This window comes from Prorops nasuta, unplaced genomic scaffold, assembly GCF_024137725.1.
Source record: "Prorops nasuta isolate Cenicafe-Biocafe unplaced genomic scaffold, Cenicafe_Pnas_1.2 PNAS00031, whole genome shotgun sequence".
Lineage (NCBI taxonomy): Eukaryota > Metazoa > Arthropoda > Insecta > Hymenoptera > Bethylidae > Prorops > Prorops nasuta.
In genome coordinates this window covers 239,264-311,352 of record NW_027116828.1, presented here as the reverse complement: position 1 = coordinate 311,352, position 72,089 = coordinate 239,264, and the positions used below count along the sequence as shown (strand labels likewise).

At 37.9% G+C, this 72,089-nt stretch overlaps 1 protein-coding gene across 1 annotated transcript; it reads left to right on the top strand.

Moving 5' to 3' along the window:
• The first annotated feature begins 50,661 nt into the window (after nt 1–50,661).
• Nucleotides 50,662–53,209, top strand: LOC136782949 (uncharacterized). Its single transcript, XM_066742729.1, has 9 exons — nt 50,662–50,676; nt 50,792–51,032; nt 51,165–51,297; nt 51,530–51,633; nt 51,702–52,117; nt 52,163–52,709; nt 52,778–52,860; nt 52,947–53,075; nt 53,174–53,209. Exons 1-9 carry the CDS (start codon nt 50,662–50,664, stop codon nt 53,207–53,209), a joined length of 1,704 nt encoding a protein of 567 aa, XP_066598826.1.
• The last annotated feature ends 18,880 nt before the right edge of the window (nt 53,210–72,089 follow it).

Below are 72,089 nucleotides of genomic sequence, written 5' to 3'. Positions count from 1 at the left end.
AATATTTAAATCTTCTAGTCAACCTCCTGAGTATAATAACAACACAGGGTGTTCGTTAGAAAAGTTTCCAGTTGATTATTTCGAAATCCAATAATTTTTCAAAAAATGTTTCATACAAAAGTTTTATGGTTCAAAAGGGGACATAAAATGTTATCATTAGATTGATTTTCAAATTGTGTTTGAAAAACATATGAAGGTCACCTTGAATTTTTTAAATAACCTAGTATTTTTTATTGCATATTCTTTTACTTTATCTCAAGAGCTTTTCAAAACACTATATGAAAGTAACATTCCTTCTAGCAGTTCACTAGATATATCAAATTAAAATTACATGTAGGTGTGAATTTACTTAAAATAGTGTGCGTACAGTTTTACACATTCTCATAAAATCGCGTCTTATTTATCATTAATAACCAGCGAAAGTTTCAAAATTTCTTATAGAACAAAAAATATGCATTCTCCTTGTGAATTAGCTTTAATAACAATAGCTTAACGAATCACCTTCATAATGTCAATTATTAATTGCAAACGTCAAAACAGTCTATTTCTCAGTTGATCAGACGTATTAATTCCTTCGCTGCAAATTTTAATGCATGTTTAGGCATGATTTAGTATTTAATACTATTCCTCACATTGCCGTCTGTAAATATTTACTTCAAGAATCTGCTCCAAATACTTGCAACTTTAAGAAGCAATTCTATGTCTTTTCAGAAATTTTAGGCGCAAAATTTTTTCTGTTTAAATCTACCTATTTGCGTGAATATGTTTACTTTCGAAACTGAAACAAATTAAATATGATTTACGATTTTCCATGAATGATTCCACTTTGGCTACTCTTATGAAAACATATTTGACTAACACAGTGAGATAGATACTTCTTTCATAGTTCCTCCAATCACAACATATAAACCAAATTAATTTTTAATTTCTCGTGTTGTTAATTACAGTGGATTAAACCTACTGGGGATACTACTTAAAAAAGAAGCATCATTAAAAGTACCTCCTGGGTGATATGGAAATCTATTAAGAATCTGTCATTTGATTATTGAAACTGTCTACATCAGTGAAGCCAGACTGGGTCTAAAATGCTTCCCCACTCTGCCTCCATAGGCTCACTAACACGTAGAGCTACTGAAGCATCCGTGAGAGCACCCCACTTCTGCCTCCTCGAACGTTGCACGCATACCATACTGCAGTACGTGCATGTTTGGGTCTCCTTCGTATAGCTCCGGTATATTTCGAGTACGAGAGAGAGAGCGGTATACTTTTCTCGGACCTCTCTTTCTCGCGCTCCTTCTTCGCTCATTTAGCCAACGAGCTTAAATGAGAGAAGCCGAGCTAGCCGAGGGAAATTAAGAAATGTGTTTTTCCCGGCCAGCTATGATAAAAGCTGAATACGCTAAATGTGAATGTATTAAGATAAAATATTTATAAGTAGCCGTTAACTTATTAGATTTTATAATAAATAAGGAAATGCGATGATATTACGTAACATTGGTCAATTGTCTTAAGACTCATATGTTACGTATTATTGTTAAAAATATTTTATTTTCTTAATTTATTATATAATCTAGTAGGTTAATGGTAATAAAGAAAAAATCATGACGAAAAAGAAATTAAGAAAGGTTTGCATGAGTTTGCGGGAATCGAACCGAGCCCGCGTAAGTAGCAAGCAAGCGCCTTACCATCTGCGTTACGGAACGTATTTTTTAATTCTGAAGCTTAGTGGCCTGATAGAGCAATGGAAGCTTTCTCTATGAAATTCAATTTACACAATAAAATATCAATTATAATCGTATATATATTTATTTCGTATGTCTCTTCCTAATGAAATAAAATATTTCTTTTGCATATTTCTAATCATTAATCACTTTAACAGCTGTAGCTTCAAAAAGCCACTCCAACATTACGAAGAATATTTTTGATTGCTGTGGAATTAAAAATAAGTAACCCATGATTTGTATTTGGGATTTAATTTAATATTTCTATTGCAATCAATTTATTTTGAAATAGCTCATATATAGAAAAATGATTCATCGTTCTTGACAAGTAAACGCGCATGACTGACAGAAATGAAACGATGTAGCCAAACAAAGTATTTATATAGCATATATACTGCATTAAAAGGCTATCAGAATATATAACTTACATATTGAGTAAGTACAACAGAGATCCCAAATACAAATCTTGGGTTACTTATTTTTAATTCCACAGCCATCAAAAATATTCTTCGTAATGTTGGAGTCTTTTTTTAAAGCTACAGCTGTTAAAGTGATTAATGATTAGAAATATGCAAAAGAAATATTTTATTTCATTAGGAAAAGACATACGAAATAAATATATATACGATTATAATTGATATTTTATTGTGTAAATTGAATTTCATAGAGAAAGCTTCCATTGCTCTATCAGGCCACTAAGCTTCACAGTTAACAAATACGTTCCGTAGCGGAGATGGTAAGGCGCTTGCTTCCTACTTACGCGGGCTCGGGTTCGATTCCCGCAGACTCATGCAAACTTTTTTAATTTTTTTTTTTCGTCATGATTTTTTTTATTGCCATTAACCTACTAGATTAAATAATAAATTAAGAAAATAAAATATTTTTAACAATAATACGTAACATATGAGCCTTAAGACAATTGACCAATGCTACGTAATATCATCGCATTTCCTTATTTATTATAAAATTTAATAAGTTAACGGCTGCTTATAAATATTTTATCTTAATACATTCACATTTAGTGTATTCAGCTTTTATCATAGCTGACCGCGAAAAAGACATTTCTTAATTTCCTTCGGCTAGCTTGGCTTCTCTCGTTTAAACTCTTTGGCTAAACGAGCGAAGAAGGAACGCGAGAAAGAGAGATCCGAGAAAAGTATACCGCTCTCTCTCGTACTCGAAATATACCGGAGCTATACGAAGGACACCGAAACATGCACGTACTGCAGTGATGGTATGCGTGCAACGTTTGAAGAGTCAGTAGTGGGGTGCTCTCACGGACAATTCAATAGCTCTACGTGTTAGTGAGTCTATGGAGGCAGAGTGGGGAAGCATTTTAGACCCAGTCTGGCTTCACTGGTCTACATCATTAAAGTAGATAGGTATATAAGTACAGGTATATATTTCATGTAAAAAAAATGGTAAATATTATTGTATTTGTACGCATATTACTTTTAGCAGCAGAACTACAATATGGAAAATAATACTGCAATTTGCGTACTTTTAATAGTTACAAATTCAATACACAGGGCCATAGCACTATTCTTTTATAGATCGAATAAATTTAATGTTTATTAAAATCAAACAATTACATTAGTGTAACACTTTCGACTTATATTATTTTGTAATACTATATTTAAAATGACGTTAAGCCTATAAATGGTACTTAATTTATACTAATGTAACATTTTTATTCATGTGGAATTTTTTCAGCATAAACAATATTACTATTGTTGATAAACATTAATTTGGTACCACGTGTTTTATCTGAACCATAATAATTACTTGCGCCGCACCTGGCTTAGGCTTGCGCGTGCAGCTACGACCAGCGACTGCGAGCCCACGTGACTTGGTGGAGGGGATAGAGCTTGGAAATCAGCCGAAAGTTGCAAACCGCTCCGAACCCTGTTGTAAGGACTCGCGACCTTAAACTACAAACATAAACAATCCGGGCTGTTGTTGTGCTTGAGTACGCGGGAACGGAATAAGTGCGAGAATAACCGTCGAGCGACGCGCACGCGCGGGGATAGGGACTCGTCCGCGTAGCGTCGCGTAGTAGTTAGCTGAGGAATCCACCGGTGGCGCACAAGTACTGCGTGACTCAGTGGGGACCGCCGCGAGCGCCACTAGTGGCTTGAGCGCGAGGTTAGCTACTACGTCATCGGGCTTCAGCAGCGTTCGCACAACTCAGGCTGCGTTCACACTTAGGACCCCGCGTCACCCAATTGTACCGTGTAGGGAGAACCGGTTATTGTATTTAATACGGAATTTATAATAAAGAGAGTTAACCAAAGCAGAGGAATTATTGTATTAGCACCCCTTCCCCTATAATCGCGTACGAAGGTTGGAAGCCCCTCTGTATAAATAAATATTCGGGTATTATAAACAAATTTACATCGAAGGCGCCCGGATCTTGTAGGGAGTCGCCTATTGGGACGCCAACGCGATCGGTGAGGGATCACTCCTCCCTCCCTTTCTACGCTATCCCTCGGGATAGACAGTAGCGTCACAATGTTGAAAACTAGAAGAAGAAGGAACAAACAAAACAAATAAATGTCACACAAGATGTGGAAGGCAGTGCTGGTAACTCGTGGGAAATCCCTCTACCCACCACGTCGACCAAGCTGGCACGCACACATGCATCCGTCATCCGTGAGAGATCTTTGCACGCCTAGCGGAGAAAACTGAACTATTAGGTGCCCACTTGCACTCCTAGCGGAGAAAAGCGAACTACTAGCTACCCACACTGCCATTTTGCGTATCTGTGTTTCGGCTACCTTCGCTGGACGTCGATTCACCTCGGGTGCAAGCGAGAGCGGTATAGTTTCATCGGTCCTCTCTTTCTAATTCTTATTTCATACTTCTCGGCTACTCGGATTCTCTTTCGACTGACCGTAAGGCTATTGGCTTCTTTCGACAAGTTTCGGAAGGATTCGGGAGCGAAAAGGAGCGCGACGTTGATTCTCGGACCTCTCAGTCTATATAAAATGCTGCGTTTACCCAACAATTCGAAGCAAATGGAAATCCTTTTCCTAAATAACTTCTTAATTGTTATAAAATACTTATATGTAGCCATTAAATTATTCGATTTGGTAATAAATACAAAAATGCGTTCTTATAATAACAAATAATGAGTTGAGGTAAAATAAACTCAATGTTTTTGTATTAATCTGGTAACAAATGCATTTTTATATTTATTATTGAGTCTAATAAGTTAATGGTTATTAGAAAAAAATCGTTGTAAAGAAGAAAAAAATATTAACCTCTGCCAAGAATCGAACCCGAGCCCGCCGCGTGACAAACGGCAACCTTACCGTCTGCGCTACAACAATCATTTGGTGGACCAAAGGCAAATAGGCCTTTTAAAGACTGACTACAATTCTTTCATTAACTCGTCATAAACAATCAAGAATTAGCTGCAATAATAAATACATTTATTTACACACCATTATTGCACTAAATTTATTATGTTTTTAATTTGAAGCATATATTTTGCATGAAAATACGATAGATTAAGGGTAGCCATGCAGTACTTTAAATAGAAACCTCTATTCGTATGCTCCACTGTCATAAATTATTCGATTATACGAAACATATTTTATTATATTACTTAATTAATTTATGATAATGGGGCATATGAATAGTTTTGTATTTAAAGCACTGTTTGGATACCTTTAAACTATCGTATCTTCATGCAAAATGTATGCTTCAAATTAAAAACATAATAAATTTAGTGCAATAATGGTGTGTAAATAAATGTATTTATTATTGCAGCTTATTCTTGATTGTTTATGACGAGTTAATGAAATAATTGTAGCCAGTCTTTAAAAGGCCTATTTGCCTTTGGTCCACCAAATGATTGCTGTAGCGCAGACGGTAAGGTTGCCGTTTGTCACGCGGCGGGCTCGGGTTCGATTCTTGGCAGAGGTTAATATTTTTTTCTTCTTTACAACGATTTTTTTTTAATAACCATTAACTTATTAGACTCAATAATAAATATAAAAATGGATTTGTTACCAGATTAATACAAAAACATTGAGTTTATTTTACCTCAACTCATTATTTGTTATTATAAGAACGCATTTTTGTATTTATTACCAAATCGAATAATTTAATGGCTACATATAAGTATTTTATAACAATTAAGAAGTTATTTAGGAAAAGGATTTCCATTTGCTTCGAATTGTTGGGTAAACGCAGCATTTTATATAGACTGAGAGGTCCGGGAATCAACGTCGCGCTCCTTTTCGCTCCCGAATCCTACCGAAACTTGTCGAAAGAAGCCAATAGCCTTACGTTCAGTCGAAAGAGAATCCGAGTAGCCGAGAAGTATGAAATAAGAATTAGAAAGAGTGGACCGATGAAACTATACCGCTCTCGCTTGCACCCGAGGTGAATCGACGTCCAGCGAAGGTAGCCGAAACACAGATACGCAAAATGGCAGTGTGGGTAGCTAGCACTTCGCTTTTCTCCGGTAGGAGTGCAAGTGGGCACCTAATAGTTCAGTTTTCTCCGCTAGGCGTGCAAAGATCTCTCACGGATGACGGATGCATGTGTGCGTGCCAGCTTGGTCGACGTGGTGGGGAGAGGGATTTCCCACGAGTTACCAGCACTGATGGAAGTATGTAAAGGATCAATAAGAAATTTGTAGAGGCTCAATGCAATTTGTCTTGCATTGAATAATAAATATTTTTGAAGCAAATAGTTATGACTTGCACATTTCAAATAGTTGCAATTTAATTAGTTAAAGAATAGATTCTACAAGAATAAGTAATTACTATGTATGTAAAGAATTTGGATAAGGAGTAAAGAAAAAGAATATTTTAATTGAAACATATAGCTTTAATATTTTGTGTGATAGCAATCAAAATATTATTATATATAATTATTAATTTATAATAAAATTTCTTTGTGTATATACACCAAACGCTTACACAATTCACTATTTAAATATTACATCACAATTATTGAAATGACTGGTCCACACAGAAATGCTTCATAAATTAGTCCTTTTTTATTTATTGGTCTATATATATTTCTTTTCTGTAATCTAAGCTAATCAGAAACATCATTTAACCTGTAACAGAAAGAAAAAAACACAAAGTATGTTTTCTTAATAATTTACAATTACTTCAACATTTCCTATTAACTAATACTCATCTGATATTTTTCCTTCATATAATTATTAAAATCCTTTCTTTCTTTCCTCTTATTTGTTTTTTAAATATATTTATTCTTCTGTATTTCTTCAAAATACATGTTAATTTACGTTTTGACAGCTCTTTTGATGTCAAAGGGATAGCCGATCTAAAATTTGACGGTGTCCACTAGAAATCCCTAGATAACCCCTTGCCCCTCTTATTCCCACTGCCCCTCGCCTGACGCAAGATTATTAAGTAATAGTGAATATCATAAGGTATACGAAACTTCAAGGAAATATAAAGGTAATGAGTCATAATAGTGAGGAATAACCGTTAGCAGCTGTCGTGCACCTTACAGCGTTCAATTATGCGGCGCTCTCGAATATATGTTATATCTTTGTTAATATTTTGAATATCGGTTTAAAATTTATTACCATATTCTCATGTTGTAATACTATCGATATATGAAAAAAAAAATTTCGACCCAAACAACTCGACTACTACCTTAGTGCCTTTTTTTGACTGAGAAGTGAATAGAATTCAGAATAGATGGATAAACTAACGTTTTGTCATTTTTAGGCTGACTTTTTGAAATAGGAGGATATTTTTTTAATTTTTTGCAATAGCACAGTTATGAAGCTCATTAAATTCTGAATATAACGATATGCATTTCGAAAGGGTTCGCGACTCCATTATTGCCCTCTTTTTACCAAGAAGTAAACAGAATTCAGAATAGATGGGTAAACTAACGTTTTCCATCTTTGGGCTGGATTTTTGAAATAGCAAGAAAATTTTTTAATATTTTTCACATAAACAGTCTTTTAGCCCATTAAATTCTCAATAAAACAGAATGCATTTTACATAAAAAGATTTTAATGAATTTTATTAAATTTAAATAAGATTTTATTAAATATTAATTATCTTATTCACTTTGAAAGCATGATTTTTGAAATAAGGAAATATTTTAATATTATGTTTCTAAATAATTTATTAATTTATATCATTTGTGTTAGTAAAATATAGAAGCTGCCATAATTGCATGAAAAGAAAATCACAGTAATTATCATAATAAAAATACATATAATATTGAAAGTGGCCACAATTTTTAATAAAAAGTATGAGAAAAATTAGAAGTTGAAAAAAGGATGAAAAAATTGTTTTGGCATTTATAAAACAATGCTAAAGACTTCCCTTACTATATTTAATATTTATTCCCAACATCAATAAAAAATAAATTTAAAACTTCAGCCTAAAACTACCATAAATGTAAAGAACTATTACTATAAAGCAATTCATATCAAAGAATTTAGCAAATATATTTGGCTACACATCTTTCTAGGCAATTAAATATTTAATAAAAGAGTACTATTCTCATGAGAGAGCAAGGCCGCCATCTTTTTCATAGATAAAATAGGCCGAAATGCTTCAATGAATCTAAATTTTGTAACAAATTCGTTAATATGTATACTTATATGAAGTGATTTTTTCAACAATATTTCAGATTAGAGACTTGTAAAAAATAATTGATTGCACTGATATTGGGGATTACTGGACAACTTATTTTCGCAGGTACATTTCTGCATATATTCTTTATAAAAAGTATTTTGGTAGTTTTGCTCCGTCCCGAGCAGTCATTATTTTCTTAATTTCATTAGGTAGAAGGATGTGTTGCCAAACAATTTTCAAAAATTTACTGGTATCATAAAATTAGTTTATAATAATAGTTGTTTGCTTTTCTCGTTTACGCAAAAATTAGCATAATTTTCCAAAAACTCAGTATTATGAAAAGGCATTTCATTATTGATAACTAAGGATAATGTATGCTTTCTAACCTTCAATCTTTCATAACCTATATTACTCTACAATTGCATTGTTCATCGAAATTCAATATAATGTGTAATTATTTTATTAATATAAACCGCATTGCATGAACCATGTATCGTTAAGTTATATGTGCATGATAAAACGATTGAAAATACATTGGAATAAAGTTGATTATAATAATATTTGAAAAAATTACGTATCTGCATACTAACTTTATATTGACAGTGATACTATTCAAATCTATCGGTCACGTTTGTTTCCAGCTTGTAATTATTGAATTTCTCAACATCCTAAGTTTTGCTCGTAATTTCAATATGTATATAATGTTATTACCTTTGTAAGTCATTTTGGAATTAAAAAATTGTTATATTTTTCTTCATTATTTTATGAAACACAAGTGTAACATTCCACTTTAAGATTATTATTTTCTATTAAATATTCCAATATATAACTGTAGGAATATTTGTAGGGTTTAAGAATAACCAGAGTTAATTTGCGATAATTTATTAGTTTCGGAACAGATCTTAGAGTGTTGCGACTACAACCTTCAATATTCAGCCGTCGACTGACTCGTCTCGATTTTAATTTTAATATCACCTCTATGTGCCCGTTGATGTTTATTCTGCTTCGCTGCCTGTTATGTTTAGTGGCCAACGCGTGCTCTAGTTATCGCTACATTTAATTTAATTTTTGAATACTACAATCGGCCATCCTAGGTTGACATCTGTCTCAGATGTCATTACAAATTTTATACAATTTTACAATCGTCTATATTACTCATAGTCAATGTCGTTCACCCATGGTTTCATATATTCGGCTGTTGTAACTGCTTGTTTGGGCCCCTCTTGCTCTCCTACCTTTTCTACCATGTAACGATCGTTCCGCAGAACTTTGGTTATTCGATAAAGCCCGAAAAATTTCGCCGCCAACTTGATGCCTGGTTTCATTTGTGTACGTTTAATAGCTACCAGCTCATCGGACCTATATTGTCTTGCTTGTTTTCTTTTCTTATTGAAACTTTTCCGATTTTCCGTTTGAATAGTTTGTATTTTTTCTTTAGCCGTTTCGCGTAGTTCATCTCGATCCTCGCAGAACTTATTGACGATCTCGCATTCTATCATTTCTCGAATTTCTGGCCGCTCCTTTAGCCTCGCTTCGACGCCGAAAAATAGCTTAAAAGGGGATAGACTCGTGCTTCTACTCGGGATAGCATTTATACATTTCTGAGCCAGGTCTAGATACTTATACCATTCGTCGTGTTTTGGACTCGCCAGTTTGGTTAATATGGGAATTAAAAGTCTATTCACCCGTTCGACTTGTCCGTTCGCACGTGGGACTCCCGTAGCTATTAAAATGTGTTATATTCCCTCGTTTTCGCAGTATTGCTTAAAATCGCCCTACGTAAATGCCGTTTCACGGTCAGAAGTGATTCTGTAGGGATTGCCAAACGTAACGGATTGCTTACTCAATATCTTTATCACTTCTGCGGTGTTTGTTGTCTTAGTGGCGTAAAGCCAAACGAATTTACTAAAAGCGTCAACGATTACTAAGATGTGATTATACGACTTCTTTGTAGACGGCAATGGCCTTAGATGGTCAATATGGTAAACAGCGAGGGGAGAATTCCCTTTTGCGATAGGATGCAACAGCCCATCTGCTTTACCGCTTTTCTTCTCTGCTAAAATGCAATTTACACAGTTATGGATGAGTTTTTCAATTTTCCCACGCAATCCCTCGAACCAATAATCCCGCTTCAAAAGCAACTCGGTCTTATTTACACCGAAGTGCCCGTTGGTCTCATGCGTCCATTGAATTATTTGAGACTGCATGCCCCTTGGTACTACCACGCACAGACGATCATTACATTCCTTAAATAGGACTTCATTCCGAATTACAAATCCCGACATCTGTTGATGATTCAGTAATTTACACCTCTTCTGTATCTCCTCGTCATCTCTCTGTGCCAACTTTAATCGTGCCATAAGACCACCGGAATCTTCACTTATCAAAAAGCACGCAGGAAGCGGGTTACGACTCAGGGCGTCGGCGTGCGTCATTCTTTTACCACTACGATGCTCGATCGTGTAATCAAACTCCTCCAACAATAAGGCCCAACGAGCTACTCTCACACATAATTCCTTTTTTCTCTTTGTCATCACAAACGCCTGGCAGTCCGTTATAATCCTGAAACGTATACCTAACAAATATGTCCTAAACTTCTTCAATGCTTTGACAATCGCCAAGACTTCTAACTCATAGCTACAGTACCGTTCCTCGGCGCTAGACGTTTTACCACTGGCATAATATACTGCTCCGAAATGACCGCTCTCGTTATCCTTTTGCATCAGTATGGCTCCATAGCCATAGGCGCATGCGTCGGTATGCAACTCCGTTTCCGCTTCTACATTATACAATCTCAACACCGGTTATTGACATAGCTTTTTTTTTAATACCGCCATTGCTTCTTTTTCCTTTTCTCCTAATTCAAATTTAGCATCTGATTTCAACAGATTTGTCAGCGGACGCGCTATCAGGGAATAACCCGGAATATACTTTCGGAAATATCCAGCGATGCCAAGAAAACTCTGCAGCTGTTTGACGTTCTTAGGTTCCGGAAATCTTGCTACCGCGGCTGTTTTGTGTTCGCTCGGTTTTACATTTCCGTTGCTAACTATGTGGCCAAGGTATTCTACTGATTCTTGCAAGAATCTGCACTTTTCCCAATTTATCACCAAGCCGGCTTGCTTAGCAGTTTCTAAAACTCTTCGTAAGTTTTCCAAACCACTCTCGAGATCGACAGAACGAACGATCAGGTCGTCCATATACACCAAAACTACTTTCGCCGTGATTAGATCTCTAAAGACCGCGTTTATGAATCTCTGGAAGATCGCCGGTGAGTTGCACAATCCAAACGGCACCCTCAGAAATTCATATTGTCCGTCGGGTACTACGAACGACGTGAACATTCGACTGTCTTCACTCATCGCGACATGAAAAAAGCCATTCCGCAAGTCTAGCGTGCTGAAAACCCTTGCCCCTTGCAACATGTCGAGCTGGTCCTCTATGATGGGGAGTGGGTATCTATCTTTAACTATTTTCCGGTTGATTTCCCTATAATCTACGCAAAGGCGAGCTTTGCCATTTTTCTTCCTAACTAATACGATGGGGCTTGCGTATTCTGAATTTGACGGTTGGACTATTCCGTCACGTAACCATTCGCTTATCTGCGTGTTTACAAGAGTCCGTTCTATCGAGGCTACCCTTCTCGGTCTTTGATATACGGGTATGTCGACTTTTAAGACTAATGTCATCTTAATATCAATGTCCCGCGTTTCGGTTGGGACATAGTCATGAATTAACTCGCCTACTTTTCGGCGGTGCTCGCGATTTGTAATATGAGAGAGATCGATGTCGCTTGCACTCGATGTATCGATCGCAAATATTTCGGGTACGTCAATTTCTACTACCTTGGGGCTAACTAATTTCGAAAACGTCATATATTTTCCTTTGATGTGAATTTCGACTGTATTTAAGAAATCTGCACCTATGAGCAAATCGTATTGTATGAGTCGATCCGGAATTACATAGATCTTAATAGGAAATACATTTCCGTCAATGGTTATACTCGTATCGAACGCGCCTAACGTTTTATTACAGTCTCCTCCAATTCCGCGAAACGGAACTTCTAATTTCTGCAACATAGGTGCGCCAATTTGTACATATTTTCCCGCGTTCATTAATGTTAGGTCATTACCTGTATCTATTAAGGCTACTATTTCCTTATCAGCCACTCTGACCGTCTTAAAATACTTTCTATTGATCGACTCGTCATTATCTCTAACAATGTTTATCTCTTTGCATCCACTTTGACCTTTTGGGCACTTCGCCGCGACGTGCCCGAAATCGTTACACTTGAAACATGTGAAACCTTTGCTACGGGTAGGACATGATTTACTTAAGTGACCTGATTGGCCGCAATTGAAGCATCGTCGATCTCCTCTGGTAGCTTCCTTCTCGGTACATTGGAATGGATTGATGCTTCTCTCCTCGTTCCTACGTGTGGAGCCCGTGGTCGTCGGTTGTCCTTTAGGTCGGATGGCTATTCGTTGAAAAGCTTCTAGGAGCGACGTCTTCGTAGTGAACCCCTGAAGCCTAGCTTGGTCTCGTAGCACTGCGTCTGGTATCCCGTCGATAATATAATCCAATACTTCGTCATCATTAATCGGTACTCGGTTTGCCAATATGACTTTGTCGTGGAAGTAATCCCCAAATGGTTCGTCTTTTTTCCATGAACGTTCCTCGAACTGCTTCCTCACAACAGCCTTGCTTTGACGATGCGCAAACATCTTTTTCAACTCTAATAGCAACTGGTTAACTGGGAGTTCGATGTGTTCTGGTTTCGAATGAAACCATTCCATGGCTCGGCCTCTTAATCGACAGCCGATTAATATTCTTGTTACCTCATCTTGCAATGAGTACGCTGCCCTTAGCAATTCAATCTGTTTCTCCCATATTGGGAAATGTTCGTTGCTTCCGTCAAAAAAACTTAGTAAATCCGCAATCGCATTTATGCTGATTTTGGATTTCTCTTCAATTATCGACGTTCGGCTATCCATTGTACCGCCCTCATTAAGATTTCTTCGTAGCGTTTCTAATTCGTGACGCACCATCGTCAATTCCCTTTGAGCTATTTCTCTCTCTCTCTTCTATATCGTTCGACTTGTTTCCGCATCTCGTCATTTCTCCCTCTATCATTCGCCATAGTTTCGTTTTCCCCCGTGGCATCGTAAAAATCGATGATATTGTCGGGTTCATCTCTTTGTAAATCATTTGCTGATTTCTTTCGCCGTTCTTCAGTTAGATCTATGGTGGTTAATCTTTCGAGCAACTCCGCCTTTGTACCCGATACTGCAAGTCCTTTTTGTTTTAGGACTTCCTTCAGCTCGGCTACCGTTAATTCACTTGGCTTCTTTAAATTGCTCATTGTACACAACACTCACTTCAATAGATCCATATCCCGGACGAGCCCCCAAATTGTAGGAATATTTGTAGGGTTTAAGAATAACCAGAGTTAATTTGCGATAATTTATTAGTTTCGGAACAGATTTTAGAGTGTTGCGACTACAACCTTCAATATTCAGCCGTCGACTGACTCGTCTCGATTTTAATTTTAATATCACCTCTATGTGCCCGTTGATGTTTATTCTGCTTCGCTGCCTTTGTGTTTAGTGGCCAACGCGTGCTCTAGGTATCGCTACATTTAATTTAATTTTTGAATACTACATAACTTACTCAGATGATAGCATTTTTGATCATTTTAATTTTATTTCATGGAAATTGCTGTAACATGGCGTGCCGTTCCGATCAACAGATGGATTGTAAGTTTCAAGAAGAATGATGTCTGCATACTGCAATTTTGTAACCAAAACAGATGATTTTATGCACTTTTGTAATCTGCACAGATAGAATAATTCGACTTCCCAATTTCTCCAACAAAAGAAACATTTCTCACTTCGCTTCCTCCCTCTTTCATGCTGTCAAGGTGGAAGCACGCGTTACAAGAGACGCCATATTGACCAAAATGGAGTGAGAATACTTCACCAGTGTTTAGCGTAAGAAGTAACAGATATGTAGTGGGGAATAGGTTGAAGATACAGGTTGAGCGAGCTTTTCAAGCACGCGAACAAATGTTTAACTTCATAAACCTAATTTTTCAAGCAATAAGCATTGGATATTATTCAAAATTCAACATCCAATCATCCTATAGAAATAAACTTTTAACATGTTTGGTTTGGTAACATTGTGTGATATATTATGTTCAGCCATACACTAATGGGTATCGATTATGAAAAATAATACATAATACGGAAGATTAACATAATGCAATTACCACTTTGCGTTTTACGTTAAACAGTAAAATTGTAAGATTCATGGGACAGTACAAATTAAAAAAAAATAGTTTCTTTTCAAATAAATAATATACATTGTTATTCAAAAAAAACTTTTTAATAAGTGCCCACAAATTTATGAAGACCATCTGATGGGATCAAATGTTTCATAACTTGGAGAATATACGTAACATTAGCAAATTGTTTAATAATTTACTCTCCATAATTAGCTTTTCTATTATATTAGATCTGTTTGTTCATAATGAATGGCCACCCTGTGTATAAGGAACGTGAGATTTGACAATTTATTTCATCATAAAAAATATGAATTACGATAAGTTGTAAGGCGTGTATTTTAATTTCCATTTGAGTTATTAAAAATAATTTGCAAAGGCATACTAGAGGAAATTGTATGCCCCTGTTGCAATTTAATTATTTAAAAACAAAATTAATTCAAATAGAATTTTATTTGCATTGCATTTTCGCTTTAATTATTGTCTTTCGTGTTATTCTCTGTCTATCAACAAATATCCTATTCCGTAAAATTCTAAAAGGTCAATTCAATCATTAATAGAAAATTATTATTTTATTACATTTTATTTTACTTTCTTGTAATTTGAATTTGTGGTAGTTATTCTTCGATTAATCCAATTTCCATTATCTTAATGCAATTTTCATACAACCATACGCGTAGAAAATCAATTTCTTGCAACAGTTCTCTTCCAATTTTTAACAAAAGAAGTCTGTTTTATTCTATTACAATCAAATGATTATACATAATTACGGAAGTGTTATTTTAAATTTGTTGAAAAAATATAGTTTTTAAAATACTTTGCAGTATTCTCAAAAAGTGACTAAATAATAGTTTTAAACAAGAAATGAATATGAAGCTGAAGCTTGCGGTCCACACGGCGACAGGAGAGAACCACTGTTATCCCAAAATCTCAATAGTATTAGGAAATTGATATATTTTCAAAAGGAAAACGCTACAACTTCGTTAAATAAGTTTTAGTGAAATTAAAAATTGATTTATTAAAGTAATTATTATCATTATTAGAAATAAAACGTGATTCTACAATTATTTATGCATATCTAATTTTCATACGTAGGAAATTGTTTAAAATGTTAGAATTTTTATAATACTTCAGTATTTACCGAAGGGCACAAAAATTGATGTGGATTTATGGTTTACAGTTAATTTAACGTTAATCCATAATTAACAATAATAACAATTTTTATAAGAATTTTCTATTTAAAATTGTAAGGTCTTCTCACTGCTTTATGCATGATTATTTTTCATAGGACATCCTGTATAATTTTAGTGAAAATAAATAGAATTATTTATAAAATAGAAATAATATACGCAGATTTAGTACGTGGAATAAAGTCTATAAATTTGTGTACAATGCCCTTATAATTATCTCATTTATTTTGTTTGCAATTCATGCATCATTGTTGATACTAAAATATAACAATGCATTCTCGTTTCAGAAATATAAGACGTACAATCAGTACTTTAGATATTTATTAATTTTCAATATATTAACATTAAAAACCTTTTATTTTAGCAGAAATGAGACAGAAATCCATAGCTTCATCGAGAAGGATGTCTGTGAAGGGGAAACTGCTGAAGACGCGAGCCGCAAAGAAGAAGGAGCTTGCTGAGAAGAACGTAAATAATGACCAGGACGGTTTTGAGAACTCTCTTGAAGGAGAGAGTGATCTAACCGTCGTGGATTCATTGTACAGTTCTGCTTGCTCATCGAACCTTCTTTTGTGACGGGATATTTCCCCGTCACAGAATATTTGTTGCTTGCGGTAAAGCTAGGTGGGCGCGGTCGGTAATTGGGTTACCGTCGCGCGGCCCATTGGCCGAATTCCGTTAGTGAGTCGCCCGCGGCAGCACGTGCCGGGATCTAGGATCGATTACGCAATAATTCGCGAGGAGCGCTGATCGATCCCGGCACGTGCCAATTGTCGCTGCGGGGACTCACTCTCTTCCTTGGATGACAGCATCGAGGACGGACCTCCTTCGTTTAGCGAATTTACGTGTAGGTACTAGCTACCTGTCGCCGGCCGGTTTATGGTTTTATTCTTCCCCCCCCCCCCCCCCCCCAGTTAGTGTTTTCCCTCGGGCTTTTCCGCGAGTGCATGTGACTGCATCGGACGAAGGAGAGGGACCCTGGAATGCTGGTGGAGGACGGAGGGACTGTCTGAATTCGTAGATAGTGAGCAGGTAACGTGGAAACCCCACATCGGGGAAGTAGACGCTTTTCTCTTCGTTACCGTGGGGTTCTCGGGGCAGCAGCGGGTATAAGTGGCTGAGGGAAACCGTCCTTCTGTCTTGAAAGAGCCGGCGATCGGTTTCGTCGTTATTGAGTCTTTTTTGATTATTGTTCGGATGCCGATTCTTAGGCGGGCGGCCATGTTGAAGGCGGCAGCCACCTAAGGAATCGACTCCTATTATTTCGTTATCGTTGTCATATTCTTCGGTCAACATTTTTCGGGTTTTCAGGTTATCCAGTACCAGTGCCCTCTTTCGAGTTTTCTTGTTTTGTCCTATTATTTCCGGGTCATAGGTTCACCTAACAAAAACGCCAAAAGCAGGGTGGATTCCCTTGGTTTTTGTTAGTTGTTCCTAAATGCATTTTTGTTTAAGTAATCGTGATTCAGGTTCCTAAAAACGTCGGATTAGGACCTGGTAAATAAGCTTATTAGAAATTTGTACGGATTGGGTAAGCCAATTCTAGCACGACCTGAGACGGTCTCAGCCGGTCAAGCCGCGGAACGAGATGGGATGCCTGGCGCCCAAGTAAGAGGTTTTCACCTGTGTAATTGTTAATTAATAAACTATTGTTAAAAGTAAAAATTGGCGTCCGTCTCTTTGTTAAAATTCCGTGTGCCTTGTGCACCTCACGTTCGGACTCGTGTTTCCCTCGCGAGTAAAAGGCGGAAAAGTCCGCCCTCGAAAAGTTGTCGTCACAAATGGCGCCCAACGTGGGGCCTAAATTGGCTTTGGGGACGAATCCATCTCCGAAGAAATTGTTTTTTTTTAAAGTTATTATTATTAATTTGTTTTTGATATTTAGGGGATTAATTGAGTTTAAAACTTTCACTTGTTGATTATTTGATTTTTGCCGGATTTCTTGGAATTATTAATGAGTCGGTTACAGCAACCAATTCCGTTGGATAAAAATATCCAATTTTAAATATATTATTGATTAATTGGGAAAGGTTGGCTGTGATTGGGTTGTTGAGGAGTAAGAAGTTCTTGTTCTCTCACAACACCAATCTAACCTACTATTATTGTTGTCTTCCGCGGTTCCCGTCAGAAATTTGAATCGACGGCTTACTTCACCTGGTATATTTATAGCTTCTCACCGGACCATGGAAATTTATTTGGAGTTTTTGCCTTAGATATTAGGTTTAAGCAACCTCACTGAGTAAATAATTTTTTACTGTTAATTATCAATAGCAGGTTTTCTTATACTTATATTTTCAATAATTTTTTTTTCCCTCGGCGTTCCCTATATTTTTCAGGTTTCGGCGGCCTTCTTCATGGAATTATAATATGAATGGTAAATAATCCATGAGCGTCGCTGAAGATTGTGTTGTAGGGGAGTAAATAATTTTTGGCCCTGTACAGCCACAGTTAAACCTAAGAGCGGAGATTAGCCAGCATTGCTCTGTTAGGACGTCGCGATTGTTTACATTTTTTTTTGTTTTCGCTCAATAGCTTACATCGTTAATAGCGCTCCGAGAAGCAGCTACTTGAAACGGATTCCGTTTATTATAGGCCTTGCCAATAAAAATAATATCTCTAATATCTCACGTTCAAGCTGCTACCGAGAGCTCTACTGGTGATGAGAAGAGAGGATACCTGCCTTCCCAGTAGTTTAATATTTATTCTTGATTAGAATTTATGGGATTTTGGCGTGCGATTGTGCTATTGATCCTCTTCTCTGTACTAGTAGATTAATTTATGATTACCCTATTTCGATTGATATTTATGTATTTTTTTTTTTGCGTATTTAATTGCATTATGATTATATTTCATTGTTTATTGCCATGTTATTTGTGTCCCTGCTTTTTCTGCGCTTGCTTTTCCAATTATAGGTCGACGAATGAGTGAGTACCTCGTAGTTTAATTCTACGCGCACAAAAATTACAATTTTAGGTTCTCCTTCTAACCTGTAGCGAATTCAATGAAAAGTTATCTTGGCTTATCCGCATTATCCTATTTTTACTTGCACTTCTCGCTTTGTGCTTGACATCATTTGCTTTTGGCTTGCGTGGTGAATAGATAGGGCTGCGTTAGCAAGATTGGCAACTTTTCATCTCTTATTGATTTTGCGGTAATTAGCGAGCAGGAAAGCAGGTCCCGAGGACTTTAGGTGTGTAGCCTCTTAAGATCTTCAGGGAATTAATTTTTTTTTACTATTCATTTTTTTTTTCAGCAATTATTTGGATTAAAAGTTTTTTTTTTGGTAGCCTGGATTTACTTATTGTAAAATTCATTTAAGGTTACTCGTGACCTGTCTGCCGTGTTTAAAGCGTGTTTTTTTTAAAGAAACTGCCTAATTTTAATTCTTATGGAGTAACCATTGATTACCAAAACTAGTGTAATACGTAAAGTTCCTTGTCCTTGCGAATTTAAATTAAGATCATACTATTTATTTACTAGAGCGTTATTATAACGTGTTCCCTTTGTATTTGCCGAATTAAGAAATACGTAATCTAGTGAACCAGAGATTCTCGCGGTACAGTAACGAGCTATATCGACCTTGAAGGAGAACTTTAAGCAACCATTTAATTAACCAGTCTTACGAGGTGACTTTCCAACCCACTCCTTCAGAGGGCATTACCCCTAAGTTTCTCCGATTGTATATCTCGTTTTCTCAATTATTACCTCTCCCCTATTGACTCACTGCCATTGTCGAAAAAGGTCGACTTCATCGAATTAAAATGGCGTTTTCAACCAGAAACGAACTAGATAGAACCAACCAGGTTCGAGATCAACGAGCCCAGCAGCGGGAGGAGCATCGCCAAACGGATCAAAACATCAAGGAATGGCTTAAAACCCTTCAATTCGGCGAATTAATCAGGATCCTGCAGCAGGAAGACCTCAGCACTAACGGAGGAATTAACAAGCTGAAGGATCGACTTTACCGGTTCATGAAGAGAAGAGAGCTTGGCACGGAAGCTGCTAAATGGAATCCCCTGCACGATGAAGTGGTGCCAATGGCAGAAGCTCCTGTCCAACCAGAAGTATCTCGCAACGAAAACATCAATTTGCCTGGACCTAGTCATCCAACTGTAGTGCCTCCAATTGGCGTAGCACCTATATTGGATTTCACAGGAATACAATCTTTTACGTCCCCTACTACCGCGGCTTTGGCCATCACGACCACTGCTGTGACCGTCATGGATACCAGGCTGGTGTCCACCATAGTAAGACCCATTCCGTCTATTGCTCGACAAATCTCGCCAATAATTTCTACCATGGGCACACCACCCCTAAGAGTCGAGGACCGCAGCGGCCCTAGACCAGAACTGAATCTAACCCTGTGGCCAGACTCCCACCAACCAACAACCACTCAACCTGATCCACGCTCGAGAGATCAGCCTCCGAGTTTACCAGTGATTACGGAAGTGCCCGGGACAGGTGCGATACCTAGAGGAGAACAGCCCCCTATTTTTGCTACCTCAACTACTCGGAGCGGAGTAACTCCAGCTTGGTGGTTACCCGGAGAACGAGATGGAAGCGCTACTGATATCGAGGAAGCAGCTCATTCGGCTTTGGATCACTTCAAGAAACTGACCATTGAAGCACGGCATCGTCGGAGACAACAGAACGAGGAGGTCTTCCAACGACTTGAAAACCACCGAAGAACAGGCCCGCCTCCCCTTGTACTGCCAAAATTTCAGGCGCACATTAGGCATCGAGATATACCAAATTCTGTACAAAACAAGTCACATAGGGCGCAGCAGGACTTGCCTAGGCTTACTTCAAGGAGAGGCCCCTAATCCTCAGGAGAGAGCATTCTATCCCAGACAGGTCCAGATCGACAATCGGCAAGACACCGACCCCGTGCTGAACCTATAAACCATCAAAGGAGGCGTTATAGAAGGGACCTTGACGAGAATGAATCTGATCAAGATCGATATGACTCCGACCTTAGACCTAGACATCGACAGGAGAGGTCGTACAGGACACATAGCTCTTCCACTGATGATTCATCCGAGTCTGACGACGATTCTATCGATAGAAACACACGTCAACCCCGTCGTCACAGGATACAGGACTCCTCAACTGAACGTCATCCTACCAGAAGAGGAACTAGGGCGGTAGACACCTTGCAAAAGTGGCAAATCTCTTTCGACAATGAAAGAAAAGAAAGCGCAGTATCTTTTCTAGAACGCCTGGAGGACTGCATAGAAGGGTCTGGTTTACATAAACGGGAAATACTAACAGCATTACCAGTAGTTCTTACTGGCCCCGCTAAGAAATGGTATAGGTTGTATGTGTGGACGAGATTGCCAATCATGGTCGGATTTTGAGAGGGAATTCAAACGAAGATTCTTAACGAAGGAGTATAGAACTCGAGTAAAAGAAGAGGCACGCAGTCGCCTTCAGGGGGATCAGGAAGCTATCACCGAGTATATCGAAAATATAGAGACCATCTTCTCCTATCTGGACCCTCCTTTATCCACCAGGAAAAGACTAGATATCATTTACTATAACCTCTTACCGCCTTATACCCGTCATTTCCTTAGGAGCGACTTCTCTTCCATGCTAGGCCTCATTCAGCAGGGACGAGAATTGGAATACCAATGGAACAAGCTTAAAGAGCGACGGACTCCTGGCAATGCAGCGGTGCCATTACTGGTACCTACGGCGGCCTATAGCAAACCAACTAAAGCTAATCAAGCTTGTGCCGCAATTGAGGACCCGGGCTCCTCCGATCAATCAGACGCTAGTTCGAAGATAAAGAAAAAGAAGAGGATATCAACAACCAAAAACGAGGCTAAAGTTAAACCGGATGCAGCTACCGTTGCCAGCATTGAGGTGAACCCACCTAGTAGTCCCAAAAAGAAAGGCAAGAGAAAAGGGAACTCTAAACAATCTTCTCTCACCCCACCGACCCCCTTGTCTCCAGGACCTCCTCAGTACATTGTATTCCCTACTTGACCACCAGGATCGCCCTGGCCCATCTGGGTCAACTTGGCCACCTGGGGTATCTTGGCCACCACCACCGGCTATGTCTACAAGTCCTCCTACAGAAAATAGACCCCAACCATTACCTCGGGAACAGCGCAATAGAACAAATAGTCCCTGTCATAATTGTAGCCAATTAGGTCATTGGATGTCGGAATGCCCTCAACCTAGACTATCAAGGCTCCCAGGAACGAATTCAGAATCAAATAGGCAAGAAACGAATAATTTAACGTTACCTAGTACGTCAACGGGAAACGCCAACCCTGGTGGACCCTCGGGGTCAAGCCCATCATGGTATCCAAAGGAAAGACCCTGAATCCAGGTGATAGCCACCTTCCCTTACGCACATTGAGCGTAAACTATCCAGGTGATAGCCACCTACCCACACGCACAATTAGTGTAGGCAGAACACACCCAGGCATAGCTACCGATTTTAAAGAAATTGATTGTTTTTATGAGAAATCTATTATGGAAGAAAATGAGGAGGTTACCGCACATCGGGAAGAAGAGGATCCAGAAGGTAACGTGAATCTGATGGACCGACGTTCACAACCAGGTAAGGACTCGGACCATTTGCTAGAGGAACACCCAGATAAGGAGGTTACCAGCGACCTTAACAAACCGATGATGGCAGTTGAGCCTCTTGAAACCGAGTTGGAAACTTTTGTTATTAGGTCTAGGACCAGTTTACCGGATTTGGCGGGCATGCGGCCCGATCCTCTTGATTTTCGCGGATTTTTGTACATCCGACTATTTGATAAGTTTTTATTGGGATTGATAGATACTGGAGCAGAGCTCAGTTATCTAAATTTAAAGGCTGCGAATGAAATTAGCCTTTCTGAAAGCTTAGCGGCGTCGACTGGCGTGCAGGTGGCAGACGGACGATCTTGTGCGATAGATCGAGATACCGTTCTGCAGTTCACCGTTAATGGAAAGTCTGCCAATCTTTAGGTTAGTATAGTACCGACCTTAGCGTTTGATTGCATTTTGGGAGTAGATTTTTTAAAATTATTCGACTTAGTAGTCGACGTTAATAGGGATATGTGGGGAACTAGAGACGTTCCTCAGTATTCGCTACTACTGCCTGGAGTGAATTATTTACCAGCGGATGGATTAGCCGTGGTAGCTAAAGTGGTACAGGACCCAGAAATAATCACACGACCTAGCGTAAGAGACGAACGGCCGTTTTTATGGCTTCAGATTGGCGATGTTCGAGCCCAAGTTTTGTTAGACACAGGTGCGGTGAGAACCTTCATAGGTGAGCGTCTGGTTGATTTAATCCGCCCATCCATAGACGTTACTAGGAGTAGTCTGATGCGACTGGGGGATGGAAGAGTAACTAAAACCGTGGGCAAGCTTACATCGAATTTGAAATTGATAAGCTTTTGGAATTACTATTAACTTGCGTCGACGATCGTGGAAAATATCCGCGGGAACATGGCGAGAGTTCGCACCAGTAAAAGACTCTAGAAGTTGGAAGGAGGAACCCCTAGATTGTGCGGCATTAGTGGAACTTTCGACGGATCAGACAACTGCGCTCGAGGGAGTGAAGAAACGTTATGCAAAACCTCTTTCGGATGAACCAGGGATTACGAGATTGATGAAGCACCATATTGATGTACAAGGCCACGCACCTGTAAGACAACGAGCCCGGCGAATTTCTCCAAAGATGTACGAAGTCGCCCATCAAGAAGTGGACAAAATGCTTACCAGTGGAGTGATTGAATGTTCAGCGAGTTCCTGGGCGAGCTGCCCTGTGATAGTTCCCAAACCTAACGGGAAACTTCGTTTCTGCATTGATTACCGGGAGGTTAATGCGGTCACCAAAAAGGATGCGTATCCTCTACCCCACATGGAGGCGATACTGGATAAACTCAGGTCAGCCAAGTACATTTCTACACTGGATCTAAGTCAAGCATATTTTCAGATAGAGTTAGAGGAAGCCAGCAAGGAAATAACGGCTTTCATCGTTCCCGGGAAAGGCCTTTTCCAATTTCGTCGGATGCTTTTGGACTAACCAATGCGCCGGTCACGTTCCAGCGGCTCATTGATCGCTTAATAGGACCAGAGTTAGAGCCTGTAGTATTTGCCTACCTCGACGACATAATTTTGGTGACCCCAAGTTTCTCTGAGCATATGGAATGGCTCGAGAAGGTGGTAAAAATTATTGAAGGCGCAGACCTGGAAATCAACTGGGAGAAAAGCCAACTCTGCCGTTCTGAAGTGCGGTTCCTGGGATACCTAGTAAACAAGGAAGGATTGGCACCTGACCCAGAAAAGGTCAAACCTATCGTGGAATACCCACCCCCTACTAATCTGAAGCAACTTCGCCGATTTTTAGGTATGGTGGGATGGTACGCTAAGTTTTTGCCGAGTTTATCAGAGGACAAGATCCCCTTAGTCCAATTATTACGGAAGAATGTTAAGTGGAATTGGGGGCAGGAGCAAGATGAAGCTTTTGTTAAAATGAAGCAGTCGTTGTGTTCTGCACCGATTCTAGCAAGACCGGATTTTTCTTTACCTTTTCTCCTACAGACTAACGCGAGCGATTACGCTATAGGAGCGGTTTTAGTCCAAAACATAGACGGTGAAGAACATCCTATAGTTTTTATTAATAGGGTTCTTTCAGCAGCTGAGGTCAAATATACCGTTACCGAAAAAGAGTGTCTGGCGGTGGCCTGGGCCATTAAAAAGCTGCGACCTTATTTGGAAGGATATCCGTTCACCGTTATAACGGATCACAGCAGCTTGCGATGGCTTAACAACCTCAAGGATCCTACGGGGAGATTAGCGCGATGGGCAAGTAGACATAGTATGCCGATTCTAGCCCCCCCCCCCCCACTCCTGTCCACTCGGATGAGCCTGGTTGCGAGGTAGTGGGGGGAGCCAAGAAGTGCTAAGTGGTGGTGGTGGGGGAAATCGGAGGCTCCACGTGAGCTCGCAGCAGGTAGAGGCGAGAGGGTTGCGGGGGTGCGGGAGGATACTTGCAGCATTTTGACGTCACACCCCCACTCCTCTGACTTCAGGCCCCAGTTGGTAAAAGCAGTTTCCTAGATGGTAAAACAAATTCCCCCTGCGTTGATTTTTTCGCTCGCATAACTTTGAATCTTTGCAGCATATTACTGACCCCGCTGAGCCCCCTTTACCCTAAATGTAGCTGAGTGTGTTGCTTTTTTTCCATAGCTCAGCAATTTTTAAACTAATATATAATAGCATGTGCAAATATTTGATTTTTTCATTGAGTGCTCGGGGTGCAACTTACTGTCCAGTACTCTCTCTCGAGTAAATAAATCGGTTGAGGGAGCAGGGACAACAGTTTAACACAATTTGTCCAAAAAATCCTGAAGATTGAAACGATGGCTCCAACATTTGTGGATTTTCAAGGTTTTCGATTGAAAGATAAATCATTCATAGTGAAGGAATTTGCAGTCTTACGCGATGGAAAAGTGTTTCACATTTTATTTTCACCACCGTTTCCATATACATGGTTAAATGAGGCGGAGATAAAGCAATCAAAGTAAGTATAATTGATTTTCCAAATATATATCTTTTTAAGTGATAAGTTTCTTGTTTTTCATTCGATCTAGCTGGTTATATTATAATCATCACGGTTTAAATTGGATGGATGGTTATTCGCCTTACTATAGATACAAAGAGGTTATAAGGAAATATGTGAGTTCAAATGAGGATGAAGAGATTTTCGTGAAGGGACTCGAAAAGAAGAATTGGCTTAGTAATATCTGCGATTTTGTTATAAGCGATATCGATGTATATGAGTGGGGTGATTTTAGACTGAAAGATAGTAATAGCAATACACACCTACCTACATGTCTAAACCATAATATTATGTGTGCGTTGAGGAATGTTTATTATATGAAATTTATGTATGAGAAAAAGAAGGAATAAATAAATCAGCTTGAAAATTCAATTTGCATTATTGTATCAAACTCCTGCAGTATTCTTATTGTTCTGATTCACGGCACGTGTTTAAAATAAAGAATCAACATATTGGATATCTGATACCAGATTTTTTTCCATTTTCAAACGATTTTAACATACATACATACACATAAATAGATGACTAAGTATATCAAATTTCATCTTCATACGAATTATAAAAAGATTCATCGCGGGTAAAAAGTTTCATTATAGTTTCACCCAGCGATTTATTGTTGGACACGAAGCAACTTATCAGAGATCTTCCAGTGATCATACATTTACAAAATGTATACCGAACTTCGAAAAAAGTTTAACTCAATTAGAACAGAGGATGAATACTCTACATGGGTTCGCGAATGTCGTGATTATATTCAGGAATTAAGAAACATTGATCGAAATGCTTCAGTAGGTACGCGACAGAAACACTTTGCCGAGATCGCGAGCATTAAATGCCTCCTCCTCCGATCGGCAAAGGATAAGAGTTTCATTAAATTTGGTTCTGGCTCCAATGCTGCGGAAGGACTCATTTGGGAGGAGCTTGAATCAGCGTTTAATAGTCGAATATGCAGTGGTATGGTGATAAACTCAAATTATATAGAACCACGTGATTTTCTGTTAAATGCACAAGAAATTGTACATACCCGTGTAAATAAAGTATTCTTTAGTGTAAATTGTGTAAAAATAAACTGTGTGTTAAATTGTCAATTTATGAGTAAGGATATTAGTGATGATAAGAACATTAGTACAAAAAATAGTGTTTTATATAAAACTGATAATTTTAGCGATTGGTATAGGCAAAATATTGTAGAGACAATATTGAATGACTTGAGTGAGTTTCAAGAACGCGATAGTGGATGGGCTTTGGAAAGAATATTGAACTTGATAGTCAATATAAATCATTATAATCCACTGCGTGCTGGATGTGGAGTCAAACTACCGCCCAGTATAATACTTAAAAGAGCTGTGATAAACATTGATAATGAGGATAGTGCATGTTTTGCATGGGCTGTGACGGTAGCGCTTTTTCCTGCAATACCACCTGCCAAAACCTACCGCACATCCTCCTATCCACATTATCGGTCTGTTTTAGACGTTGGAAGCTTAACATTTCCAACCACTCTGAAACAGATCCCGAAATTTGAATCGGATAATGACATTTCAGTCAATGTGTTCACAATGTAGGAGGAGGAAAATGAAAGCAAAACTGAAATAAACATCACACCTCTTCAGCTAACGAAGAAGAAGCGATCGACACATGTTAACCTCCTTCTTATCACAGATGACCAAGGAAATGCACACTTTCTATGTATATGAAATCTTTCTAGATTAATAAACAACCAGACAAATAAAAGGGGACATACTATTCATATTTGTGAACGGTTTGTAATGGATGTACAAATATATGTATACATAAATATTATATTCATACTAAAATCATATTCATTTTTTGTTTAGCTGTCTACACTATTTTCATACGGCAGATAAACTTCAGGATCATGAGAGGGATTGTGTGCAGGTTAATGACAATATCCGTGTCATACTGCCAAAGAATGCAGAAGACTGTTGGGTATCTTTTAAGAACCAGAAGAACAGTGAAAGAGTGCCGTTTGTCGTCTATGCAGACTTTGAATGTTTACTAGAGAAAATTGACCATAGTAGTAATAGTAGTAATAAAAATAGGTACGATTATCAGAAACATGTACCTTTTAGTGTAGGGTATTATTTCAAAAGTGCTCGTGATGCGTCACTTTCATTTTATAATTCACATCGAGGTCCTAATTGCATCGAATGGTTCGTATGCGAGCTCGAGAGCATTGCACGCATCGTCAGCGAAAAATTGAAGACTGTAATACCGATGAATACTCTTAGTGATGTTGAAATTTCGCGGCACTACAATGAACCTAATTGTCACATTTGTGGAAAACCGTTTCTTCCAAATCAAGTGCGTATTCGCGATCATGATCACCTAACTGGTAGATATAGAGGACCGGCTCATAATAATTGCAACTTAAACTTTAAAGACTCGCATGTTATTCCCGTAATATTCCATAATTTTTCCGGCTATGATTCACATTTTATTTTTGAGGCGATCGTGAATACGCTTGAGGGATCGGTAAATTTGCTGCCTGTAAATAAGGAAAAATACACTTCATTTAGTAAATATCTGCGAAAGTATAATATACAGCTAAGATTCATCGATTCGTTCAAATTTATGGCATCCAGTTTGGATAAATTGAGTTCATATCTGAATAGATCTCAGCTGAAAAATTTAGAGTCACAATTTTCGGAATTAAGTATTGAACAGTTCAGCCTGCTTACGAGAAAAAGTATTTTTCCTTACGATTATGTGGATAACATTACTCGCTTGGAAGAAACGGTTTTACCTGCACGAGAGTTGTTCTACAATAGACTGTCCGATAGCGATATCACGGAAGAAACATATAATCATGCCAAAGAGGTATGGACCAAATTCTCTGTGACAACACTCGGGGAGTACAGCGATCTTTATTTAAAGACCGATGTCCTATTGTTGACCGATGTTTTCGAGAGTTTTCGAGATAGCTGCATGAAAAATTATAGTTTAGATCCCGCTCACTATTATACGTTTCCAGGCTTCACTTGGGACGCGATGCTCAAGCATACGGGAATCCGTCTGGAACTCTTCACAGACATGGACATGTTGCTTTTTGTTGAACGCGGTATACGCGGTGGTTTGAGCCAGTGCTCCCACCGCTACGAGAGGGCCAACAATCGGTACATGCGAAACTACGATCCGGCGGAACCGTCGAAATACTTGATGTATTACGACGTTAATAATCTATACGGATGGGCAATGTGTCAACTGTTGCCTACCCACGGTTTCCAATGGATCGATTACGCTGCCAAACTCGACATCCTTAATGTGTTCGAGGATTCGTCCGAAGGTTATATTTTGGAGGTGGACTTGGAATATTCACGCGAGCTTCACGACAAACACTCCGATCTACCATTCTGCCCGGTGCGTGAGAAGCCGCCAGGTTCACACCAGGAGAAACTGCTCGCAACCATCGACGATAAGACGCGTTATGTGATACACTACCGTGCTCTACAGCAGTGTATACGTAACGGTATCGTCTTAAAACGCATTTATCGAGGTTTGAAGTTCCAGCAGTCCACCTGGCTGAAGTCGTATATCGAATTAAATACACGCTTGCGGACAGCCTCAAAAACCGATTTCGAGAAGAATCTCTTCAAGCTAATGAACAACGCAGTATTTGGTAAGACTATGGAAAATGTTAGGAATAGAGTTGACGTGAGGCTCGTAACCAAGTGGGAGGGAAGATACGGGGCGGAAGCGTTGATTTCCAAACCGAATTTTCACAGTCGTGCGATATTTAAAGAGAATTTGGTCGCTATTCAATTGTCGAAATTATCCGCGAAGTTTGATAAGCCCGTGTACGTAGGCATGAGCATTTTAGATATTTCAAAGACCTGTCTGTATGAATTCCATTACGATTATATGCTTCCTAAATTCGGCAGTAAATGTAAAGCGATGTATACCGACACGGACAGTCTAGTGTACAATATCGAGTGTGATGATGTTTACTCGGTCATGAAACGTGATCTGGTCAAATTCGACACCAGCGATTACCCTGCTGATAATCGGTACGGCTTACCTCGAGTCAATAAAAAAGTGCCTGGGCTAATGAAGGACGAGAACAATGGAAAGATCATGACCGAGTTCGTTGGACTGAGAGCGAAAATGTATACCTTTAAGGTGCAGGATTGTACGAAAATTACCAAAAAGGCTAAGGGGGTCAAAGGTTATGTTATCGATAGAAACATAACCTTTGACGACTACAAGGATTGTTTGGATAATTTCACCGTACAGTCCCGTAACCAAAATTTAATTCGTTCGAAATTGCACAAGGTGTTTTCCACTACTCAGCGAAAAATTGCTCTCAGCCCGTATGACGATAAGCGTCACATAACACCCGGTTGCGTAGCGACTCTACCTTGGGAACATCATAGGGTAAAAGACTAGATTTTAATAGCTGTATTTATTGTATTATATTATATTACATAAATTATTATTATTATTATTACAAAACATTATTCTTATTTATCCACGAATTATGCGTTTTATCCATTCCTAACCATTTTACAAATACTTTATTCCCTTTCTTACGCAATATCTTCTCTACCAAGTATACATCAGGATTAGCTGTTTTTAAAAGTTCATATTCATAAAATCCACCATGTATGTCTGTACCACGAGAATCTCTAAGTAGATACGTGGCAGGATTTGTCCTTTGCACTTTTGTAACTTGAAATATTTCAGTAGTCCAATTCGGTGTGTAACCTTTAGCAAACGCATTTTTGTATTTACTGATTTGCACGAAATCACCAGCCTTGAGATTGGTACGTCCAACGATCTTAATGTTGCTATATACAGTAGCAAGCAGATGCTCAGCATGCTCAGGTTTCACGTCAACGGGTCGCATTCCTATAGTACGATGTCTTCGCGCGTTATAATCATCCACCAGCTGTTGCAGTATATTTCGCCATTTTTAACTACCGTCCAGTGTAAAACGTTTCCACATTTCGGTTTTTAACGTTCGATTCCAACGCTCGACTATTGACGCTTTTAACGTGCTATACGTGGTGTAATGATTTAATCCACGTTTTTTCATGAGCAGTTGAAACTCGTTGTTGTAAAATTCTTTACCATTATCAGTTTGAAAATTTTTGGGACATCTTCCACTCTTTAAAATTGTTCCCATACCTGTGGTCACTTCCTTACCACTTTTTGTCTTAAGCGCTACTGCCCAACCATACTTTGATAAGGTATCAATCACTGTCAGAATATAGTGACGACCAGTATCAACGTAATAACGCATATCAACAAGGTCAGCCTGCCAGAGATCATCGAAACCACGTATTATGACTTTTCGTCGTGGAAAATTTCTTCTCGCAGGGACGTGTAACTCTTGCACCAGTTGTTTCTTTTCTTCACTCACGATTTTCCCCGATTCTCTTTTTACAACCTTTCCCCCAGGCACATATAATTTCTGTTTCTTTTCTTCATTCATGATTCTTTTTCTTTCGAAAGCAATCGGTTATCATGAGTATAAAATGTATGATGCATCCTAAACATTCACTTTTTGGATCCATCATTAATCTTGCTGTTTGTTTGCAAAAGTTTTGCCTCAATCTCCTGTATTTTTTTATTTATTCTCTCTTCAATTTTCTCCTCCAATTTAGCTAAATTGTGTTGCAAGAACTTTATATTCACAGCACATGTATTATTATCAGAATCAATAGTTAAATTTACTATTTTTTTATTATTCAAATCCAGTGCTCTTTTAGTCACATTTAATGTACCAGTATTAAATTCTTTCCTTACGTTAAAACCACTACCAAATTTGTTAATTGACATATTGACGTGTGGTACGCAACTGAAGAAAATGTTTATAAACTGTACCCTTTTATAGAATAAGATCCTCTTCACGCAACTCTTCTATTATTGACTGTATTTCATTATGGTGGTTTGTATGACCTGCGGTGGTTGATGCAATTAAAAGTCGCAATCGATCAAGTAATTCATTAGGATCGTTCCAATGAATATAGTTTGCAGGCTCATCAGTAACACGCATAAATCCACTACCAGCTATCACTCGTTGTGATGGTACTTTATTGTAAATTAGTGGTTGAATAATTTTCTTATACTTTGGACCCTTATTCCCTTGAACCTGTTGGTAACTATCATTTGCTCTTTTATATGATTTAGTTTGTTCAAGGATTTGCTTATATATGATCTTGTCATCAATGCTGTAGAGCTTTCTATCAGGCTCTTTCATGAAGATTAATTCAAAAAGACCTCTCGTACCAATATAGCGCTTTTTATCAATTAAAATATCACCTTCATGACTAATATCAAATGTACATCTTCCCATCACATATTGGTTCCTTTCATCTAATGTAACTCCGAAACCATGATCGATTTGATCTTTACTACCGAAAAGGAACAACTGCATATAATGACGTGCAATAGGTGAAAATGATCTCCAATCTATGGAATGATTTATTTATTTTTTGAGCATTCCTAAGGTTTCCTGTCTTGATGTTGAATGTGATGATGCAGACTCTTGTCCAGGCTCTGAATGTAATGATGCAGATTCTTGTCCAGGCTCTGAATGTAATGATGTAGATTCTGGCATTGATTTCATTGGTAATATTGATTTATCAAAAGTAGATTTTTCATCATTATCATCATCATAGATCATCAATGATTTATTTATAAGAGTACCGTCATTGTTATGTAATTTCTTTTTTTTCTTGATAATATACTCATTGGGGGTTGAAGTATGATAACGCTTCCTCGTCTTGTGATGATTTATATCAATGTTCAAGTCATAAGATTCTTCATTGCTATTATCTGTTTGCATAACTAGTTTTTTCAGTGGATCAACTATTGGTTTAAAAGTTTCATTCAATCTACTTTCCACCATTGATCTTTCCGATTTCAGTGCGCGATGTTTTTCACGAATCACCTCACTCGTTTCAGCAATCTTCTTAAGTAGTGACTTTTCATCCATTTTTTATTGTAAACTTTTAATTGTTTAAGCAGTCAATGTGCTAGTTCAATCGATCTTTAAAACTGTTCAATCAACTAGTATAGTAGTTCGACCGACACATTCAGCGGTTCAACCGACCTGTTTAGTGGTTCAATCGAGCTGTTCAGCGGTTCGATTGACCGGTTTAGCGGTTCAACCGACCTGTTTAGCGGTTCAATCGAACTATTTAGCGGTTCATTCGAACTATTTAGCGGTTCAACCGACCTGTTTAGCGGTTCAATCGAGCTGTTCAGCGGTTCGATTGACCGGTTTAGCGGTTCCACCGACCGGTTCAACGGTTCACCTGACCGGTTTAGCGGTTCAACCGATCTGTTTAGCGGTTCAACCGACCTGTTTAGCGGTTCAATCGAGCAGTTCAGCGGTTCGATTGACCGGTTTAGCGGTTCGACCGACCGGTTCAACGGTTCACATGCCGGTTTAGCGGTTCAACCGACCTATTTAGCGGTTCGACCGACCAGTTCAGCGGTTGAATCGAGCTGTTTAGCGGTTCAACCGACCTGTTTAGCGGTTCAATCGAGCTGTTTAGCGGTTCAACCGACCTGTTTAGCGGTTCAACCGACCTGTTTAGCAGTTCAATCGAGCTGTTCAGCGGTTCAACCGACCTGTTTAGCGGTTCAATCGATTGGTTTAACGGTTCACCTAACCAGTTTAGTGGTTCGACCAACCTGTTTAGCGGTTCAATCAATCGGTTTAGCGGTTAACCGACCTCTTTAACGATTAAACCGACCGGTTTACCGATCCAAGTGACCCGTTTATCTGTATAACTGGTTTGCTTAATAATGTAACCGGTCCGTTTTGTGTAATTAAAAGCTTTACACTGTTCAATGCACTACGTTAAACTAACACTTTCCAGCACTGATATGATGCTTTATGCTACTCGATGGTTGCATACTCATTGAATCCCTTCCGATATCGACCATTTTGCATACCACTGTCCTTATCAATTACTAAAAATCCATAATCTTCCTGCCAACACTTTGAACACAATTCGCAAAATTTTTCAAATGTCATATCAGTGGTTACATGATCTTTGTATACATGCTTCAAGTTAGTCCCATCCTGCTTAAAAATGATTATCATATTTGCATTGTCACGAATCAGATGTTTTGGGATCTTGGCATAGGTCTGACAAAGATAGAAGCAATCGATGCTCGAGTGCCGACCCATTGAAAAGTAGTCTCTTATATTGTCCTGCTTATCGCTTGCCACATCATCAAATATAAAGATTGAATTTGGTAATGCATCTGTCACATTTATAACCTCACTATTATTTGAAAATTGATGATAACCAATTTCCTCCATATCTGTCAATAGCTGTTCCAAGTAACGGTACTTCAGTTGCTGTAACGATTTCGAGTAAACGTACAGGTTGTCAAATCTTACACCGTGAGGACTCTCAATAAGACTTAGCAATACGTTTGTTTTCCCACAATTTGAGGGTCCGCAAACTATACAGCGTATAGTTGACGGAAGCAAAGATTCATGACATTTCATGTCACTAACGGTGGCAGTGTGATAATCGGTATTAGAGATATTGATACTTAATGGTTGCTTTACGAAATGCATTCTCGAACGACTGTGAGGTTAAATCGTAATTGCACGAGCTATTTATAGGCATGAAATCTGAGAATTGAATCAGATTTCATTATGCCTGCATTTGTGTTGGATGTTACAAGTTTGGAGGAGTTAAGCAGTGATCAATTGGAATACGTACCGAAAATTGTACTTTTAAAATACTTTTCACACAGTATTGACAGATATTGGAATAAATTACCCAAGCATATTCGTGCAGATCCTGAGGTTCAAAAATATCGCTATTGTTTACAACATTTTAATCTACTTAATACTACTCATGCGGATGGACTACCACCGTTGATAAAAGATTGTTATACATGTCGTGCGTTGGATGTGGATCATTTCTCAATAAAACAATAAACAAACTACCGTTTGAGCTTTATTTACCGGGATACAATTACTGTGGACCAGGAACTCGACTTCAAGAACGATTAGCACGCGGTGATCGAGGTGTGAATCAGTTGGATGAAGCCTGTCTAGAACACGATATCGCATATTCGCAATACAAAGACTTGTCGCAGCGTCATCAAGCTGATAAAGTGCTCGCAAAACGTGCACGTAGACGTATCACAGCTGCTGACGCAACCTTGAGTGAGCGTGCTGCAGCAACAGCTGTCTGGACGTCTATGAACGCAAAGCGTAAACTTGGTTTAGGATTACAAACAGATATGGTGAGGAAAGCAGCAGTGAGAAAAACTGGAAATAGTGCTGTAAAAAAACGGAAAATTCGAGTGCCTAAAAAACGGGGCGGCTTGTTGCCTTTGCTCCCACTGCTAGATGCGGTGGGAGCACTAGCAGGTGGAGCATCAGGTATAGCGAAAGCTGTAAACGATGCCAGAGCTGCGAAAAAACAGTTGGAAGAAATACAGCGTCACAATCGTATGATAGAAGCAACTGCAAGAGGTGGACGGGGGCTGTATCTCGCACCGTACAAACGAAGCGGAGGAGGGGTAGCAAAAAAATCAATGTCAAAGAAACGAACAAAAAAGTAACTGTACACGGTCTACCAAGATCTGGTGCTACAAGTAATATTCAATTATCTCACGTATGTCGTGATATACCAAATTTCCGTGGAGTCTTTATGCGTACAAGTCTACTACGAAACGGTCCATGATCTAATGAATGTGCAATCGTTAACCTTGACGATTCTAATGGTCCAGGGACTCACTAGGTTGCCTACGTTAAATGCAATAATCTTGTAAAGTGTTTCGATTCTTTCGGTAATCTGAAACCACCGACTGAACTTGTTCGGTACTTCGGTCCGCTTAGTACAATTTATTACAATCATGACCAATATCAGTCGTATGATACGAGCATTTGTGGTCAGTTGTGTGTTAAATTTCTAAGAGAACAGACGAAATGTCTTTAACATTTACGCTATCAGGACACGGTCATGTGTTGGAATCAAATTTTTTCCCACCGATCAATCTGGATGACGGTCACTATGAGCTGGGGCTCGTAGATTTTCAAAGTTTCTACTCGATCGCCAATGTAGATGAGACGAATAATAATTTTTACTTTGGTAAAAATAAACTAATAACCATACCTACAGGCTGTTATGAGTTGAGTGCGATAAATGAATACTTGCGTATGCGGTTGGAGTTACCTTATGATGATAATGTTATTATTCTGCGTGCCAATAATAACACACTGAAAAGTGAAATAATGTGTAAATATTCTATTGATTTTACAAAAATTAATAATATTGGTTCTCTGTTAGGATTTTCGTCGGACCGCGTAATCCTACCAAACACTTGGGCTGAATCGTACGAACCTGTGAATATTTTAAAAGTAAATATTCTACGTATCGAATGTAACATTACCGCTGGTGCATATACGAACGGTAGACCACATGTCATCCACGAATTTTTCCCAAGCGTTCCACCAGGTTATAAAATCTATGAAACACCGAAGAACGTCATTTACTTGCCAGTCATTGCAAGGGTAATCGATCGTCTCACATTACGTATTCTCGATCAAGACAATCGTCCTGTAAATTTTGGAAAGGAGGAAATCACCATACGATTACACATTAGAAGATGTTGATTTATAAGAATACCGACGATTATAAACCAACATTACTCGATGAACCAATCAGTCAATTAGCTGCAACAGAGCTGAATACATCAGTTCAGAGTGAAATAGGGAAAAACGTGATCGGTGGCAAAAAAGTTTTGACAAGAAAAAATATAGATTTTTCACACTCATTGGGTCTGACTGTGAAGAAAAGAAATCATGGATCCATTGAACGTTACCGCACAGCCTGCGTACGGCAACCGCATCACTAAATTGGAAATACATGCTTACAATCCGTATGCGAATGCATCATTGGGAAATAGCGATGAAATTCGTATCCCAATACAACAGCAAGATTTGATTCTTTAGCCCAGTGGTAGTTACCTCTACATAGAGGGGAAGCTGATTGAAGGTACTCGTGCTGCTACTACACCTTTGACGGATAAAGTTATGCTCGACGCTAATTCCATGGCATTTCTGTTCGATGAAATTCGTTATGATTTGAACGGTATTGAGATTGATCGGTGCAAAAACGTTGGTATCACTACCAGTATGAAGAATCTCATATCTTTAAGCAGTGAAGAGAGTATGAGTCTACGTCATTCTGGCTGGTTCGTTGCCACTCAAGAGCGTGAAAATGTTGCTGACACATTCAGCTTTTGCGTTCCCCTGCATATGCTATTGGGATTCTGCGAAGATTACAAACGTGTCGTTATCAATGCACGCCATGAGCTCGTTCTGATACGAGCGCGTAATGATATAAATTCAATATTTTCTTCGAATCAGTTTACCGATTCTGGGATTGAACTGCACCGAGTGCAATGGAGAATGCCTCACGTAACTTTAAATGAATTTACCAAACTACAATTTCTACGCATTATCCAGCAGAATAAAATTCTCACCATGGCTTTTCGTTCCTGGGAGCTCTACGAATATCCCCTTTTACCTCAAACACAGCGACATACATGGGCTGTGAAAGCGGCTACACAATTGGAGAAGCCTCGATACGTGATACTGGCGTTTAGAAAAAATAAGAAGAACGATCAATACTCGAATGTACTTAAATTTAGCGATTGCGATGTACGTGATGTTAAAGTTTATTTAAATTCTGAGTTTTATCCGTACGATCGTCTCGACACTGATTTTACGAAATCTCGCTACTCCGTACTCTATGATATGTATGTAAAGTTTTTCCACTCATATTATGCTGGAGAAAAACTGTCGAAACCAATGCTCGATTACCTAAACTTCTTGCAACACGGTCCGCTCTTTGTAATTGATTGTTCACATCAGAACGAGTCAGTGAAAACCGGCACGGTCGATGTTAAGATTGAAATCGAGTGTTGGAAAAATATTCCGAATAATACTACAGCCTATTGTTTAATTATACATGATAAAATTGTAGACTATAATCCGCTTACGAATATTGTTAGAAATGTAAGTTAGATATGTAAGGTTAGAAAAAAATAAAGCACTTTTTAATAAATATATATAAAGCATTTTATTCACTCATTTATTATACAAAACACTTATTGTTTAATCTTAAATTCTAAATTATTATAATTCCTGCCTAAGTATTTCATGATTAAAATATTTTGTGATGCTGCATTTATCAGCTCCGTAAACTGATCCTGCGATTCGAGTAAGGCAACCATCCGGGCAGGGAGATAAAACCAATTCTTCGTTAATAGTTTCGCTATTAACCTCATTCCATATTTAGTCTTTATTTTCATAATTTCAATTATGTCATATTCTTTATTTTCCTCGAGACTGTTTAATTTAACAAATGTTTTCTCAGGGATGAAAGCGAACGCATTAACTCCAGTTAAAAATGCCATTTTATCTAGACCCTGTATTACACAAAACTATTATTATTATTATTATTATTGAAAAAATTAAAACAATATTTGAATAATATATTCCTACCTTTCTTTAGCAGTTTTTTCAAAGTAATCAGTTAAAACTGAGGTATAAACTGATCTGAGTATTCTTACTGATCTGAAGATTCTTGCTGGTTGTGTGGTCGATGCACTAACTAAAGTTTGAACAGATTGAAGCTGGTTCACTATTGTTCGAATCTATTTATATAGGAAAAATTGTTGATGGAGGGGGTAAAATTCATTGATGGTAGGGGCAAAAAATTTTTCTGTTGAAAACGTGTGCAGATTTTTTAACATGTCATTAATACTGATTAGCAAGATGATATACTGCTGATTAATCGATTTATGACTCTATTAAAAGAATATGCATGAATCATTCAAGCACATTTTCATTTTTAAGAAAAGAGGAGATGATCTTCAAGATATCTGTAACGATCTATCATCTGAATAAAATATATATTAAAATTTTTTAAAAGAATATGATTTTCATAGAGAGCTGCAATTGCTGCTGCACATTTTTAGATTTTGCTGTATCAATATATATATATATATATATATTTTATCCTCAATACACACGTCTTAAGAAATAATATTCCTAAACGTGTAACATAATCTGTATGTAGCGTTTTAGAGGTTCTTAATTTTTATCTCATGCTGAAAATGAATATCATGAAGATATTTGTATATCTGAGGCATGCTTCTCTCTTGAATCTTTATTACATGCATTTTCAGGATGATTTTAATTTCAATGCTTAGTAAGATGATGATATGTGTTTGTTTATCTAAACTTGGGGTGTAATTCTCTCTTGAGTCTTTATTACATGCATTCTCACGATTATTTTAATTTCAATGCTTAGTAAGATGATGATATGTGTTTGTTTATCTAAACTTGGGGTGTAATTTCATCAAATGACACGTATAAATACCCTCAACACTGTCGTTGAAAGGGCGTTGGAGATGTTATAAAAATCTGAGTAGTTCCAGACTGCTCATTAAAGTTTGCTTCTACCTCTGATCTGTTTTACATTAAATTAAACATGTGTACCGGTAATTTGTATAATAATAATAATAATAATAATAGTTTACGCCGAGAATCCACAGTCGATGGTGATATAACAAATTTTTTAAACGAAATTGGTGTTGGAGCAGATTTAGGGGCCATAATTAGATTTTTAATAAATGATATTGAAGAAGTTGAGGAAATGAGTGGTGATGATAATGACGATGGTTATGATGGTGATGATGAAGAGGAGGAGGTTTTAAGGGACGAAGGACGTCAAATGAATCTAGTAGTGGAGGACTATGAGGAAGAAATGGAAGTGACAGTTGTGGAGAACGATGAGGAAGAAATGGAAGTGATAATTGTGGAAAGTGAGGATGAAGTGGAATTTTTATATGAAGAGATAATTATTTTGGATAATGAAGATGACAATGAAGATGAAGTATTACCTAATTGTTAGTTTAATTACAGACCATAGTGGGAGGAACATATTAAAATATGGTGCTTCATATTTAATTTCTCTTTCATTATCAAATATGTTTCAAAACTATTGTGGCTGAGCTACGCATACTTTATTTTAGGTGCTAGGTATTATACCTCTTCGATATCCCTTGGACATTAGTTTCTTGAAGTTTGGTACGTACAAACTATTTACACTTTTATCAGTAAAAAAGATATCCTTCATATTGCTAATGAAATGCTAGTTATTGTAATATACATTGTTGCATAGTTCGCTACAAATATGGTGAAATGGTTCTCAAAATAGAGCGTAGTACAGGATTTGCTTGGCAGCTATACAGGGTGAGGCACTTAAGCCGCCCCAGAATATGGATGCAGTAAGGCGCGTATCTCTTCACCTATAAAAGTTATTCAATTTTTGCATAGAACCTTTCTGAAAGCAAATAACAAGAGGCTTCGAAAATGTCCTATGGAAAAATTGAATATCTGTTATAGTTAAAGAGATACACCTCTTTCGGCATTCGTATTCTGGGGCGGCTTAAGTGCCTCACCCTGTATATATTGAAAATATTATTGCAATAATTTTTTATAAAGGGCATAAAAAGTAAAGGGGGTTCAGCGGGGTAGTAGCATGCTGCAAAGATTCAAGATGAAGTATTAATTTTGGATGAGTGATTGAAATGACTAGCTTTTATCTTATTAGTGTGCATAGAATTTTTAGTTGGTGAGTATAATTAAAAATTTGCTTAACGCTTTTTGCATCAAGAGATACGGTAGTGTCTTGACGGCAAGGCTACATTTGGGGTAAAGCGGGTTCAGCGGGGTCAGTAACATGTTGCAGAGATTCAAGGTTATGCGAGCGAAAAAATCACCCCAAAGAGAATCTGTTTTACCATCTAGGAAACTGCTTTTACCAACTGGGGCCTGAAGTCAGAGGAGTGGGGGTGTGACGTCAAAAGGCTGCAAGTATCCTCCCGCACCTCCGCAACCCTCTCGCCTCTACCTGCTGCGAGCTCACGTGGAGCCTCCGATTTCCCCCACCACCACCACTTAGCACTTCTTGGCTCCCCCCACTACCTCGCAACCAGGCTCATCCGAGTGGACAGGAGTGGGGGGGGGGCTAGAATCGGCATAGTATGTCTACTTGGGCATTAGCACTCCAAGCTTACGACTACCACGTAATACACCGGAAGGGTGCCTTGCACCATGTACCAGACGCACTATCCAGAGCTTTTGAAGGAACATTAATGACACCAGCAGAAGGAGAAGAAGGAGCCGTTCCTGTCGTAGCAGTGACTGAGGGGGCAGACCGCTGGTACTATCGAAGGACCGAAGAAATACAGAAATTTCCAGATAAATATCCAACTTGGAAGATTAAGGGCCTAAAGATGTATCATCTTTTGCCCAACAAAAACCATGCGATATTGGGCCAGGAATTGGACGACTGGAAATTAGTATTACCACGAGCACAGAGAGTCGAAGCGATTAGGTTGGCGCACGAACAGCCCTCATCAGGACATCTAGACGTTGCGAAAACCAAGTATCGTTTGGCTACTCAATTTTTTTGGCCGGAAATGCAGCGGGACGTCTGGAAATTTGTGCGCTCATGTGAAACTTGTCAAAGGACAAAGGTCTCCCAAGCTCCTCCCACCGGGTTAATGATACCTAAAGTGATCGAACACCCGTGGACCGTCGTGTCTGCTGACATTCTGGGACCCTTACCCCCAAGCCGATCTCAGCACCGATATATTGTTGTATTCTTAGATAATTTCAGTCGCTGGATCGAAATGAAGCCTCTTCGTAAGGCTAATGCAAAGTCCATCGTGTCTGCTTTCGAAGATTTAGTAATTTATCGCTGGGGAGCGCCTCGTGTGTTTTTATCGGACAACGGAACAGAGTTTGCGAACCAAGTCTTGCGACAGTGCTTGGAAAAACATGGAGTGAAACATTTTACCATTGCCCCCTATCATCCGCAATCTAATCCTGTAGAGAGAGTGAACAGAGTGGTAAAAGGAATGATTTCTGCGTTCGTGGGACAGGACCGCAAGGACTGGGACGTTCATCTACCACAGTTTCGCTACGCGATAAACAGTTCTTTTCACGTTTCTACTGGAGAGTCTCCAGCGTTCTTAAACTTTGGGCGTGAAGTGGAGTGCTTCAGGGTTAATTCGGGAGTGACTGACTTAAATGAAGTGGTAGTGAAGAATGACACGGCCAACTGGGCCGAACGCTTAGGAAAAATGTCGAAACTATACGAGGTAGTACGCCGACAAATGCGTAAAGCCAGTGAACGACAAGCACAATATTACAACAAAGGTAGAAAAACTGTATTGTATAAGGTCGGAGACCTAGTGTGGCGTCGCAATCATGTACTGTCGTCTGCAGCAGACAATTTTGCTAATAAATTAGCTCCTAAGTTCGAGGGACCTTATAAAATACTGCGTGTTTTGTCTCCTAGCATTTGCGAATTAGACGATACCAAGTCACGACGCAATCCACAGGCGCATGTGTCAGACTTAAAACCGTTCATAGCTGTCTATCCGGAACTTGAGTTATCGGAAACTGTAGATACTCAAAAATGCCCTCCGCCGAAAGAAACTGATCCCGACTCTCAGGTACAGAAGGAGGATAAGTTAGCGCTTGAGGATCCTAAAGATCCAGGAGATCGCAGAGACTTCTCAGGCAAGGGAAAGCAAGCCGCGGATAAGCCAAATATTTGGACCCAGCGTTTACGTCCCCGCAACCCTAAACCATAGTGTCCCATTTCATTGTATAGATTATTGAGGAATTGTTCCTCATTTCACTTGATGTCTTTCAGTAGAAATTGTTCTTGTTGTAGGCATTGATTTTATAGTATGAGTTTTTACTGATTGATTGAATGCCTGTCCTTGATCCTCTTATCCTGGTAATCTCCCCGGTGAACGGCTAAGTACATTTTTTTTAGGGTCAACAGTGGACCAACTTAGTTGCATGGAGTGCGTGGGCAAGCGCCACGATTAACAATAGATCCCAATTAAATTTGGCATTATTAATCACCTCTCTCCTTCTACAGGGAGGAAAAAAACTCCTAGCAGCCCCTTAATTTTCCTTTGCTTCTTCATTTGTCTCATTTAGATTCTAGCCGTTATTAGTAAGCCCATGAGATGCCGGGATACATTCCCTTCGGCCATGGGTCCTATAGGCCCCTTGTTGGAGAGTTAGACGGAGTGTACCGGGTGCCGCCGGACACGGAGGACCGATTCGTGGCCCAGCACGCCAACCCGTACGGGCCGATGGTGGAGTTTTCGGGCGTCAACTGGCCCTCTTCATTTCGGGAGCCCTTCAACCGCTGTCATCGGGCCTGGGGCGAACGAGTGGCTCCAGCGATGCCTCTGCGGCCATCCCTGCCTCCTCGCCTTCCCATGCCGGAGGTGGCGGCATACAGGGCGACTTCGGCCCTCCCTGGCCCTTCGGATGCCTACGATGCCTGGACCGGAGACCTGTTGGTGCGGCCTGCTTCCTTCATGGTACCCCGACCGGAGGAGCGACGCCAACTGGAGCTGTAGCAGGAGGCCATACCAGTGTTCCAACCGAACCGGCAGTGGTGGAGTCAAGGACCCCTGCCCAAAGACCGCTGCTTCCAGTGCCGCTTGCCTGGCCATATTTGGAACGTGTGCCCCCGTCCGGCGCTTTGGGCCTATTGTTACCGCTGCGGATGGCCCTTCGAGACCATAGAGTCGTGCCCCAAATGCTCCGGGCCCTACTGGAGGAGCCTGGGACGCCGACCTCCCCCGCGACCCATTACGCTTGACTGGACGCGGGAAATGCCGCAACCCTCCCCGGAACTCACACGAAGGACTCGGTCCCAGAGTGATTTAGAGAAGAGACGGGCTTTTTGGGAGCGGCGTCACCAGGGTCGCTCACCCCGGTAGGACCGCGGACTTTGAGAGGCTTAACATTGTGACCAGGTGGCAGACACCTCCATTATCAAATAAGGCCGTTTCGCGTTTTCTTTTCTTCCAGGTGGCAGACACCTCAGTAGTAGAATAAGTTATTTTTTATTTTTTTCCAGGTGACAGACACCTCAGTAGCTCATTAGGGCATAAGAAGTTTTTTTTTGGTGGAAGACACCTATTACTTGCTCCATTGAGCATTTTTCATAGTTCGTTTGGTAGGTTAAGTTCCAGGTGGCGCACACCTCTAGTCAGTTTATTTGATTATTTAATTATAGCTTAAATTTTAGTTTTCATTGCGTAGCTTTAAGTGCAGGTAGCATACACCTATTGTAAACTCGTTGAACCGAGTATAGGTTTCGTTTACCATTTTGTTTATATTCATTCTTTGCGTAAATTTTTCTCCCGTTAGTGGGACTAACGTTTTATTGGCTCGTAGAGCAACGTTTGTTTAAACTCTCTCGGCACAGAGTTAATTTTTCGGTGGCAAGCACCGTTTGCGCTCATTGGAGCTTTCGGTTTTTTTTTGTCGTGATTTATCCAGCGTACCGGTTAGAGTGCGCTTTTGCATGTGACCGACGCCTATTTACTTTTGGAACTTTTGCTTTTTCATTTGTCTTAGGAGAAGCCATCTCGGCCTCATTATTCTTTTCTTCTGCGGCAGTGGCGTGTAGAGCGAGTTGATTGTTGTATTCGCTTCAGCATTAATTCCTAAGCTTGGCGATTGTCCTTGCTAACACGCTTATGTAGTAGAGTCTCCTCTTTCTGTGTCATTCTCGATCCTTGCATAGGCCTCTGAGCTTTGTCAATTATATCCCATGTTGCTAAAGCTTTGGTTTTCTTTGATGTTATGATTACTTAGCAAAAATCCTCTACCCGCATGTTACTAATTAATTTTACTTTTCGATAGAATTGGTCGTTACCCGTGGTTAGGATTATCCTCTCCGCTAGTGATCGTACTCTCCGTTCCTTTACGCGCGTAAGACATCATTTAGGGTACCCAGTTCATCAAGCACAAGCATGCGAGGACGTGGACAAGAAGCGAGTCATATACATCTTAGCCATTGAAGCATCCTTCCGGTGGATAACAGAGAACTGCGGAGGACACCAAGGGCGAGAAGCACATGTCCAGAGTCAAGAGCGTTCCTTCAGTCGAAGGAGTGGCATAGGACACGGATGCTGGGAGGCACCTTCTGCTGGGGAATGTCAACCAACCCGCTTGCACCCACAGGACTGGAAGGGGAACTCCAAGATACCTTGTATCATCTTAGATTGGATTAATTTCTCGTTAATTGTTCTTTTCTTGATGTTTTTGTTTTTATAGCCCTCGTCCCTTGGGGAGACGGGTCTCGCTTACGGGAAGGGGTGTTGTGACGGGATATTTCCCCGTCACAGAATATTTGTTGCTTGCGGTAAAGCTAGGTGGGCGCGGTCGGTAATTGGGTTACTGTCGCGCGACCCATTGGCCGCATTCCGTTAGTGAGTCGCCCGCGGCAGCACGTGCCGGGATCTAGGATCGATTACGTAATAATCCGCAAGGAGCGCTGATGATCCCGGCACGTGCCAATTGTCGCCGCGGGGACTCACTCTCTTCCTTGGATGACAGCATCGAGGACGGACCTCCTTCGTTTCGCTAATTTACGTGTAGGTACTAGCTACCTGTCGCCGGCCGGTTTATGGTTTTATTCCTCCCCCCCCCCCCCCCAGTTAGTGTTTTCCCTCGGGCTTTTCCGCGAGTGCATGTGACTGCATCGGACGAAGGCGAGGGACCCTGGAATGCTGGTGGAGGACGGAGGGACTGTCTGAATTCGTAGATAGTGAGCAGGTAACGTGGAAACCCCACATCGGGGAAGTACACGCTTTTCTCTTCGTTACCGTGGGGTTCTCGGGGCAGCAACGGGTATAAGTGGCTGAGGGAAACCGTCCTTCTGTCTTGAAAGAGCCGGCGATCGGTTTCGTCGTTATTGAGTCTTTTTTGATTATTGTTCGGATGCCGATTCTTAGGCGGGCGGCCATGTTGAAGGCGGCAGCCACCTAAGGAATCGACTCCTATTATTTCGTTATCGTTGTCATATTCTTCGGTCAACATTTTTCGGGTTTTCAGGTTATCCAGGACCAGTGCCCTCTTTCGAGTTTTCTTGTTTTGTCCTATTATTTCCGGGTCATAGGTTCATCTAACAAAAACGCCAAAAGCAGGGTGGATTCCCTTGGTTTTTGTTAGTTGTTCCTAAATGCATTTTTGTTTCAGTAATCGTGATTCAGGTTCCTAAAAACGTCGGATTAGGACCTGGTAAATAAGCTTATTAGAAATTTGTACGGATTGGGTAAGCCAATTCTAGCACGACCTGAGACGGTCTCAGCCGGTCAAGCCGCGGAACGAGATGGGATGCCTGGCGCCCAAGTAAGAGGTTTTCACCTGTGTAATTGTTAATTAATAAACTATTGTTAAAAGTAAAAATTGGCGTCCGTCTCTTTGTTAAAATTCCGTGTGCCTTATGCACCTCACGTTCGGACTCGTGTTCCCCTCGCGAGTAAAAGGCGGAAAAGTTCGCCCTCGAAAAGTTGTCGTCACACTTTTTAGCAGTAGCTCTGAGGTAAGCGATGCAATTGGTGGTACAACGGATGAAAACGTCAGCCAGAATTGCATCAAATCGGAAAATATTTGCGAGGGACGACAAATCGTAGATGTTAATTTTCTGTATAATGAAATACAAAAATCTGATTGTAATCATTTAACGGGAAATGAATGTCGTTTTAAACATTGGAAATTAGTAAAGACGATACGACATGGCCTCCTAACGCATTTATTTTTCGAATGTGACACGTGTCAGTTTAAAACAAATATTTGGTCGGAACCAAATAACGATTTTCACATGTCGTTGAATGAAGCTGCTGTAGTTGGTAGTATTACTAGCGGCATAGGATTCTACCAGCTGGAGGAGTTCTTAGCTTCATTGAACGTTCGAAGCATGTGCCAAAGTTCATATAATAAATATATGAATGATACCGTTGAGAATTTCATTAAAGCAGCGTTAAATGAAATGAAAGAAGCTGCAGAAGCAGAAAAACAGCTGTAGATAATGATGACATTCTCAACGGTATTCCAGTGATTACTGTGATCGTGGATGGAAGTAGGATGAAAAGATCGTACGGTACAAATTATAATTCGTTATCAGGAGTCGGAGCGATAATAGGTTACGTACGAAAAAAGTCCTCTTTGTAGGTGTTCGCAATAAGTTTAGCATTATATGCGATATAAAAAGAGGAATGTCATCCGACGACCAACCCCGACCACATAATTGTTATAAGAATTTCGATCGTACTGAAAACTCTGCCAAGATGGAAGCTGACACCATAGTGGAGGGTTTTCAATGAAGTATCGAAATGCACGGATTGATTTATAGAACATTTATCGCTGATGGTGACAATAGTGTTCATAAATCAATTCGTGATAATAATCCTTATCGGGAGCAAAACGCGCAAGTGCAAAAAATTGAATGCACGAACCATTTGCTCCGTAATTTAAGTAAGAAATTGAGAGTTATTTCTGAGAAGGCTCAGCCGGAAGAAGGCAAAAAGAATCGTGGCTTTTACGAATTAAGAAATGTTCTTTTAAAAAATCAATGTAAAATTCGTAAAGCTATCGTAAAAGCAATTGCTTTGCGTCGCCAAGAAAATAGCTCTCAATTACTTAAGGAAAAAGAATTGCAGAGGGATATTTTAAATATCCCAAAGCATATCTTTGGTGAGCACGTCAGATGTTCTGCTCGTATTTATAACGGCGAGTGTGACACTGGAGAAAATTATGTCCCATTTTTAAAGTTTCACGGCCTTTATGAAAAAGTGGATAATGCTGTCAGATATCTGAGTGCTCATTCAGCGAGTTTAATATTGAATGCTACGAACAACGCAGTCGAATCGTTTAACTCCATTATTTGTAAGAAAATTGGAGGAAAACGAATCAATTTCGGCTCGCGAGGCTCGTACAATGCTCGCGTTAGTGCAGCTGTCCTGCAGTACAACAAGCAAGATGTCTTGACAGGCTTTTATAAAGCTTTGTCGAAGCAAGTTTCTTCCGCGATAACATCATTGGTGAAGCGGCGTCAAAAGAAGGTTTTGCAAACAAAAATTATGCGTTCGGAGAAAGGTCGAATTCGGAAAAAGGATTATACCTCGACCGGCCGAAATGCTTATTATGGTCTTCAATCGCAAAAGCCTGATATCTCGTCTGAAGTACTGAATATTCTTCGGGAATCTCACTTTGAGAAGTTAAAGGATAATCAGATAAAATCAATTGATATAAAACGAGAGACGAGAGATCAAGTTCTGTCTGAATTATGGACGTCAATGAGAAGAGAGATGCTGACAGCGTCGAATTTTGGTGCAATTTGCCATATGCGCGAGACAACATCTTGCGCTAATATGGTAAAGCAAATTTTGTATCCCCCAATTTTCGATAATGCTGCCTTAGAGTATGGTCGCCATAATGAAGACAAAGCGAGAGAATGCCTGGAAAAGCAAATAAATAAGACGATTATTAAATGTGGTTTATTTATTGATAGCAAACTTATTTATATCGGCACTTCACCCGATGGTCTTATTGACGATGACGGGCTAGTAGAAATAAAATGCCCGTTTATCGCAAAAGATTTGACTGCGGAAGAAGCTATTGAAACTGTACCTAACCTTCGACGTATATTTAATAACAAGACAAATATTAGAGAATTAAATAAACGTCATAAAATTATTATTACCAGGTGCAAGGTCAGCTTCACGTAACTCAACGACAATATTGCTTGTTCACTGTATGGACACCTAAAAGTAATGTCAAAATTCGCGTGAACAGAGACGACGAATTCTGGCAGAAACAGATGGAAGCGAAGCTAGTAAGATTTTACGAGTACTGCTTGCTTCCAGAAATTTTAGATAGCCGTTATAATAGAAGCATGCAAATTCGTGATCCACCTTATACCGTGGAAGCTAAGGAAAAAGCGCGAATTAAAAATAAAAAGAAGCAAAACAACAAAATGAAAGAAAATATAGAAGAAAACGCAATCGAAAATTGTCCAACTAATGCTTGCGTTGATTACAATTCTTCAATGGTTGATGAAGAACATGAAGACGACTGCTGTATTGTAGAAATTGGTAAATTTGAGGCTGATGATGCCTGTAAAAAACGAAGAAGGGAATTTCTCGATGCAGCACATTGTTCATTCGAAGAAATTGCGAGGAATGTTTTACCAACGACTGAAGAATTGAACGATCAATCATTAGATAGATTTTTGAGAGTCATAAGAGAAACCTCAAATTTTGAGACTCAAAGCGTTTTGTATATTGCTTATAGTGAATTAATTGAACCTAGTCGAAGCTCTATGAGTATTCAAATTATCGGCGGAAATTGCTCTAATCACTGGCGATGCATTTTCTACGACGACTGTAAGCTGTATGTATACGATAGTTTACCGTCATATACATATGAAAAGCTTACAGCACAAGAGAGAAAATATATCGAATTGCGTTACCCTTCGGTAAATATACACCAAATATTTTTTCCAAGGGTACACGTTCAACCAGATGCATATAGTTGCGGTATTTATGCCAGTGCTTTTGCCGCAACGATTGTTCTGGGAAGTGATCCGAGCAAACGACGATTTTCCAATGATTTTACTCTTATGCGAAATCATTTCATAGAAATAATTCGTTCTAATAAATTAACGGAATTTCCAATGGAATGAAATTGGATAAAGCTCATTTTGTTTTATTGTTTTCTTTTTGTTTTTCACAGATGCTCATTATTTCGGCTATAAATTTCACACGTAGTGACAATTACATGGATGCGTCACACGAAAATAAGCGGGGATGGGGCTTATTTTATAAACATAATGAAATTCATTTCAGGAAGCGTATTGGAAGTAAAACTTTTTGTTAAAGAAAGTTTATTTATGCCAGGTCTTCATTGGTAGCTGTTCGATGCCTAAAAGTATTTGCTGCTTGGGCTTAGACGCTACATACCCTTCCTCCTTCCTCGAAGCGTAGTGGGAGACTAACTTTTATTTAACGAAAGTTTGGTCATGCCAGGTCTTCATAGGTAGCTGTTCGATGCCTGATAATATTTGGTATTTTGGCATAGACGCTACAATTTATAATAATACATGTTTCATTTCAGACGAAGAAATATGGAAATACGAAGGGGGCTATCGAAATTTAAATGAAAGGGTAATTACTTTTGAACTGTTCGTCCTTCTCCTCTAAAAATACTAGCTTGAAATATAAGTATGACCTAAACTGGCAAAGTAGCAATTTATGAAAACCTTAGATATGGGAATAGCGATAAAAAAACTTTCAATAATTTTCTTTTATATTGTTAGTAGTTTTGAAATTACATTTAAATAAGTTAAAATCTACATTCGTTACATTACTCGAATACAGAGAGTGTTATGCGATTCATGAAATATGAATGATATGTAAACAAATGTAAAATAATATTTTATTGATGATAGCAACCACTAAGATATCATTATGAATTTTCTTCATTTCATTGACATTTATAAAGTTTCATACCACAATGTGTAAGCTGTATGCACTGTTGGGTATGTCGAAAAATATCAATTTTAATTCATATGAGTCTTTATTACTTAATATCATATGTACAAAAAATTATTCTTCTTTTCTGATATTATTCATATTTTATTAATTATAAACAAATTTCTGCAAGCTATTGACCTAACGAATGTAGACCTAAAAATGTAATGTAAATTAAAAAATACTAACAATATTAATAAAAGTTATTGGCCTGTTTTTATCAAAATTATCATATCTACAAACAAATCTTATGAAGTTTTTACATATTATTTATATTTAGCGATATGCATAACTATTTTATATATATTCTTGGGCCGAATATATTGTTATATGATTCGGTTATGAATAATATGTAAAAATGGAATAAGAGTTTGTTCTCAGAATCTACCGTTCTATTTGTCATTCCTGGCTTCGCACTCGTATATCTCCATGTCGGTCAAACTTCGAACGTTCAATGAACGTTTTTAAGGTGGCTCCGGCGAACTGCCCCGTATCAAGCAGGGGCCCTATTGGGAGCATCTAATTATTTAAACAAAAATTGATTATTTTTTTTCTAAACAGTTTGAATAAATAATTATATGAATATAATTACACTATGATAATGAATAATATCGAAAATATGGTAATATTTGATCCTTTCAATTAAATGCCTTAAAATAATTCGTCCCTGAATTTATATGCGTTTGGCAACAGCGCAAACATTTACGACAGATGGTTTTATTTTTATGGTTATTTGCATGGTCACGATAATTTTTGTTGGGTTTATTAGATAAAATGCCTTATAATAAACGAGCAACGGTTGGAAAAAAGAAAGGCCAGTTTACGAAAGAAAAAGTGTAAAAACAATTAGAAGCACTTATAAAGAGAAATGAAGAACGTAAAAGTGAGGTTAGTAAGGATCAAGTTTTTTTCGTCTAGAAAATATGTAATTTAATATTACAAGTTGTATTCATGAGTGTTAGTAGTAGCATAAATAATTTTATTTGTATTTATTTTAGAAAACCTCTGAAAAATTGTACGAAGGAAGACGAGTGGTTGAGTTTGACAAACTTGCAGAACAGCTGTGGTGTAATGTGTGCAATGATTCTCTTTCTTTGAGGTACAAGCTACAAGAAAAAATAATAGGCCTTGCTAGTATTATCAAAATTAAATGTCATAGATGCAATATGATCATGGATGTGACGACAAGCTCCAAATCAGATAAATTTTACTATGATGTAAACAAGAAAATGGCTATTGGTAAATATAAGTTTCTTTGGTATATAAACGCAATTGAATATGTAATATGAAGCAAAAATATTGTAGGTATGTATGATCATGGAACAGGACCATCAGGCGTAAATAGTTTCTTCTAAGCACTAAATGTTCCAGTAGTCGAAGTAAAATGCCTCAAACGTTATGAAAGGCAAGTGGGACCATCAATTGAAAAGTTAGCTGAGCAATCATGTAGAGAGGCTATAGAAATTGAAAAAATTCTAACAAAAGAAAGTAATCTTGTGAAAAAGTAGGTTAAAAAGAACTTTATTATTTCTATATTATAAATAGACTATAATTATAGTTTTTCTTGACAAATCAATTTTTATCAAATTAATCGTTAGTTTTTTAGTATTTTTTTATACATCTGTTTCTTTATAAACAATGTACTACTTTGTAAATTTCATTATAATCATGCAAATAAAAAAATTATTATGAATATTAGCTGATAAACCATGAAAATCCTTTATCTTTTATTATAGGTATGCTTTCAACGAATCAAATGAAAATGGTAATACGATCAATTTGATAGCTTCATACGATGCAGCTTGGACAAAAAGAGGTCGACAATATAATAGTTTTAGCGGTATATAATATAATATATTATTTTACTATGAGATCTGCATATTGTCTTCTACGTCGCCTTTTTTGCAGGTCATAGTACAATTATTGGTTATTTCTCAGACAAAGTGTTATCGTATGCATGTAAGGATAAACAATGTAGGAAGTGCACGCAAAATTGTGTGAAGCCTCATGATTACAAAAAAAATCATAATGGCTCGTCAAAATCAATGGAAATTGATATGGCGGTGGAGTTAGTCTTAAAAAATAAGTTATTAGTAGATTCAAATTGTAAAATACGCTGCTTGATTGCGGATGAAGATTCGTCGGCAATTGCTTCTCTCAGGCGATTGTCGCCATACACTATCACTAAGTGGTCCGATTTCAACCATACGCATAAAACGTGGAATTCTAAATTATATGATATTAAATTACCTGCAAAGCTAAGAGAATATTTCTCAAAAGCATTTAGTTTGGCAGTTATACCAAATAAAGGCGATGAACTTAACGTAAAAATTGCACTTTAAAATATTGTCCCACATGCTTTCGGACAGCATACGAATTGTGGTCCTTGGTGCAAAAGTGAAGAAGGAAATCACTATTACAAATATTTTAAAAATAATGAACCACTAAGTGATGACAAATTAAAAGACAGACTAATAAGTTTAGTTCAACCCTTTATTAATAAAGCTTCTCAGATTGCCCCATGTGCATCGAGCCAAAGCAATGAGTCCTTTAATAACATAGCATGCAATAAGCATCCAAAGTCCTTTTATTATGGAGGGTCAGAATCTCACACGGTTCGAGTGGCTTTAGCTGTGTGCCAAAAAAATTTAGGTGCTGAATATATAATAAAATTAAACAAAGCTCTAAATTTATCTCCAGGCAAATTCACTAAGAAATATAGAGAGACAAGACAAAAAAAGAGATTATCTGAAGCAGTTAAAAAAAAATCAATTCCAGTGAAACGGAGACGATTATTTTTAAAAAAGGAAAGATGCTCTAAGAATGCAACGTGCACGAGTCGAGAGGGTATAACTTATCAATCGGAATCTGGTTATCTAAACACGTCAGATCTAATTGATGAAACACTCATTGCAGGTAATTTTGTTAACTATTAAAGTAAAATATTTATTTCAAAAATACAATTAAAGATATGTTAATTTTAGACAATATTGATTATAAAGACTGTGCCTTGGTTATTTTTGATACTGAAACTACAGGTTTTCATATCTCAGATAAGATAGTTCAGGTAAATAAAATGCTTAAACTATTTATTATATACAATTAAATATTAGTAATATTGTAAAAGTTTAAAAAAAAATTAATTACTTACAGATAGCTGGTATGTGCGGTGATGAAACTTTTAATATATATATTATGCCACAAAAAAATATGTCACCAAATGCATCAAATGTTACTGGCATAACAATAACAAATGGAGAAATGTATATCAATGATGAGAAAGTAATAACGTCGACTGCTCGTGAAGGGTTTTTGAGTTTTCTGTATTTTTTAAAAAAAATAACGAAACCAATCATTCTTTTATCACATAACTGCTTCAGGTAACTATCATGAATAAGCTGACATTACACTCTTAATATTATTCCTCATTTTAATGTTCTTACTCTTTATTTTCTTACTGTTTTATTTGGTTTTAAATTTGATGCTAAGCGCGTACTAAACTTGGCGAGAAAAGTAGGACTTTTTAGTGAAATGCAAATGTTTGTAAAGGGTTTTAGTGATAGCCTTCCTATATTTCAAGAAATATTACCAAATAGAAAATAAGACAAGAAGTCTTTTAGTCAAGCAGCACTTACTCTTGATTTTTTAGAAAAGAACGAAATTGAAATGGCTCATAATGCTATTAACGATGTTCGAATGTTGCAATTGTTGATAAGAACATTGAATGTGAAAAGTGATGTTATTATAAAGCACCCTTGTGGCTTCAATTTTATAGCTAATACCAAAGAAAGGGATCAAAGATTGAAGGAGATAAAGAGATCTTTATCGGACCTAAACATATCAAAACATATGCAAAATAAAATTGCTAAGTCTGAAATAGATGTACCATTACTTCGCAAAGCTTGTTTACAAAGAGGATATGATGGATTAAGACTTTTATTAACAGAAGACATTGGTAAAAAACCAGGTGTAACCAAGAATACAAAGATAATTAAACAGTTATTTTTACAAATAAGTAATGAATCAACGAACAGTTCATAGACTTCAGCAATATATTAATTAAAAATAAATGTAATACCAAAGTTATTTATTAAATTGCCTGTGATAAATATACGTTAACATAAAGTCTATTAAATGTTTTTACTTAATAAATGAAGAAGAATAAATAAATTTAATTTAAAAAATACAAACTTATTTTATTTATAACCTATTGATATTTTAATGTTTTTAAAAATTGCCATCTCTTTTTAATTACGATTTCAGTGTATAGCTTTCATATCTAATCGAATTCACCTGAAAAAATTTTAATTTGTGTTTAATATTTGAATTTCTTGTGGATATCATAAGCAACGTTGTCAAATTTGTTGACGCATGCGCAAACGCAGAGTTCAAACATGGCTTCTTAGATGTAGGTAAATCATTTTTCAAAGTTATAAATCACGTTTTCTTTACAAATTTATCGGTAAACGCTAAATTTTTTTTATATACAATTCTTTTATTATTAAACTATCATTTGCATAATTTTTCATACAAATCTGGTAATTTTTTTATTTACTATTGGTATTTTAGTATGATAAGTACTACTTTTCCATAAGAGCTTATGATAAAAGAAATATTTTTTTTCTCTTCGGGTTAGTCGGTAACCTTATGTAACTCAAATATTTAAATAAAGCTAAAGTTTTAAATTTTTACAGGATATTTTTTATTTAATTTTTTCTTGGACGTGTAAATTCGCCGGAGCCACCTTAAGAGACAATTTTTCGAACTATTCCAGAAGATGGAAATTTCCCAAAAAATATTCTAAACACTACTATGGTTCAGTAATCAAGTACGAAAAGAAAACTGGATGCATAATAAAAAATGCGCCAAACAAAACAAATCTAGTTTTTATATAAAAAGATTAATTTTTTCTAGTGTGCCTGTGGATAGAAAATTCCCCAAAAAAATATTCTAAACAATATTTTGGTTCCGTAATCAAGTACGAAAAGAAAACTCGATGCAAAATAAACAATGTGCCTTACAAAAAAAAATCTATTTTTTAGTATAAAAATTAATTTTATCCAGTGTCCTGTAGATAGAAAATTTCTAAAAAATTATAGTAAACACTACATCAATTCAATAATGCGAGTTATTTCGTTTGCATACCACATTTTTTCTGTATCTTGCTTCTTCGATAATAGACAATGCAGAAATCAAATTTGATCCATGTAAACAATCCAATATCATTATGAAAATTGTTTTTTTTTGCATAAAAAAGAGTATTATATCGAAGGCATTATTTATCTAGCATCCAATTTGTTTCTTACATTCGATTGTTGAATTAAAGTAGTGTTTTTTGCATCATTTTTGGGGAATTTTCCATTTTACGGTACACTAGAAAAATTCAGTTTATTATCAAAAAAAGGCATTTTTTTATATTAAGATGCATCTTTCATTTTGCATCGCATTTTGTTTTCGCATTCCATTACCAAACCGAAATAGTGTTTGGAATAATTTTTGGGGAATTTTCTATCCACAGGCACACTCGGAAAAAATTAATTTTTTTACATAAAATCTACATTTTTTTTATAAAGCACCTTTTTTATTTTTCATCGAGTTTTCTTTTCGTACTCGATTACTAAACCAAAGTAGTGTTTAGAATATTTTTTGGGGAAATTTCCATCTTACTGAAAAGTTCGAAAGATTGTTTCTTAAAAACGTTCATCGAACATTCGAAATTTCACCGACATTATATCTCCGTAAATTAACTATTTCGGTTATGTGCATATTACCTATTCAGATTGAAATAAAAAATACTTTCGGAAAGGTAATATGGATCAAATTGATATCACTTCTATTTGCAAAGATTAACCCTCTTTGTTTTACAAAACAAACCCTACAGTTAAATCTTTTTAGTTTTGGAGATATGAAGCTCTATAAGTAATTATAAACAACGCATAGATCGGCCTTCGTCTTAGTAATGGAATCATTGAATGTTTGCATCGTGAAGGAGCTCGTTGTTTTGTGACATTGCTTGATTGGATTTAAAATATTTATAAAGGTGTCTCTGGTGAAACCGAAATCTATGGATGGATATTATATGTAGTAATAGAAATCTGTACTACAATTTTTTAAGATTTTTAACAAAGTTACGTAACATTATGTTTAGGTCTAGAGTCCCCAGAAATTACTATGCAATTCAGTAAATATTAATTTTTTTTAAAAATGTATAATCTTTTTTGTAGAGCGGATAATATTGATACAAACATTCTAATAACTTTTTTTCATATTAGTATTACTAAAACCAATTTATTTAGGCTATCAACCTAGAGAATTTAGACCTAAACAATTTAGGTGTAACTCGAAGAATATTGGAGATAGTTATTAAAAATTTTTTATTATTATTATCATATCTCCAAGAAAATTTATAAATTTGTTTTGATGGAATCAATTTTTACCGATCTGTATAGCAGTTTATATCTACCCTTAGCTAAACATAATTTTACGCAACTCTTACATTAATAATTTTAAAAAATTTTAAAGTTGTCTATTTCTAAATACAATATGTATCCACTGGTTTTAGCATGGTTATCTTCTGAGACACCCTATATAATTAAATCCCAATTTGAAACTGCTACTATTTCAAAAGGTCCCTACCTAAATTGCATACTAATAAAAAGAAATAGGAAATAAATAAATGAGCAACATTGGAGCATATTTTACATAAAATGTAAATTTTATTGTAAAATAGTAGGGTGACAATTGGTATACAGTCTTTTAATTATTGGCACATCGCATTTATGCATATAGAAAAATTTTTGATTATAGAAATTTATTGAGTGGTAGAGTGTTCAGTAAATCCAAATAAATAAAATAACCAAATAAATTGTGAAAGAGTTGATTTTAATATATGGTAACCGCCAGTTGATTGCAATAAAAACAAATGACAAGAAAAGATAAGAATCATGTGTTGAAATAAAATGAATATTATGAAGGTTAGAACACAAAATAACACAACGAAGAAAGATTATGTAATTGCAGAGCTTATAAGTGTTGTCGTTTCTTGGGAGAGTCCTTTTTATGGTGAAAATTGTGGCTAATATTGTTTTTTGATTAAGAAAATATTTGCACGTGCAATGGATGTTGGTAAAAAGCATCTACAGAGTAAGTTTTCTTCCAATGGATTGAAACATTACTTTGGTTGATATAAAAGGGATGTAAGACCTATTTCATTGTCTTATTCGAGTAAAGGTTATAACTCTTTATTTGTAACTAAAGCAAAAGTAGTTGATTGGTGTGGAATTTGGCATGTAGTTTGCTAAACTAATATACCTTACGGTGGGCTTGTTGTACTGGATTGCTTCACAAACTTTCCATCCTTTCAGTACACCAATGGAAATATTATGGTTGTTCGAGATTGGGAGGAGCAGAAAATGTTGCGAAGTAGATTCCGCATTTCTCTGTTATATCTCCCATCTCTATTGCGCTCACAATAGACGGCTAGACCGACAGCGTCTAGCCGCTCTATCTGTCTCTCTCTCCGCGGCGCGCTTGCGCGTCTTCTGGCCCTGGCGCGTCGCGGCCGCGAAGCAACACTACTTGCGCGCTTGGCCACTAGGTGGCCAGCGCCCGCGGCAGCTCTCTCGCTGGCAAGATTAGTGTCGCGTAATTATATAGATGGGTCCTTGATAAGGACCCATCGCACCCCAAACTAGCTCGACAGCTGTGTGGCAGCAGCAACAGCAGCAGTTTTGTCGCCTTCTCGGCCTTTCTTTTGACGCCTCATCGGCAGCGCCTCCACGGCCAACTAAGAGCGCCTCCACTGGCGAACTCATTGGGAGCATACTTTGGTAAGTATCACCCACCACCCACTGCCAACCAAGAGGGGACTACCCCTCTGCGGCATTTCCTCCCTCCTAAGGGAAATTTCTCCGGGGACTGCCCGGGAGAAGTCCACCCTCTCCTTCCCCTCCACACTGCCTCCGAGGACTACCTCGGACCCAGTGTTCCGACCCTCAAATCCAGGGCTCTCGACGAGTCGGGTAGTGGGAGGGGTAGATTCACCCTAGGGGTTGGGGTGGCTCGGAGCCACCATAGCTCTGGGAGAAGGGGGCTGAGCGGTAAGGGGACTTCCCCTTCCCTAAATCCACCTCTCCTACTTCGCTTCCTCCCGTGGCTGGGGATTTTACTAGGGAATACCCTAGGAAAAATTGTCCAGTCAGGGAGTTTCTAAGTCCGCGTTCCCTCCTGGGGAATTTTGAGTCTTGGGGTTCTGGGGAATCTTCTGCGAAAAGAAATTCCCCAGAATTTAACGGCAGCAAATTCCCTAGGCCTTCGCCATTGTAAATATCGCGGTTTTTCTTGTACATAAAATTACTTTGTAAACGTTTGTATATTTTTTATTTATTTGAATAAAGAACACTTTTACCTATTACCTCTGCCTTGAATTTTATTCTAGAATAAGACCTTCCTTTCTGACCACAGGTTCGGAGCCAACTTGGGGCACTGTTTCGCACAATGGTACTTATAACAATTTTTAATGTATTTTTCATTAGCATATTGTTATAAGTACCATAATATTTCCGTCGGTGTACTGAAAGGATGCAATGTTTATGAAGCAATCCAGTACAACAAGCCCACCGTAAGTAATATTAGTTTGATAAGCTACATACCAAATTCCATATCAATAAACTCCTTTTGATTTACTTACCAATAAAGAGTAATAACCTTTACTCGAATAAGAGAATGCAATAGGTCTCACAGCCTATTTTATACCAGCCGAAGTAATATTTCAGTCCATTGGAAGGAATTTTAAAACGTAGATGCATTTTAGCAACATCCATTGCACATACAAATATTTTCCTAATCACAAAACAATAATGGACACAACTTCACCATCAAAACAACTCTCCAGAGAAGTGACAGCACTTATAAACAATGCAATCACATAAACTTTCTCCACTATGTCATTTTGTGTTCTAACCTTCATAATATTCATTTCATTTCACCGCATGTTTCTTATATTTTCTTGTCACTTGTGTTTATCACAATCGGCTGGCTGTTACTAAAAATTAAAATCAACTATTTCACAATTTATTCACTTATTTTCTTTATTTGAATTTACTGAGCACAGCTACTCAAGAAACTTCACAATCAACATTATTCGACATGCCTACATGCGATGTGCCAAAAGTTTATACAAACTAGGTTAGTAAACGATAATTGTCACACTATTAAAGGACGAACAGTTCAATCTGTGGTTGTAAGAATGAATGTAGAAGGGGGGGGGGGGGGGTCGCGGGTTAAGCTGGCTGGGCCGTCTCGCCGTAGTCATTTTCCCCTGCACGGCTGATCGGCTATTAACATTTGTGCCGCGCCGTGGCGCTAGTGCACGACTAGTGGAGCTGCCGGTAATTTCTAGTGCTCGATGCATCCCCTTAACGTCAGGGGGGATACAATCTCAAATACAAAAACAATGCGCACACCCGGAGTTCCGCCGAGGAGTGGGGGCAATTCCCCTACTTCCCCACCCCCCGCGGAACCCAGACCACCACACCACCCGGTCTCAGCCGAGGAGTGGGGCAATTTCCCTACTTCTCCTACCCCCGCGGAACCCCGACCCCCTCGCCATTCTGTCCCAGAGAATCCTTACAGTCACACTACTAGTAGTTGTGAATTGTTAGTTGGAAATTGTAAGTGTGCTTATTTATTTAAAGAAAAAACCTCTCCCAGAAATCGCACGTTACAAGATGCTAATCGAACTACGATAAAGTCTGGTTCAATGGCATCCAAATATATAGAGTTGTTGACGAATAATGCTAAGGATAAAATTGACAGTAATTTTGGAGTTAAGTTAGAAAAAGTGACGAATAAAATGTGGCTTGCGAAATGTGCTTTTAATGTTGATGATTACAGTAATTTTATTATTATCGATAAGGAGTATTATCCTGCCACGAAAGGTCTATTTGAATTGATCTTCATGAAAGAAACTGAAGACTATACTAAAGATGATTTAGACACATATAAGAGTATTCTTTCTCAAACTAATGTGCACAGAGCAGATAATATTAGTACAGGAAAGCTTCGTGGGAATAAGGGCCATAAATGGAAGAAAATAATTAGTGAATTATTTCCACCGAAGACAAAACTTGTACAAGGCAAGGGATATATGCGTGTTAGTAATAATCCAGTGAGCTATGTACATTGGAACGATCCAAACGAACTGGCCGAGCGATTAAAACTTTTAATTGCATCATCTGCTGCTGGTCATACGAACCACCATAATGAGATATAGTCAATAATTGAGGAGCTCCATGAAGAAGGTATCATCTTATAAAAGAGATTTCAGTTTCAAGATTTTCTTAGTTCAACGTGCTACTTCACTATGACGATAAATAAATTTGGAGCTGGTTTCAATACTGGTATAGTGAGAAATTATTTCTACAAAATTGATGATGATACGTTAAAGTTTGATAAATATAAGAATGCATTTAATGCCAAGAAGAAAATAATTTCAAAGTTGGGATTTGATGTTACTGATGAGATAAATGCGGTGAATATCAGTGTTCTGATGAGTAATTTGAGACCTCTGCGTGATAGGTTTACAAAAGAAATGAATGAATATAGTGTGAAGCAGAATGAAAATGTATTAAAATGTGAAATTCTTGAGGAAAAAATTACAACTCTGTTGAAAAGACATATTGATGAAATTGATGAAAGAATCGAAAAATTGAATGATAAAATCGAGCATAACAGTTACAAATTGACAGGATCTAAATAAGAGAAGAAAGCGTTATTCTATATAAAAGAGATTGCAGTTTCAAGATTTTCTCAGTTCAACGTACTACTTCACTATGACAAAAAACAAATTTGGAGCTGGTTTCAATACAGGTAAAGTGAAAAATTATTTCCACCAAATTGACAATGATACGTTAAAGTTTAATAAACGAAAGAATGCATTTAATGCCAAGAAGAAAATAATTTCAAACTTGGAATGTGATGCTACTGATGAGACAAGTGCGGTGTATATGGCTGCTCTGTTACGTAATTCGATGACTGTACGTGATAGCTTAATGAGGGAATTGTCTGAATACAGTGAAAAGTTAACTCACTATTACCTAAAATGTAACCACCTTGAGGAAAAAGTTACAACTCTGTTGAAAAAAACTGATGAAATTGATGAAATTGGTGAAATTAATAAAAATATTGTAACAAGGCAAATTCTTTTGCCTTGCTACATGAATTATTTTTTATTTTTAAACACCGCGCGCAAACAAGGTTTCTCTCGATCCCGGGCGGCGGCGCTGCGCCCGCGCGCACAGCTGCTACGATCGCCTGGGCGAGAGGCAGGTTTGGCGCAGAGACACCGCTTTTACCAGTCATCAAGGCAGGACGTATTTTTGTGGAAAATCCGAGGAGAGCTGTAATCAGGTTCGGAGACCCATGTAAGTGGACCACGGACCAGGATTTAATATACTAAGAAGGAAGGAAGGAGGTTAGACAGGAGATTGGAAACTGTCAGGAGGTTCATTGGGACTTCAACTCCATTCCACTATTCCTAACCTAAAATTGACACTGCTATGCATGCCAGGCTTGAATTTTGTTACACTGTTTATTGCATGAAGGTAAGCGTTGAGGACAGATATTAGCACTCAACGTTTAATTATTAATACTCCTTTGTGACTAACTTGGTGGCTCCAGGCTTGGTGGGGTGTAGCAGGTCTACGTAGGGAGTACTATTGAATCTAACTCCAATTACAGGAGATAGATACAGAGTTTTTTCCTTTGCACTCATATAGTCTAGTATGTCCAATAAGAAAAATAAGCTATTATTGAAATGAGTTGAATTATAAATTCCATAGCCTGTACGATGACAGGAATTAGGCTTTAATGCCAAATATATATGTATCTATATACTTTTATTTTTCTTCTTTACTTATATACCTGTACATAGTTTTATTTTTAATCAAGTATATTCTAGCTAGGCGTTGAATTATAGTGTAGTTAACATAAGGTTAATGAATTTGGTGAATAAGCACATTAAAACAGGAGATTTAGAGACTCCGTTGGACAACCCTAGCCACTCAACTTTTCTGGTAGTGATTTAGATATTGATGGACTTGGCTACGCCTTACTTGACCTGGTGTTACCTCTTTGCTTGTGCCTTATATTTCCTACAGGAATAGTGCAGCAAGTAATTAGGTTCTTGGAGGGATAGCGTTGGATAAACTTGGAAAGGGTCTTTTGTCCATTCGGACTTGTTCATGCCTGGACTGAAAGTCATACGATTGATCCAACTCCTCAGTATTAACTAATAGTCACTCTGTTAATTCTTATTTATATAAGTACTTTTCTTTTGTGAATATTTATAATTTCATTGCTCTAGTCTTTAGAATTTAACGGTTGCTTTAGTGAGAGATCCCATGTATAACTGTATAATTATGTTAACTTTTATACTTGTAAATTGATAGACAGAGCAGTTATAGAATATAATTTTTATTTTAATTTGTATTATTGTGTACTAGTAATTTTCCTAGAGAATCCATTTTAATTTCACAGCATGCCACGTCCTTGACAAGTCTCAAGCCGGCAAGCCTCAGACTGGCTCATATAAGGTTTATGAGCCTGGCGCTCTTTATAAGTAAAGTCTGTGTGCCTTTGCACTGATTCTTGTTAAAATGGTGCCTTCCCCACAGTGGCAGGAATTCATGTCACAATATTGATGACAATAGTGAAAGAATTAATCAATTGAATGATAAAGTTGAATATATTGATAATAAATTGGTTCATTAAGTTGATGCATTACGGAAAGACGTGTATGCTAGATTGAAAATTGTTGCAGATTATTTCTCTATTGTGCTCCAAAAAGAGGAAATCACAACTGCCATTGAGAAGAAAAGACAAAATGATTGGAATTATGCTCTAAAGAAACTTATACTGCCGCCAGTGATTGATGAGCTAGTGTAAACATAACACGTAGTGGAATAGTCATGGGAAGTGAGGAGAAGAAACAATTGGTAGAAGAGTTGCATGTGTCTGTCAGACGAATTTATTTACGTAGACGGGTAATAATACGAGGCTTCGATGACCTCTGTCGAGCAGACCTGGTAGACATGAGAAAATATGCAGACGCAGGCTACCACTACATTCTCAAAGTTATTGATGCATTGTCGAAATATGGCTGGGCAATAGCCTTGAAAACCAAGTCAGGCAAGGAAGTGACAGCTGCATTGCTGAAAATCCTGAAGAGTGGGAGATGTCCGAAAAATCTACAGACCGACGATGGCAAGGAATTTTATAATAGTGATTTCCAATCGCTTATGAAAAAGCATGGAATCAAGAGACACGGCAGTGTCTCGACGGCAAGTACATAAAAGTAGAAAAAGTCATGCCTATACCGCCGTCGAGGCACTACTCTCTTATACAGCTAGTTGAAGCGTCCCAATTTTCAAACCGATTTTTCTCCGCGAATAATCCATTGCCATTATTTAAGTAAAGCTTTTTTTAAAATGGTTTTGAAAAAGCTTTCATTTGCGCCTAAGAACATCAAAATCGGTTCACGCAATCCAGAGATCTCATACTCTGTTAGCTATATATATATCGAAAATAAAATTTTCCTTCAAAATCTTCTTCTCCAGCCAGAATGTATGTATGTCTCGGGCTGAAGTTGATCGCTAAGAAAAATGACGTCATTTTCACAACGCTTCCAACATAATATACTCAACGATCAAACTATATGGTTGTGAACTGTCAATTCGGCGACTATATTGAACTGTGTAAATTGTAATGTGAGGTTATTTTTATTTAATGCAGTGAGGTAATTCATCGTGTTGCGATATTGCATCTGTTAATTTCTACAATCACAAATAATTCAATTAACAGTGACTGAAGGATTCGCGAATTAGATAAGTATAACAATATATTTTAAGTAGAGGAGCTATGCGGTTCCGATGACAGGGAGTGGGGGAAGCTGTTTTGTGGTGTGGAAGGGGGATGGGTGGGGATAAGACTCTCTTAGTATGGTAGTGGTGGGGATGAGGAAGAAAGGGTCTTATAGTGGGATCGAGTTTGGTTAGGGAGGGTGGGGGTATTTTTCACCCTATGTCACAGTTGGAAGGCCTTATAGTGGGACCGAGTTTGGTTAGGTAGGGGGTATTTTTCACCCTATGTCACAGTTGGAAGGTCTTATAGTGGGACCGGGTTTGGTTAGGGAGGGGGTATTTTTCACCCTATGGTACCGTTGGTTAGTTATCCTACGGGGACCTAAGTTATCCTACGGGGCCATAGTTGAGGGAAGGTTTTTTCACCCTTCGAAGTCGATGGTTAGTTACCTTACGTAACCTAACTATTTCCGACTCTGCTACACAGATAAACTAGGTTGAGTTAATTGCTAGTTCCAGTAGTCACCGCTAGGTGACTGCCTTCCTTAATCTTCTTTCGCGCTAATGGTATTTTAATATTACGTAATTACACACACGGGTGAACTAGTTCAATTTAATTGATAGTACCAGTAATTGCCGCTAGGTGGCTACCGCAATCCCCCCTTTTCTCGTTAGTTAAATTGTAGATAGCTATTGTGATAAGTTGCTGATATCGTGCAAGGAATTAACTTTCCATCGAGCATGGAATTATAACTTTGCATGGCTTTAACTAAACCTATGCAGCAGATAACAAAATATCCTCTAAATGAAAGGGCATAGTTTTAATAGTCTCCCCTATTGGGGAGAATAACAATTTAACATCAATTTCAGGAATATTAATATTTTGATAGGGCAACTTATTAAGTCCTAGCTGTTACTATACCCAGGTCAGGTTCACCAATTTATTAGGCCTTACATCTCCTCACTTATAGTATGTCCTTAGAGGGTACTATATGACCATTCAGAACCAATCCTAGACCCTCCCACTATTCTCTCCTTCTATGGACCCTCTCTAGACTTTCATTCAAGAAATCATTTACCTTTCTACGAGCGAATTAGTTAAAGTGATAAAAAGATGTTTGACTAAAATTATACATTCACGGTACCACGGGATACGGCTATAGAGAAGCTAGCCTTCAAGAGGAGGATGTGGATGAAAAAGGAGGAGTAGGAGGAGGAGGAGGAGGATGAGACATGGAGACTGGATGAGTAACTGATAGTAAAACTTTAGTTATTGAATGTAAAAACAGTTTTAAGAATTTTTATAGCCTTCCCTGACTTATCTTTTAGCCATTTTTAGCTTTTCAGGTAAGCATACCATACGATCCATCTAACAAGCAGGCTAGGTATTAGAAAGGGAAAGAGTTGTCAGTGCACTTCATTTTTTTTGAAGGGTAAAGCAAAACATAACTTTTACCTAGACATTAAGAAGCTGTATTGGCACCATTCTAGCGATTGAAGAACTAATTGCTGAGTGTGCTGATATCTTCTAGAACGGATATGCTCGAGTACCTGACGCCTGAGATCATGTCATGTCATGACTTGTTACTTGATTTATGACCTTTTAAATCCTCGATTTTTTTCATATTCTCTCAATTTTTTATATGCCTAGCTATCGAGAGGAATGTGCTCGTAAATTTTACCGTTTCACTTAAGAAAAGTCTGCAACACGTTTATGCAATTAAAAGAATTCTGGAGAAACCACTGGTAACGTGTCATGACCTGTTTGACGCAAATTTTCCCCAGTTCACTTTAGAAAAGTCTACAACATGATTATGCAATTAAAAGAACTCAGGAGAAACCGCTTGTAACGTGTTACGACTTGTTTGACGCAAATTTCGTAGGCGGGAAAGAATACCCAACCACCCAAATATTAACTTCCAATAAGAATGCATCTCATCCCCTTCCATGAATGCATCTCATCCCTTCCACTATTTTTAAAACCCTTGTTGTTAGCAATCGGGAAATTTCAGTCAGTCAGTTTTCATTAGAAGCTTCAAAGAGGTGAAAGATCCAGTGCAAAGCTATATTCCGAATATTTTCCTTGCTGTACCACAGAAACTCTTTTGGGTGGTAAGAATTATTCTTTTATTATTATTCTCTTTTCTTGCTATTCTATTTCAATATTTTTCTTTTCTCAATTTCTATATTTTTTCACAGAAAAATGGATTTAACCAAGATCAATGCACTTGCAAGTGTAACTTACGAACCTAAGACTTTCGTAAAGCTGAATACTTTTGAGGAGAATAAGGAGTATCAAGTCACTGAATTAGTGAAAATTAAGACCAAATATGGAGAGAAATTAATAGCGAAGCTGGCTACCGACGAATGGTTCTTCCTACCCTCAAGGATGATCAAATTACTGGAGTCGCCTGAACTAATCAAAGAACTTCAAAATGCTGCATCAGCGAATACATTAAAAATCTTATATGTTGGAGGACGATACAATAATTTAGAATTTAAAGTTACCCAATGATAATCATAAGATAAATTTTGGAAATGTTTGTAAGGAATGTTTTTAAGGAATGACATCAATAAATGTTTATTATATCTTATTTATTTATTTTTTCTTTATCCCTCACTACATTAGTAAGATACATATAAATCTAGTCTATTAACTTACATTTCTAACAATACTAGTAAGCGGGTTATATTCAACGATTTTATCATGTATAACTAAACAAAACGCAGTAGTATTACTTGGAATATTTCTAGTACAATCAATCTCAATTTTAACATCAACAGTGCCTGACTTTATAGATTCATTTTGATGCGAACAATCGATGACGAAGAGAGGACCGTATTCCACAAAGTTTTTGTAATTAAGCATTGGTTTCGACTGTTTTTCTCCTGCATAATATGAATGGATAAATTTAACATACATATCATATAGTACAGAATAACGGTATTTCCGCTATCACTATCAATTCGGTCATATGGATAAAATTCTGAATTCAGATAGACTTTAACATCACGAACAGAACTGTCATTGAATCTAAGCACCTCCATATGCTGCGTACTCTTCTTATTTTGTCTAAATGCTAGTATAACATATCGAGGTTTCTCCAATTGTGTTGCAGCTTTTACGGCCCATGTATGCCTCTGTGTTTCAGGTAGAAGTGGATATTCGTAGAGTTCCCAGGAACGAAAAGCCATGGTTAAACTTTTGTTTTGCTCAATCAAACGTAGAAATTTAAGTTTTGTATAATCATTCAGTGATACATGAGGAATCCTCCATTGCACTTTTTGCAAATCAATTTTGGAGTTGATGATTTTTCTCGAAGAATGTAGTGAATTTATATCATCACGTGCTCGAATAAGAACGAGTTCATGACGTGCATTTATTATAACTCTTCTGTAGTCTTCACAAAAACCCAACAGCATTTGCAATGGTACACAAAAGTTGAAATGATTCGTAGACCTGTGATCTGTTAGAAACCATCCTGAATGACGTAGACTTGCACTTTCCGCAGCAGTTAAGGAGATGAGATTCTTCATGGAGCTAGTAATACCCACATTCTTACAGCGATCAATCTCAATACCATTCAATTCATAACGAATTTCATCAAACAAGAATGCCATGGAATTACAGTCAAGTCCTACGACATCTTGGGCTGTTGCATCTGGAGCACGGGTTCCAACGATTATCTTTCCCTCAATGTAGAGATAACTTTCACAGGGTAGAAGAATTAAATCTTGCTGTTGTATAGGAATTCGAATTTCATCACTATTTTCCAATGAGGCATTTGCATAAGGATTGTATGCATGCATTTCCATTTTAGTGATGCGATTGTCGAACACCGGTTGAGCGGTTACATCTAATGGATCCATTTTTATTTCTAACGTTGAAACCCAGTGATTGTAGAAAGGTGATATTTCTTCTTGTTAATGATGCGCCAACGTTACCTTCGCTCAATGTATTTTGTCCTCCAGCGTTACCTTCACTCAATGTATTCTGTCCTGCTGCAGCAGTTGGACTGATAGGCTCATCGAGTATCGGTGATTTATAAGTATTCTTGTAAATCAACATTTTCTAATATGTAAACGAATTGTGATTTCTTCACCTCCGAAATTTACTATACGATCTTCCTGATCGAGAATACGCAAGGTGAGACGGTCAATTACTTTCGCAATGATTGGCAAGTAAATGACGTTCTTCGGTGTTTCTGCGATTTTATAACCTGGCGGAACACTCGGAAAAAATTCATGTATAACATGTCGAGGTCTACCGTTTGTGTACGCACCAGCTGTAATGTTGCATTCAATTCGTAGAATATTTACTCTTATAATGTTTACGGGCTCGTCTGATTCAGCTAGTGTGTTCGGTGGAATAACACGATCTGATGAAAAACCCAACAAAGAGCCTATATTGTTAGGTTGTGTAAAATCAATCTGATATTTACACTTTATTTCACTTTTTAATGTATTATTATTAGCACGTAGAACAATTACTTCTTCTTCATCACCTTCGAACATCTGAGCACGTAAAAAGTCATTTATAGCATTGAGCTCATAACAACCTGTAGGTATAGTTAACTCCTGATCATCAACGTAAAATATATTGTTTGTCTCATCAACATTAGAGATTGAATTGAAGCTCTGAAAGTCTACGAGACCGAGTTCATAATGTCCATCTCGAAGATCGATCGGGGGGAAAAAATCTGACCCCAATACCGAGTCACGGCCAGAGAGTGTAACTGTTAAAGACATTGTTCACGTAGAAACTTGACACACAACTGACCGCATATGCTTGAATCATAAGATTAATATTGGTCGTGGTTGCAGTAGATTATAGCAGAAGGTCCAAAATATTCCACAAGTTCAATTGGTGGTTTTAAATTTCCGAAGGAATCGAAATACTTAACGTGCTTATTACGTTTAACGTAAGCGACCCAATGTGTTCCAGGACCTTGTTCGTCATCAAGATTCACAATTGCGCACTCATTGCGTTGCGCATTTTGAGGTAGAGATGTACGCATAAAGACTCCCCGATAATGCGGTATTTTACGGCAGACGTTTGATAATTGCATATTACTAGTAGGTCCAGATTTAGGAAGTCCATTTATTTTCTTTTCCTTTTCCTTTTCACTCCCTCTCCTATTCGACAGTATGGTGCGAGGTATAAACCTTGTCCCCGTCTCGCTTCCATTAAGCGATTGTGTCGATGCATTTCTTCCAATTGTTTTTTGGCTGCTTTGGTGTCGTTTACAGCCTTTGCTATACCTGCTGCACCGCCAGCTAATGCGCCCACCGCACTCAGCAGCGGAAGCAATGGTAATAAACCCCCCCGTTTTGTTTTAGTAAGTGACTTTTTCCTCAATAAACCACCTCGTTTTTTCGGTACACGAATTTTTCTTTTCTTCGTACTTTTTCTAGGCACTCGCAGTCCTAAGCCGAGTTTCCGTTTTACATTCATTGATACCCAGACAGCAGTCGCTGTCGCTCGTTCACCTACGGATGAGTCACTAGCTATGATACGTTGTCGTGCACGGCGTGCAAGTACTTTATCAGCATGATGACACGAGGGCAGGTCCTTATATACTGAATATGCGATATCATGCTCACGGCAAGCATCATCCAGAGGGTTTATTCCTCGATCACCACGTGCTAACCGTTCATGAAGGCGAGTACCTGGACCGCAATAATTGTAGCCAGGTACATGCAGCTCGAAGGGTAGTTTATTTAGCAGCTTATTGAAAAAAGATCCACAACCATATCTCATCATGTCATGCTTTCCTAACGGGTTCGTTGGCACATCCAGCAATTTTTTATTGAAGGCGGTATTCCATCAAACTGATCTTGATTAGGTAAATTATAATGTTCCGTACAGGCACGATATTGTTGCACTTCAGGATCTGCACGAATGTGCTCAGGTAATTTACACCAAACAAGTCGAATACTGTTTGGAAAGCGCTTCAATAGTAAAATTTTTGGAATGTATTCAAGCTGCTCAATAGTTAAATCCTCCAAACGTAGCACATCTAACATTAACAACGACATAATGAGAACTGATGAGATAATCTGCTTCGAGCCTATAAATAGCTTGCATGATCATAGAGTTTTACAGTTATGGATTTCGTAAAGCAACCACTGCACATTCGTGTCTCCAACGCCGATTGTTTTATTGTCGGTGGGGGTTGTGGAGGAAGGAGTAAACGTCATGGATCCCTACTTCCATCTACAATTCGTAGTATAATTTGCGGACCCTCGAATTGCGGTAAAACAAACGTACTGCTTAGTCTCGTAGAAAGTCCTAACGGTGTGAGATTTGAAAATATTTATGTATACTCAAAGTCGCTTCAACAACCCAAGTATCAATACCTTGAACGGTTATTAAAAGGACTAAAAGGTATTGGATATTTTAAATTTTCAAACAATAGCGATGTTGTAAAGGTAACTGAGGCGTTACCCAATTCTATTTTCATATTTGATGATGTTGCTAACGATAAGCAGGATAATATCAGAGACTACTTCTCCATGGGTAGACATTCAAATATTGACTGCTTCTACCTCTGCCAGACTTATGCTAAAATTCCTAAACACATGATTCGTGATAATGCAAACCTTCTCATAATCTTTAAGCAAGATGGTACTAATTTAAAACATATTTATAACGATCATGTAAACACGGATATGTCATTTGAAAAATTCAATGAATTGTGTTCAAAGTGCTGGCACCATGATTATGGATTTCTAGTGATCGACAAGGATAGTACAATTCAAAATGGTAGATATCGGAAAGGTTTCGATGAGTATGCTAAGATTAAATAGTATACCGTTTGCTTAAGATTGTTCAGTTTAGAGCTAAGTGTCCATCAAAACACACACATCAAATGAGCATGGAATAAACCTAGTATAAACGTGGACTGAATCTAGATTGAACGTGGATTGAACGTGGATTGAACGTGGATTGAACGTGGATTTGAACGTGGATTGAACGTGGATTTGAACGTGGATTGAACGTGGATTGAACGTGGATTGAACGTGGATTGAACATGGAAAGCAGGAAAATGGAAGAAAAGATGCTGCTAAAGAAGATTGCCGTGAAAAGTAAAGTAATTCGTGAAAAATATCGTGAACTCAAATCAGGAAGAGAAATGATGGAAACCAATTTAAATGAAACTTTTAAACCAATTGTTGAGCCATTGAAGAAGCTCACTGAACATAATGAGATGACCTTCGTGTCCCCGAAATATGAGTATAAACAGGAACCGCTACAGAAGACTACTGTAAGCGATAATTCTTTTATTATTCCATCGAAACGTAAAAGGACTTATCTCTCATCGACTCCACAACGTAAAGATTTCGCACACAACTCTAGAATTAAAATTCCAACCCCTTCATCTGATGATGATGAGCAAGGAAATTCACGACCTAATGAAACATTATACCTTTCTCTGGAAGAGGATGGGGATGAGGAGGAGGAGGAGGAGGAGGAGGGAGTGAAAGTGGAAAAGGATGTTTATGATTTAGCAATACCATCACCAATGCAAGCAGAAACTCCATCATCACCATAGCAAAGATCCTTAAATTTAAATAGTTCTTTGTCAGAATATGCACCAATTGGATGTAAATATATAGAGATGTTTCTGCGTAAAAATAAGGATTTAATTGATGATAATTTTGGAATTGAACGAGATGCTAGACTTAACAAAATGAGACTTGGAAAATGTTCTTTTAAAGTAAATCGTAAAGATTTTATTATTATTGATGATGAGTATTATCAGGGTACTATTGGGCTATTTGAATTGATCTTCATGAAAGAGCCACATGATTATACTGAAGATGATTTAAAAACATATAAGAATATTCTTTCTCAAACTAATGTACACAGAGCAGATTACAGTAGCGAGGGAAAGCTTCGTGGGAATAAGGGCCATAAATGGAAGAAAATAATTAGCCCATTATTTCCTCCAAAGAATCTTGTAAAAGGTAGCGGTTATATGTGTGTTAATGATAAACCAGTGAACTATGTACATTGGAATGATCCGAACGAATTAGTTGAACGTTTGAGACTTTTGATAGCATCATCTGCTGCAGGACATACGAATCATCATAATGAGATACAATCAATAATTGAGGAGCTTCATGAAGAACGTATTATCCTATAAAAGAGATTACACTTTCCATAATTTCCCAGTTGATTGTGTTACTTCACAATGTCGATAAATAAATTTGGAGGTATTTCCACTGCCAGTAATTTGAGAAAATATTTCCGCAAAACTGAAGATGAAACATTAAAATTTGATAAACGTATGAATGCATTTAATGCTAAGGGGAATATTATTTCAAATTTAGGATTTGATGCTACTGATGAGAAATGTGCTGTGAATATGCGTGTTCTGCTGGATAATATGAATGCTGTACATGAGAACCTTAAAAATGAAATGCAAGAAAA

What these genes read in the sequence shown, in the direction of transcription:
- LOC136782949 (XM_066742729.1), top strand. An exon ending in TCTCAGATAAGATAGTTCAG is followed by an intron (nt 52,861 to 52,946) that starts GTAAATAAAATG and finishes AATTACTTACAG; the next exon opens with ATAGCTGGTATGTGCGGTGA. An exon ending in TGTATATCAATGATGAGAAA is followed by an intron (nt 53,076 to 53,173) that starts GTAATAACGTCG and finishes TAACTGCTTCAG; the next exon opens with GTAACTATCATGAATAAGCT.